This window comes from Argentina anserina, chromosome 2 (genome assembly GCF_933775445.1).
Source record: "Argentina anserina chromosome 2, drPotAnse1.1, whole genome shotgun sequence".
NCBI lineage: Eukaryota > Viridiplantae > Streptophyta > Magnoliopsida > Rosales > Rosaceae > Argentina > Argentina anserina.
This window is the reverse complement of record NC_065873.1, coordinates 23776355-23837447: the sequence shown is the minus strand read 5'-3', so window position 1 is coordinate 23837447 and position 61093 is coordinate 23776355. Positions and strand designations below refer to the sequence as shown.

At 38.7% G+C, this 61093-nt stretch overlaps 9 protein-coding genes and 1 long non-coding RNA gene across 17 annotated transcripts; 6 read left to right on the top strand and 4 right to left on the bottom strand.

Moving 5' to 3' along the window:
- Positions 1-2983: 2983 nt before the first annotated feature.
- On the bottom strand, positions 2984-4615 carry LOC126782938 (auxin-responsive protein IAA29). Its single transcript, XM_050508295.1, has 4 exons — positions 4245-4615; positions 3716-3990; positions 3505-3598; positions 2984-3311 (listed from the first exon to the last, which is right to left on the bottom strand). The coding sequence occupies exons 1-4, from the start codon at positions 4532-4534 to the stop codon at positions 3260-3262; spliced, it is 711 nt and encodes a 236-aa protein (XP_050364252.1). The 5' UTR covers positions 4535-4615; the 3' UTR covers positions 2984-3259.
- A 4813-nt stretch (positions 4616-9428) lies between these two features.
- LOC126784827 (UDP-N-acetylglucosamine transporter UGNT1) lies at positions 9429-13168 on the top strand. The gene is made up of 10 exons (XM_050510336.1): positions 9429-9715; positions 9921-9997; positions 10350-10514; positions 10626-10759; positions 11429-11559; positions 11655-11699; positions 11823-11920; positions 12383-12490; positions 12630-12686; positions 12794-13168. The coding sequence occupies exons 1-10, from the start codon at positions 9529-9531 to the stop codon at positions 12866-12868; spliced, it is 1077 nt and encodes a 358-aa protein (XP_050366293.1). The 5' UTR covers positions 9429-9528; the 3' UTR covers positions 12869-13168.
- Positions 13169-13612: 444 nt separating this feature from the next.
- On the top strand, positions 13613-16382 carry LOC126784828 (uncharacterized). Of its 2 annotated transcripts, none has more exons than XM_050510338.1 (5): positions 13613-14122; positions 14535-14634; positions 14897-14996; positions 15753-15838; positions 16005-16382. In XM_050510338.1, exons 1-5 carry the CDS (start codon positions 13921-13923, stop codon positions 16372-16374), a joined length of 858 nt encoding a protein of 285 aa, XP_050366295.1. In that variant the 5' UTR covers positions 13613-13920; the 3' UTR covers positions 16375-16382. The 2 variants fall into 2 exon arrangements, with proteins under 2 accessions (XP_050366295.1, XP_050366294.1); XM_050510337.1 differs by having other exon boundaries at positions 14897-15008.
- Positions 16383-16582: 200 nt separating this feature from the next.
- On the top strand, positions 16583-17464 carry LOC126784829 (ATP synthase subunit b', chloroplastic). The gene has a single exon (XM_050510340.1). It carries the CDS (start codon positions 16719-16721, stop codon positions 17349-17351), a length of 633 nt encoding a protein of 210 aa, XP_050366297.1. The 5' UTR covers positions 16583-16718; the 3' UTR covers positions 17352-17464.
- Positions 17465-20795: 3331 nt separating this feature from the next.
- LOC126784825 (E3 ubiquitin-protein ligase KEG) lies at positions 20796-24725 on the top strand. Its single transcript, XM_050510335.1, has 5 exons — positions 20796-20899; positions 21672-22059; positions 22152-22243; positions 22341-22814; positions 23578-24725. Exons 2-5 carry the CDS (start codon positions 21676-21678, stop codon positions 24539-24541), a joined length of 1914 nt encoding a protein of 637 aa, XP_050366292.1. The 5' UTR covers positions 20796-20899; positions 21672-21675; the 3' UTR covers positions 24542-24725.
- A 152-nt stretch (positions 24726-24877) lies between these two features.
- On the bottom strand, positions 24878-27868 carry LOC126784823 (uncharacterized). Its single transcript, XM_050510332.1, has 2 exons — positions 27666-27868; positions 24878-27388 (listed from the first exon to the last, which is right to left on the bottom strand). The coding sequence occupies exons 1-2, from the start codon at positions 27723-27725 to the stop codon at positions 25148-25150; spliced, it is 2301 nt and encodes a 766-aa protein (XP_050366289.1). The 5' UTR covers positions 27726-27868; the 3' UTR covers positions 24878-25147.
- Positions 27869-31926: 4058 nt separating this feature from the next.
- LOC126784830 (adenine phosphoribosyltransferase 5) lies at positions 31927-35386 on the top strand. Of its 2 annotated transcripts, none has more exons than XR_007670989.1 (7): positions 31927-32232; positions 32373-32483; positions 33352-33444; positions 33977-34126; positions 34237-34295; positions 34753-34860; positions 35150-35386. XR_007670989.1 is itself a non-coding variant. In XM_050510341.1 (7 exons), the coding sequence occupies exons 1-6, from the start codon at positions 32142-32144 to the stop codon at positions 34854-34856; spliced, it is 576 nt and encodes a 191-aa protein (XP_050366298.1). In that variant the 5' UTR covers positions 31928-32141; the 3' UTR covers positions 34857-34860; positions 35150-35386. The 2 variants fall into 2 exon arrangements, 1 of the variants encoding a protein (XP_050366298.1); XM_050510341.1 differs by having other exon boundaries at positions 31928-32232; positions 34785-34860.
- A 354-nt stretch (positions 35387-35740) lies between these two features.
- On the bottom strand, positions 35741-40794 carry LOC126784824 (PX domain-containing protein EREL1). 2 transcript variants are annotated; one of them, XM_050510333.1, is made up of 10 exons: positions 40430-40794; positions 39848-39958; positions 39267-39365; positions 39073-39159; positions 38754-38862; positions 37824-38608; positions 37097-37258; positions 36767-37009; positions 36199-36417; positions 35741-36120 (listed from the first exon to the last, which is right to left on the bottom strand). In XM_050510333.1, the coding sequence occupies exons 1-10, from the start codon at positions 40520-40522 to the stop codon at positions 35896-35898; spliced, it is 2133 nt and encodes a 710-aa protein (XP_050366290.1). In that variant the 5' UTR covers positions 40523-40794; the 3' UTR covers positions 35741-35895. The 2 variants fall into 2 exon arrangements, with proteins under 2 accessions (XP_050366290.1, XP_050366291.1); XM_050510334.1 differs by having other exon boundaries at positions 39267-39357; positions 40430-40450.
- Positions 40795-41904: 1110 nt separating this feature from the next.
- LOC126782728 (uncharacterized) lies at positions 41905-44838 on the top strand. Of its 5 annotated transcripts, none has more exons than XR_007670799.1 (6): positions 41905-42310; positions 42429-42583; positions 42803-42947; positions 43032-44125; positions 44350-44400; positions 44677-44838. It is a non-coding gene; the product is annotated as an uncharacterized LOC126782728 (long non-coding RNA). The 5 variants fall into 5 exon arrangements; XR_007670802.1 differs by lacking the exon at positions 41905-42310 and having other exon boundaries at positions 42318-42583; positions 43032-43146; positions 43630-44125; XR_007670800.1 differs by lacking the exon at positions 41905-42310 and having other exon boundaries at positions 42318-42583; positions 43032-43146; positions 43241-44125.
- Positions 44839-53769: 8931 nt separating this feature from the next.
- Positions 53770-54788, bottom strand: LOC126784214 (14 kDa proline-rich protein DC2.15-like). Its single transcript, XM_050509698.1, has 2 exons — positions 54725-54788; positions 53770-54522 (listed from the first exon to the last, which is right to left on the bottom strand). Exons 1-2 carry the CDS (start codon positions 54786-54788, stop codon positions 54065-54067), a joined length of 522 nt encoding a protein of 173 aa, XP_050365655.1. The 3' UTR covers positions 53770-54064.
- Positions 54789-61093: the final 6305 nt, after the last annotated feature.

Here is a 61093-nt window from a genome sequence, read left to right as displayed (position 1 = left end):
TGATTCTTCGTGGACTTGAGTTTGGATTTAGATTTGATGAAGAACGAGCGATTTGGTAGCTTGTTGATTCTTCGAGGACTTGGGAGACTTCGGGATTTCTCGAGAGTGATCTTGCTCAAGTGATTTTTCTCTCTTCTTCTTCAAAGAAAAATCCCCCCTCTCTTCATGTTGGAAGGGGTATTTATAGTGTCAAGGCTTATATTTTATAGAATATTTTAATGATACTAAAAAAATAATAATTTTCTTTAATTGTATAATTAAATCAATATGTATTTTCTGATTAATTTAAAATTAGTTATGAGAATAACTAAATTAAACATATTCAAATTATTGATTTAATTATAACCGTAAAGAAATTTATTAATTTAATCAAATGTCTGATTACCATTTCGATCGTCAATGACATTCAATTTCCAATTAAAGTCGGAATCACATAGCTTCGATTACGATCATCCGTTTATGTGCTGACGCAAATTTTATTCGGATCCGTACTGACCTTGTTGACTTTTGGGCCACGTATGCAATTTTGTCGAGTTCTTGGTCGATTTAATCATTTAATGAAGATGATTTACTTCATTAAATTTCTTGTGTCTACAAATGCCCCCACTTCAAGTCGTGTTGCAGACATGTCGTCGTCACGTGCCGAAAGCGCAGCTTGAAGTATGCACTTTGATTTGGAGAATTTGTGGAGCTAGCTTTCGGGGCTCTGCAAATTTTGTAGTAATCTTTCCGTATGACTTCCGAGATTTAGTTCGACACAAAGGGAAATTACTAACTTTCCCATCGATTTATTTGATTTGGTGTTGATTTGGTATGGCTTGAGCATTTATTGATGATCATTGACAAATTTTATCTCTAGCATTAATTGCTTAGGAGTGTTGGTATTTATTGATGATCATTGACAAATTTTTTCTTCCTACCTGCATTAATGCAACTGCATGCTTGCTTATTTAGTCTCCTGCAATCTTCTAGTTCAACACACAAGCATTTCATTCATTACTTATTGTTGTTCAGTTTTCATCTTCATATTCAACCTGAAGTTCTTTCGTTTTGCCACTCCAAACTGCAACAGAAGGCCATGGATGCAAGGTAGTTTTCTGTTTCCCCTTTTTTTTATTTGCACGTAGCTTCTCGGCAAAATTCATGCATTTCAACAATCAATATGTAGAAATTTTGAATTTTGATCCATTCAATCCAGAAAGCTAACAACAAGACTTCACCACAGATATCAAGAATAATAAAATCAAGCAGAAGCAGCATTTACGGTCGAAGCACGAAGAACAACACGGCTTCGAGAATTTCCAAAATCCAAAGTCCTCAAATCTTCATCCAATCCAAGAACTAATTACACAGACTTGTTTAGCACGAAGAGGAGAAGAAGAAAAGTATCGGAGTTGACCCAAACGGTGGCCGGAGAGGCGATCATAGACGCCGGAAAGAGCCGACTGTCTCCCCCTTAGTTCTCATGTTTCCGCGGCGGCGAGGCCATCCAAGGCCGGAGGGAGGACGACGACGGCGAGCTGGTGGCGATGCAGGTGGTGCGCCGGCCGGAGGTGTAGCGGCGTCGAAGATCGGGATTGCAAAGATGCGGGTATGATTCTGTGCCAATTTCCTGGGTTCTTCTCGGGGAGTTTTTATTATTTCTGGGCTGGTATGATCCTGTGCGGGCATGCCCGCGGGCTTAAGATGCGACCCCCTTTTTTTGACTTTGACTTTTGTTTTTGGTGCCATGTGCAATTTAAGCTTATGCAGGCGTGGAGCATTTTTGTTTTGTTTTGTTTTTTTTGGCTCATTCTCTTTTGACACTTGCTTCTTCCCACTCTGAGAGACATGCTTTATTGCTTCCAAGCTCTCTAAGGTGATGACTGGTTGACGAGGCTTACTAGCAAGTGCCATAAATGTCGTGGGTTGAGCTCTAGCCACGCTCCGGGTGACAAGGGCAATCTGTTCTCTCTTTGATTTGAAGGATGTTTGTTTGGACTTCTTGACCGGCTCGGCCTCTCCGCTTGACCTCGCGGTTGTGGACTTGGATTTCTTCGATGGAACGACTTGGTTATTCTTGGAAGCTATCGCACAAACGGATTTGAAGATTTCTTCGGAGAAGGAGATGAGAGGCTAAAAATGTCCCACTGGGCGTGCCAATTTGTAGAATGAGAATCTGAAAACAAATAAGAGTGCAGACACGGGTACAAATAAAATGTAATTTATTGATAATCAAGTGCGAGGTTACAATCTTTGTGAACTTCTCTGATTATATCTCTGTATGTAACTTGGCTCGAGGGTGACATGCACTTGATCTTGAGAACTTGAGTTTGGATTCAGATTTGATGAAGAACGATCAATTTGGTAGCTTGATGATTCTTCGTGTACTTGAGTTTGGATTTGGATTTGATGAAGAACAAGCGATTTGGTAGTTTAATGATTATTCGAGGATTTGGGAGACTTCGGGATTTCTCAAGAGTGATCTTGCTCAAGTGATTTTTCTTTCTTTTTCTCTAAAGAAAAATCCCCTCTCTCTTCATGTTGGAATGATTATTTATAGTGTCAAGGCTTATATTTTATATAATATTTTAATGACACTTAAAAAAAATTCTTTAATTGTATAATTAAATCAATATGTATTTTCTGATTAATTTAAAATTAGTTATGAGAATAACTAAATTAAACATATTCAAATAATTGATTTAATTATAACCGTAAAGAAATTTATTAATTTAATCAAATGTACGATTACCATTTCGATCGTCAATGACTTTTAATTTCCAATTAAAGTCGGAATCACGTAGCTTCGATTACGATAATCCGTTTATGTGCTGACGCGAATTTTATTCGGATTAGTACTAACTTTGTTGACTTTTGGGCCACGTATGCAATTTTGTCGGGTTCTTGGTCGATTTAATCATATAATGAAGATGATTTACTTCATTAAATTTCTTGTGTCTACACTTACATTTTTTTGTGTCTACACTTACATTTTTCTTTTTCTTGTTCATATTCATCGTCTTTCTTTATCGTTCCTGGCTTCGTGCTGTAGTACAAACTTGGATCATTTTGCCACATTGACTTATTCGGTTATTCCAGATAGAATGGAATCTCCAAAAGCTTTCATTTAATACATGCATTATATATAACATATATATTCACTCTTTTTTCTACTAGTATCTAGGCAAAGATAATGATGATGATCATCATCAATCAGATAAGTAGCTAGTTCATTGTATAGCTTATAGCAACCCGCTTATAAAATTAAGTTCAAGTCTCAACCACCGTTCCTTATGATCTCCAGGCGCTGCACAGACTCGACGAAAGTTCTGCAACATCATTCCCACAATATTGTTATACCATACATCACAGTATGTCTTCAATTCTCTATACATCAAGAAAAAGTATAATACAAATCACTAGTAAGGAATCTAAAAATCTAAACTAAATAGTACTAATTAAGAACTAATTAAAACCCATACAGATGGAATATGAGAAACCAAAAAGGGTGAAAGTACATACTGCCAGGGAACATCTCCAGCAAGCAACCAATGTCCATGTATGTCCTGATAAGTCACTGTAAAATCTGCAGTATCCTCATTCTCACATTCTTTGTCTATGCATCAAAATCAGAACCAAGAATATATATGTCAAATTAAAACCCTTTGTAAATTATATATCTATCTCCATCAAATTTAAGTAGGAAGCAGGTTTGGAGTGAATAAACACTTACATATAGCAAACATGGTTATCAAGGAATCTCTCAGTGTCTGATAAGAGTGATGCAGATTTATATCTATCTTTCTCAGAATTCCCACTCCATCCATCTTCACCTTTACGTACATGGGACTTCCTGACCCATCATTTTCCTTTTCCACAATATGCTGATGATTCTGGAAATCATGGTGGGCATGGCCATGACCTTGGTGTTGATGATCAGAAAAAAACATCTTTCTCCTCCATGATTTAATTGGTGGCCACCCCACAACTTGGTCTCCTTCTCCATCCCTATTTAATATTTGAGACAAGGTCACCATTAATGACATACCCTTGATTGTTTAATCTGTTTTAAAGTTGATTTATTAATATTCACTCAATCTGGTTAATTCTACCACCAAATGGTGGTTCTTTAAGCTGGCCGGAAAATCATGCTCACGATTAGTTAAGCAATGTATATCACACCAAGTTTAATCAGTGTTATGTTGTCAAACTGTCAATATATGTAGAGGTGATGTGTGATCAGAAAACCATGCAGAACTTACTTGGTATCGATGAGACTGCAAAAGTCTCTTTTCTTCTGCTTCTTGCCATCCTCGTCTTCCTCACCCGGCTGGCCATGCCACAAAAACAAGGGCAACGCCTTCGACTCATCATCATCTCCAATCTTCTCGAAAGCCATGTCGAAACTGCGCTTCTTTTTGCTCCCCAAGCAGCATCCATAGCTCCATATATCCAAACTACCGATCATCCCCCGACTGTTTACATCAAACCCTTTGACAGGAGCGTCGTGATGAGCCGGAAGCGACAGAGCCAAACCCAGTTGAAGCTCCATGACACAAAACCAACCAAGAACACAAAAATGAGGCCGGAGAGACAAGACAGAAACTAAAACAAAGCAAAGTGAGGTTACTTAACTTTGGGTACTGATGAAAGTGAATTAGAGAGACTCGTTTTATATATACTTTCTGAAATTAAGGTTGAGATGGAGATGGGGAGAAGCAATGTCTTGCTAAAGAAAGGAAGTTGGAGACAGCATGGAAGTTTGGGTCGGGCAAAAGAAGAGCAAAGATAGTGACAGCTGAGCAACACGACTACACTAACGTGCCATGACCGCCAAGTTCAGTACCAGTCAGAAGTAGTAGGACTAGTGCCCACACTCCACTGTTTACTGTTTAGTCTCAATTGCTGTCTTTGTTTCATTGCTTATTGGATTCTCCTTTCCCTTTCGTTTTTCACTTTTGCCAAATTTTCCCGCGTCTACTAAACAGTATAATAACTATAATTTCTACATCTTACTCCTTATAGTTAAGCATCGGGATGATTTAGCAACGAAGTTGTTTACAGTCTGAAGGCTAAGATAATTTGAAAACAATATGCTTATTAACTAGGTGTATTGGAAATTTGATTATGATGCTTGATTGTTATCCATTTTAAGCTAGGGCATTGAGATTTCTGTACTACTGAACTTTTTTCTCATACTACTTAATCACTGCTTATGGTACAGACCTAGTGCACCGCACCTGAATGATTTGTACAGCCATGAAGCTCAGATTGTGAGCTAGAGCTAGCTAAGATGATGAAAGAAGATACTTCATCATTAATTGATTTGAAATCTATGTGTGTAAAAGCATGATGAACTTACATTTAATCCTCCACAATAGGGTTGATATAGTGAAAACATGTTAGACTATAAGTGGAATGGACGCTACAAGGATTAGTTAGAGGTCCTTGGTTCGAACTCCATCTTGTGAAAGACATCTTTTGGGGAAGGGTTATACATTGAATTGCTCGAGGCCACTGTGGGGTTGTTGAGATCGCCAATAATGCATGGATTCATAACTCTTTTATCGGCAAGGAATATATTTCATATTCTTAAATTTTCGTACTCCAAAATCTTAAATCAGATTAACCATCAACTCATAAGAGATTAAGGTTAGTAAGACAATATAAGAGTGTGTGAGAGCTCTAAATTAAATTACACTTAAAAAAAATTGCATTGCTTCAAATAATATATAAGAAACATTAATAGAGGCAAGATTTGATTCTTCTAGAATATTAAGATTTCAACGGCTCATTTGACTCTCTTACTTATGAAAGGTATATATATATCCCCTTATAAGTTATCTTTGATCGGGGAAGGTAACCAAGATGATTCAAACACTTTGAACAAGAAATATCACCTAACTAGAAGTAATTAGGTGCATGTTGTCGTAAGATAGAGAGTTAAAGACATAGTCCGACGTTTCTTCATCCCATGCATAATTAACGAATGTGATCCTTCACAATACAGATGTCGGCAAATAGCCGTCAAAATCGTGATGATGCATGCATGATCTATATATATATATGAATCATTCAAAACTTCCATAATAATAGGTATTGATTCCTGAAACATTTTCCTTGACCTCGTTGTTCGCAATGATTACGATACCCTCCTCACCAGTTAAACACCTCTTCATCTTGCGCCAATTAAAAAAACTAAGGGATTCTCCCTGTCGGAGTATACATCTCTAAACTCCAAACCCAATAATCCTCTAGGTGATCCAAGATCGGAGAGAGAAACCAAGAATCACAGGAGATTCCCGATCGACCTCAACAATTTGGGCAAATCAGGATACGTTTGGTGCCTGTAACCTGTTGGACGAAATGCATGGCTCTACTGTTGGCTAGGGTTTGCCCTTCGCAGAGGGCAGCAGTACCAGTAGTACTGGTGTCTGCTGCTTAATTGTTCGGAGCGCAAGGAGAGGGTAGCCCCCTTGTGAAGTTCACGTGAAGATGAGCATGGGGCAAAACATGTTTGGGTCTCCAGGTACAGTTCGAACCCCGCATGGTTCAATGTGGCTGAACCCACAGCCCTCAATGACCGTCGGTAGCCCTGTCTGGACTGCGCGCGTGTGTACTGGTGGTGGAACCCTAGTGGGACTCCATAGTGTAGCACAATTCAAGTCCCTGTTCGTTCATAGTTCACTCGTGATCTGATCCAAACAAATTAACTCGGCGATCAGGTTTGTCGTGTTTGGGTAAGTTAGATAGATAGATGACCGTACCTGCAAGTTAAAAAGGCTAGGCCAAGATAGAAATTTGACAAGAACGTACCTGGTGGATTATTTGGGAAATTCTGCTATACGCTGCTGCTGCATATATATGGGATGTAAAGACTATATATAGCCTCATGGGTGTGCTACTGCTTCGCAATCTATATCTTTCCACCACAAATCTCACACCCACATTTACTGTGCATTTTATCAAACCCTTCATTCACCACACAAAAGTGTGTGTATAGCATACATGTATGTACAACAGACAAACTCGATTACTTGGGGTAACATTCGTAACAATTTTACTCAGAGTGGTATCGAAAAACATAATTACTCAAAGTGTGATCGATCTTTAAGTTCGTACATGTCAGAAAATAATATGTCGCAAAGTTACACTATTCAATCTTGAATATGTTAATAGTTTTTTCTTACTGAAGTTTTATCGTTAACTTGTTGACTCCGGTTTATATTGTTTGATAAAAAAACAGGTAACTACCCACGTGATGTAAGTATATAACCTTGACTGGATGAGGATCCAATGTACACATAGAATGACAAAATTTGTAAATAGTTCATAGGCTAAACTTTAAAATTTGACCTAGCTTTAATTTCCTAATCCGGCATTAAGCTTGAAGTTTCATTATATCGTTCTGAGAAATGCGTAGCCAGAAAAAGGCCACTCCATAAAATCAGGGGACCGAATTCAAGAAATTGATGGAGTTCGATAGTTGATATGCAAGTGCTCATGACTTTCACCAGTTCAACCGAATTAGCCAAACATTTTAATATCTTAGCTAGTGAGATTGGAGCCTTAATTTGGGTAAAAAAAATCCAAGCATGTACACCCCATTGAATATCACTTGTACTTAGCTAGCTAGCTAATAAGTTTGTCTGGTCCATCTTCATGTCACCCCCTTAGAAAAATGCATCAATGTATATTGCCCCACTAGCATGAATGCTTTGAACTTTGAAGATTTCAGTGGAAGTGGGAAGCAAAGTTTTGGCTCGAAGTAGCACTAATATTCAATATGTTCATGTTCGTATTCTTATTCTTATCTTTGAGAGAGGTCCCCTCGCACTCACTACATGAAGTTTCCATGGCTGGAGGTTTTGAAGATGCTTCAACTCGCCTCTTTGGATTCTGGGGTGATCGAGTTTGCCTCTAAGGGATAGTGACCAGTTATGGCCCAAACTCTCAAATCAAAGTACTTGTGTTTCTCATCATGTCTTGTTTACAATCTTAATGGCATTTCAAATCCAAGCTTAGCAGACTAGCAGAGAGACAGCAGTCTTTGTAATCTGGGGACATGAGAATCATCACACCACTTTGCTTGGTTTCCTTCAAGGTCAAGTAGAGGAACATGTCTGTCCCATTGGATCCGAATCTAGAATCAAACTTTTCCATACGATATTTCGATCACGATCAATTATCTATTTGATCTCTGCGTCTCTACTCGATCAAGAAATGACGTAGCTGCTAGGGCATATCAAAAGTTGACGAAATTCGATAATTAAGTCATCTTAGTGGAACGCAGGAATTAAAACTACCTGGTTGTCAGATATAAACAACTTAAAATCCATACAAAGTTTTCATAACGATGCAATAAGTGGGTATTTGAGAAACTTCAACTAGATAATCAGAGAAACTAATCCTTGATCATGTAAACTTGAACTAGATAATTATATTCCTTATGTTAATCACTAATCTATAGCATGAGGTTGAATAAGTTGCAAAGAGCCGCAAAAGGTCATTTCATTGAGGGTAGTTGGGAGTTGGGACACCATGAAAGAAATTTTAACTATCATGTCTTGTTTTTACACACCATTTTGTGGTGATTTACTTACTAAGATTCTTTGCCATCCCTGAACGTTTCAAATAGTTCTAAAACATGGACAATTATATAATCATGGTCAAGTTCATATTTTCTTTCAAGTTTTGTTTTCAACAATCATCATCATCAAACGCTTTGAATCCACTACAAAAGGATGCCAAATTTTCATCATTATTAGTCCTTGGTTAATGATCCCATTCTGTTTCAATGGGGGCTGAAGAGGGAAAAAGTAAATAATGTGTGAATTAGCATAAATTATTTTCAACATAAGTCTAAAATCAAACAATTTCAACAACCAAATAAAAAGACATCACGCTTGCTATAATTAGGAGTTATGAGCTTGCACGTAATTTGTATTAGATGTTGCGCTCTTGCTTAACCTATTAATATTTGATCGTATGACTCTTACTAGCAATCTAGCATACCCTAATGAGTTCCGCCTCCTTACACCAAAAAAAAAAGAGGCTAATCACATATTCCAAATCAACGTAATGGAAGAAAAATAAAAATAAGTAGAAGCTCAACTCAATTCGTATTTGATCATAATTCATAAGAATAGTCACTAACTCACTATACTATACAAGGTGACCAAAATAACAACGACTAGTATACGACGGCGTTTAACAGGAGATGAAATTTTCGTGGAAGCGCCACATTGCCCGGTCAACCTAATTCTGATTGACTCTTCAGATTCTTGTAACGATCGGGTCGACGCCCGACTCACAACCCGGGTCCGCTATTTCGAGTCGGGACTCCCGATCGTCCTCACCTAAAAGCTTGTCATAAATCGGACCTGCTCACTTCGACCCGACCCGCCCCAGAGATGACCTTCATAACCACCGCCACCACTACCACCACCGCATTTGATATCCTCACTGAATAAATCAACACTCTCATTTCCCCTTCACCGTTCAACAACGACGGAGCCGGAGACCGACGCCGCTGAGAGCTCCGCGATGCCTGCGAGGGCGTCGAGTTCCGGCAAGAATTTGATGCTTCCGGTATCGGATCCTCCGCGGGACCAAGAGCTCGACCGTCTCATCGGAGACGACGGCGATGACGTGGTGGAGGAGAAGCTCTTCAAAGGATCCGCCATGTCCCGACGTGGCGCCTTCGCTGCCGTCTCTTACATGGCCTGTGCTGGTATGAAACCGCAACGCTTCCTTGATCGGAACTTCAAGTTTGAAGAGTCATGAACATAATTTTGAAAGCTTTGATATGAATTGGTGTTGTGCTTGTGTATTTAGAGATTCTGTGATTTTTATTGTTGTGAATTTTAGGTTTTCTGCATTGCTAGTGTGATTGTCATACATTTTGATGCTTGATTGTTCATATTGTTGCTATGTAGTGCTGTTGGTGATGTTCAACAAGGCAGCTCTCTCTTCGTATCGATTCCCTTGTGCAAATGTCATTACACTCTTTCAGGTATGATCTTATCAAAGAATCGATGTGATCACTTGGTCAGTATTGACGTGACTGCCTGCTTTCTTTTGCTGTTTTGATGTGAAGTATGTTGAGCCAGCCTACTTGGAAATTAAGTGATTCTTTAGGGGACATTTGTGCTTTTACTTATGTGAAGTACAAGCAGAACTATTCCACCAGCCTCAGACAGGCACAAAAAGCTTGAAAGATTCTCATTACATGTGTTTTATGTATATGGTTATAAGTCATATACTCACTGAAAGAAAAAAAATTTGGGGGTTTTGTTACAATGTTTATGTATGCGATTCTGGTATGGCTTGTGTATCAATAGCTGATGCAGAGGTTACAATTGCAGATGCTATGTTCATGTTTCTTGCTATATATGCTGAGACGCTGGAAGATGATTACTTTCACAGTTCGGGAATCTCCGGCCTTTTCTGATAGCAACACCATAACACTTGTACCATTGGCGACTTTGAAGAAAACATTTCCTCTTGCCGGAGCCTATTTGCTATACATGGTATGGGTTGATAATCTAATGTTGTACATGTGCATTTTATTCTTAATAACTAGTTATCTTAGTTATCTTTTGTTACTAATGTCTGCCTATTTATTTATTTCTCCTTGAAAGCTAACCTCCATGGAGTCTGTCCGTGGAGTGAATGTTCCAATGTACACCACCCTCAGAAGGACTACAGTGGTTTTCACAATGGTGATGGAGTATTTTCTGGCTGGACAGAGATATACATCTCCTATTGTTGGAAGGTATTGGGCCTTTTTGTGATGAAGTTTGTGTCATATATGATATTTGTAAGGCTCTTAAATTAGGTCTTTGACGCAACTGCATATATAATTCTTCCCTAAGGCTCTCAAATAATGTTTCTGAATGCCGGTATAATAGAGTTTTAAGGTGAGAGTGGAAGAGATAATGATGCTTCAGCAGTGCATAGTTGGTCACATAAGAAATATGGTCTTATTTAAGATTCTTAGTAGATCAAAATACCTCAGCACTACTTATTTCTTCTTTTTCCTTGTAAATTTAATCGATCCATTAGGAAGATTTAGTACTTTCATACTTTGTCATACAATAAATGAGTGAAAAGAAAAGTGAAGGATTGACACTGCAGTATACTAATAGATAACATGACCCCTTAAGGCTCTAGTTGGGATTCCTAGATCAATGCACGAGTCGGAAGCTTGGAAATTGTACAGATATCTTCTGTGTCCAGCATTGTGTCCAACTGTCCGAGTTGATTTCAGATCTTTCCTTATTCATCTTCTTTTTGCAACTCTACATTCTGGCTGCGGTAGATTAGTTTTCATGATAGGCAGAAATTGAGTGGTAAATTTGTAATGTGTAGTTAGATAGATGTTACTTTATTGGCCATCTACCTGATTTCCTCATTTAACTGATTTTTTTTAAGTTCTTATCAGTGTTGGACTGATTGTTCTTGGTGCATTCATTGCTGGAGCTCGGGATTTGTCATTTGATGCCTATGGCTATGTTGTTGTCTTCTTATCCAACATCGCAACAGCAATATATCTTGCAACTATAGCCCGTATTGGTAATACATTTGGACCTTATGGAGATATTTTACTGCGTTTCCTCTATTTTAGCTCAACAGATTTTGAGATATTGACTGATATATCTATTTGCCAGGGAAATCCAGTGGCCTTAATAGTTTTGGCCTTATGTGGTGTAATGGTAAGATAAAAGGATCCAACCACTCACTAATTAGAAACTTAAATTCAGTCTTAGTGCATAATTAGAAACTTAGTTTATTAAACTCCATTTCTGACATAATGTATTACTTTTTGTCTTTGATAGGAATTTTATGTGGACCAGCTTTGCTTGTATTGACTTATTTTCATGGTGACCTGAAGATGACTGTTGATTTTCCTGATCTGCTGTCACCTGGTTTCATGGTACCTTGTTCACCAACCAAAGTCTTCTCTACTAATAATTATATACAAAAAAAAAATTAATTATATACTTGAATGGTATTGTTGATGCCATATTGTTTAATTGAACTTGGAGTTGAAGAAAATGTTTTATGTAGCAGTTCCTCTTTCTTCTTTCTCTTCTCCCTTCTAACTGTCTATGTAGCTGGATTCTATGGTTGGAATGTTGTAGAGGGAGGGGAATTAGACAGCAGCTTCACTTGTCATTCAACCGGCTGTATAAATTGTGATCATATGTAGAAGTATTGAAACAGTTTATGAGTATCATATGTATAGTGAGTGTGAGATTGTTGGTATCAGCCGCATCACATGGATTCAAATGATGTCTCAGAATAGAAAAAAAGATACCATGCCTATTGCATCTTGTACTGCTTAAGTACAACTCAAAGAGGGTTTTGATTGAGATTTATTGTTTTTATTTGGCAGGTTGTCTTGCTCTGTTCCTGTGTACTGGCATTCTTCCTGAATTATTGTATATTTCTTAATACGACTCTAAATTCAGCTCTAACGCAAACTATTTGTGGTAACTTGAAGGTTTGCATCCACTAAATTTCTGCAGCTCTCAGATGTTACTATACAATTTTGCAGCGTGTGTACCGTGTTTTGCTAATTAATTTTTAATCAATTAGTTCTGTATTTGGGCTCTTATATATTTCTTGTTTTACTGGAATAGGATTTCTTTACCATTGGACTTGGCTGGGTGGTATTTGGTGGCCTTCCATTTGATCTTGTAAGTGCAACCCTGTTCTCATCCTGACAGTGAAACAATATTCTTAAAAGAAAAGCATGTATTTCCTTTTTATGAATGGATCCTGATTTTTTCCTTTGCATATGCAGTTGAATGTTATTGGACAAGGTCTCGGATTTCTTGGTTCTGGATTGTATGCCTACAATAAGCTCATAGGGAAGTAACATAATCAATGGATGGCTAGTTTTCTCCGTTGAAAATGATTAGAAGCGATTTATTGATTCTTGAAGGGAGAGTGACTCTTAAAGATAGGAGATTTCTCCTCAGTGGATACACAACTATCGACTGGAAACCAAGCCTTGCTTCTAAAGGGGGTTATCAATTCTTCTACAGGATAAGCACTAGATTAGAAACAATGATGGCAAGTTAGTGTTGCCGGCTAGAGTAATTTGTTTAGGCTTGATATTGTATATGATTATTCTCTGAGAAAGATAAATTATATGCTAAAATTTTGAAGATAACCAAGTTCGGGTAAAAGCGTATCAACTACAGATTTATCGCTTCATATATTGCAAATTTGCAATAACTGTGTTTCCTGGGGAGGCATAGTACACCGGCATTCGCAGTCGCCGGGAAACTACCCTTACAGAAATGAAAGAGTAATTGACGATTTACAAAGCTAGTTAGCAACCAAATAATATTTCTCATCAACAATGTTTGATGAGATTTAAGTTCGAATCCTCTATTCCTGGTAAAATTAGAAGCCAGCTAGTATAATATTACGAACGGTAGACAGGTCCTTCATTTCTTGCACTCGGTTATAGTAAGTTTCTATTTATTGGAGTGTAATTTTTTGTTTGTTACACTGTCCTTTTACTATAATAGAGAGGACCGTGGCCCCGAGACTTGATATAGCTAAATTATGCATCAACTGTCGTCCCCAAATAACAAAAGAAGAGGGAAAAGAAGAAAAGAACGAGAGAGGAACTCTCCCTCCTCTTTTTTCTTCCATCTCTTCCTCCTTTCTTGCTTCCCCCAATTCTTTTCTCTCCGGGAATTACCTCCGCCGCAAGCTCCGAAGTACCAAAAGCCAAGCCCTAACCCAGACGCTCCTTCACTTCTTCTTTTTTTCTTTTTAAATTGTCAATTTCACAATTGCGAAGCGTGTTCTCCTCCAATGAGAATCTCTCTCTCTTTTTCCGGTGGTTTCTAATCTTTTGAACATCTGTTATAAGCTGGTGGCCCGTATGGGTTGAGAGTCTGAGTCTCAGCTACTATGTCTTATAGCGCGTTGAACATCCAGGATGACGATTTTACCCCTAGGTTATCCACGACGGAGCGGCCGCGGCGCTCCCGGTCCTTGCCGTTCTCGCCGCTGCTGATCATCGACGGCCTCTCGAGGAAGAGCTTCTCCTACTCGGCGCTCCCTCAGGAGCCGCTCAAGCTCTCCGTTCTCAAATTGGACGGCTCTAGCTTCGGTAATCTCTCCATCTCTCTCAAAATTTTGTTATGCATTGTTGAATTGTGATATTTGATTCTTTTTTGTCTGAGGTAAAATTTCGTTCAATTTTAGAAAAGTGATGCAGTTAATTTTATATAAAAAATTACTGTGATTATGAATTCATGTGGTCGCCAAGAAAATTGACTAGATTTTGACTCATTTTTGTTGTGAAAATTTTGGTTTCAATGTGAAAATTTTGGTTTTAGAAACTTTCACCCTGCCGCCATAAGAATTGTTTCCGATTTTGATTGTGTAGGCTTCTCTTTTGATTTGTACTTTTGTCTCGAAATTCATGTTCTCATTGCTGAGGGGAAAAAAATTGAAAACGAGAATGTAGGCTGTCAAATATATGAATCTTAATCTCATTTCCTTTGTCTCAATTTGTACAGATATTGAGGTTCCGAAGACAGCCACTGTTGCAGAACTAAAGCAGGCGGTGGAGTCGGTTTTCAGCCACATGCCACAGAAGGGACCTGGAAAGATATCATGGTATGTTCACATCATCATTTGTATGTTTGGAGTATAATAGAAAATAAAATAAAGTTTATATAACTGTGGAATATTTTAGCACTCAAATGTTGAGGTATATGTTCTATGAAATGTACTAATAATGTACATGAAGTGGTTTGCTTACCATGAAAAATTGCTTTGGTTATAATTTTTGAGGTGAGAAGTCACATTGCGGTACCAGACTCTTTTGCATGTGTTTCTAACACTTAACTATATCCTTGTTCAAATATGGTTCATGGAGGCCGCACGTGTGGGGGCATTTCTGCCTGGGATTTGCTGGTCAGAAGCTACTACTTGAAACTGACCATATCAGAGACTATGGCATCAGAGACGGCGATCAGGTTTTATGGCAGGTCCCTTGATGCTTTTAAAATTATATTTTGTGCAGTTTGTCACTCTTATGCTGATTTGGTTAAAATTTACGACCTGAGACTTTAGGCCAGGCCTGCAGGCATAACCCATGTCTATAGTTTAGAGGTGTAATAACATTGAATGTCTGTCTTAAATAGCTGTTAGCATCAATTGTCCTCCCTTCAGTTTCCATGAACTAGGTGTATCTAATGATACTTGTGGTTCATTAAGCTGAGATATACTTTATATTTGTAATGTACTCTAGGTTCGATGGTCTGTTCATAAATAGCTTTGTTGATCCATCTAGTAAAGACTTCCTTGCTAACAAGTGATTTTGTTGCGGAGTCTCAGTTTTAGGCTTTTAGCCTGTTTTGGTTCTGAAGGCAAAGGCAAATTCTTAGTTGATGATGTCATCATGCATCATTAGGAAGCTGGTATTCAATTCTAAGTCCTTCTCATACACGTATTTGATGTATGGTTACATTGTTCTTTTTCCCTATCCTTGTTTTTTTGTTTCTGGATTAATGGGAGGGACCTAAAGTCCAGCTCTGAGCTTTTGCCCTGCATTCAGCGGTTAAGAGTCCTTCACTGTAGCTATAAACCCCCACTTCTTAATTTTCTTGTCATTTAGCATTCACCTCCGTTATCATTTTACCTTTAAACTTCCTTTGTGGTATTTCACTGTTTCTTATCGGAAGTCTCTCCTTAAAGGTCGATTCTTTTTTCGGTTGTTTTGGTGCGTGCAGCTTGATTTTGTCCGGCATGTTTCAATTAGCTACATACATACAAAGAAGCAATCAAAAAGGCTCACTGGCTCAAAACAACACAGGAGGTAAGGTTCTGTTTTTATTTTTGAAAATACAATCAAGTATACTTGCAGCTGAAAATCATGAAATTGCTACAACATTTCGTTGGGTTCGTATATTCAAGCAATGCCACTGTAGTTGTCTTTCATCTTTGTGTTTCATGCCAACGCTAATTCAATTGGGTATATGCAGGTCATTTAGTTTCAACGAGGAAGAACAGAGTGAGCAAGAGGAGGAACAGAAGAACAAAGGGGTAGAACAGGATGACAGGATATACTACAACTGCGATGACATTGAGAATCAAAGGGTCCTGGAGTATGATGATGAACTTTGTATCGAAAGACACAGCGAGACCGGGTTCCCAAGCATACTGGGAGAGTGGTTTCCCTACTCAAGTCTATCACTGTCGCCTGTAGGAGGAGGAAAATCTAGAAGAGGTTATTATGCTTGTTCCCCAGGCATTGCCACTGGGTTGTTGCTTGGCTTCAGAAAGGTTTTCGGGCTTTGCTTTGAGAAACGCGAGAAGCGCTATACTCGAAGAGATATATGGAGAATAGATTAGTACTAATACCCAGGGACATTATGCATTTTCTTCCCATTCATCTCTCTTTGTTATTTTCTTTACTTGCTCTCTCTCTTCCCAAAACTTTAGTTTCTTGTAAAGGACTCTGGTGGCTAATTTTTCGTATGACGGCACGTATGGCACGTGCGGGGAGAGTGACAGTCCCAGTCACTCAATGATCTCAACTCTCCTAGCTCAGATGAGAGCCTCATACCAAAATGTGTGGCAAAGAATGAAATTGGATAAACCCTCCCCAATATTTCATTTCCACTCACACAAATTACACACCCTCCCAAAAACTCAGAGGCCAAATCTTTGAAGAAGCTCAAGCTCAGCTAATTGCCATGGCCAACATGATAATGGCCTCCTCCAAGGTCCCAATCTCGGCCCCTGCTTCCTCCATAGCAAAGCCCAAGCTCCTCCCTCTGCAAGTCCCCATCCCTAAATCACTCACCAAACCCCATGTCATTCAATCCCTCAAATCCCTCTCCCTCATCGCCGCCACCTCCCTCGCCGCCGCCCCGCCGTCGCTGGCAGCCGAGATCGAGAAGGCGGCGCTGTTCGACTTCGACCTGACCCTGCCGATCCAGGCCGTGCAGTTCTTGCTGCTCATGGTGGCCCTCGACAAGCTCTACTACTCGCCGCTGGGGAAGTTCATGGACGAGCGGGACGCGGATATTAGGGCGAAGCTGGGGAGCGTGAAGGACACGTCGTCGGAGGTGAAGCAGCTGGAGCAGCAGGGGGTGGCGATCATGAAGGCGGCGAGGGCGGAGATATCGGCGGCGCTGTCGAAGATGAAGAAGGAGACGCAGGCGGAGGTGGAGGTGAAGCTGGCGGAGGGGAGGAAGAAGGTGGAGGCCGAGTTGCAGGAGGCGTTGGTGAAGTTGGAGGCGCAGAAGGAGGAGACCATTAAGGCGTTGGACGCACAAATTGCGAATCTCAGTGACCAAATTGTGAAGAAGGTTCTTCCTCTGTAATTTTCAGAGTTTGGAGTTACGTAAAGTTATGTAAGAATTGAATATATATGTGAATTGTTTTTTTGGGATGGGATTTCATCCTGTCCAGGTTATGTGAAAAATTACTGCGCTTATTATTTGCTTCAGCTCTCACCCAGTCACCCATCTGCTGTAATCAATAATCGCTCTTGTTTTTGCTCTGCTTTTCAGTTTTGGGCGAGTGTAATTTTTGTAGTTGTAGAATAACAGCAAATGGAAAACGTGATGGCTGATGGGGTGGGAAACAAATTTGGATTATAAGTCGTCAACGGCACATCTATTGCTACGTACATTTGTAATCTAGCTTGTTTACCATTGATATCATCTGTTTGTTTTTGCCAGTGATTTTGCAACTAGTTACATCATATCAGTGTGTCGTACATTCATTGAACTCTTCCAAGGATATTAAAGGGATTCGTCTCAAGTTTGATCAGTATTACAGACTCAGGTCTCAGGGTCAGGAATTGCGACCTTATTTTGAGGAGCTTCTTTACTCTTTTGCTTTAAGCAAAGCAGTTATTGGTGTTTGGATTTTGCCGCAAATCCAAGGCATTTCGCTTTCGAATGTTTGAAGGCGGATCTAGCGGTGAGCGGAAAATATCCATCAAAAATAGTGATAAATCAGAATATATTTCTTACGTAATGTACAAAATAGAAAAGAAATGCAATTTTAAAGTCAATAAGAACATCTATGTTAAGACACAACTTCAAGAGATTGAAAAGTGCTACCAATTAATTTGGTCAGAGAACGCTAACGTTGTAGAAGTCCAAAACTCATTTTTATCATCCACAAATAATATTTTTCCTTTTAGTTATCAAACACCTTCTTCTTATATCTTAATGTAGTTTTCCTTGAGATTACTATGCCTAATGCGATAAGGCATTGGCTACCATTTTTCAAATTGAAACCACCCAAAGCACCCAACTCGTGCGAAAATGGTGATAAATTATAGTTGCATACACTTCTTACGTAGTTGCGTATAGTTGCATATATAATTCTAGTAAGTGCATATCCGGAATGCGAAAAGTTTTATCACCATTTAGCTCAATTATAGTTCTATATACTTCTAAAAGCATGCCTACCTCACGTGAAGTAACCATTCAAAATTGGTACTAAACACACGGCCCAATGAAAAGGTACATGGTACCATTACTACCATAAGATACTTAGATTGATTTGAGATTTTACCCGGCGGAAGAAAGAATATTAGCATAACCCAATGGAATGAGAGGAATGCCATATTGGTGGTAGGGCGTTGGAGTTTAGTATAAAGTTGTTATTCGTTCGGTAGTTTGGCCAAGATTAAGCGGGATGATCAGAGTTGATTACTATATGTAATTCGGATGTTAGCAATGATTGAACCTAATCAATCATGAGTTTAACCATGTATTATTAAAATCACATCTTAGTTGTATCCTATGCTGCATGGAATCGGGTGCGGGTACGTAGAAGCGAAGCGTTTGGAAACGCGGAAGCGTTTTTTTTCCAAAAATTAAGGAAGCGGGTGCGTTTTGGAAGCGTTAAAATAATATATATATATATATATTATAATTTTTTTATATTTTAGTTTTTAATTAGTTTATCTAATATTAAAATAACTGGATAACTATTAATGACTTATTTTCTAACCCATGATTATCTTTAATTATAGTATTATTAAAGCTTCATTTCAAAATTCAAACAAAACAACGTAGTGTGAAGGTGTTGGGCACGTGCAAGTCAAAGAGACATCACTAGATGAAATTGATAAAAAAAAGTTCGTCTTCTCTCTGTCTCTGTCTCTCATATGGATTTTTTTTCATATCTCTCCACAACTCTCTGTCTTCTCTCTATATCTCTCTCTCTCATCTAGATTTTCCTGATATCTCTCCCCTTATTTCTGACACATATTAGATTGATTGATGATGATCATCTTTAACCGCTTAACGAAATAAATAAGAAGATGAGACGACAAGAAGAGTCCCAAGACATTGATTGATAAAATAGAGGTAGAGAAAGAATCACGCTTCCGCCGCGCTTCCGAATTGGAAGCCAACGCTTCCGTCGCGCTTCCAATTTAGAAGTCAACGCTTCTGTCACGCTTCCAATTTGGAAGCCAACGCTTCCACCGCGCTTCCAAATCCACCTTTTTCGGAATCGCGCTTCCGAGCGCTTCCGCTCCCGCTTCCGCTTCCGAAGCGGGAATCGGTCGTCCAACCAAGCTTCCGTGCTATGTAGGTTGTATCACATCCTTAGGCTCATGTACTTCATACTTTAGAAATTGTTTTTTTTTTGGATCAAAAACACAATTTTAAAATTTCTCAATAATTTCCAAGGTTCTAAAAAGCGCTAGGCGGTATGCATGCGAACAGTCACCTCCTAGCGCCTAGACGGTTAGACGGCCTCTTAAGCGGTGCCTAGACGGTTTTGAATTATTAAATATTTATTTATTTTTATACATATATTTAAACTATTTTAATGATTAAAATATACAATGATGTTTAATATTAATTTTAAAAATACTTAAAATTGTCTAAATTCACATAACTTAAGTAGAAAGTCCATAAAAATATTTGAAGAAAAGATAAATAATGAAACAAATGCAATAATACTAAATCTCAATTTATTTCTCTTCAAATTATTTCCTAACTCATTCAGTATCGGACTCAAACTTAATATTCATATTTATTTCCTCTTCTTCTATTAATGAGATTTAGTTTTCGGAAAATAGACAAAAAGTGAGAGCTGCGGTCTCTTTTAATTTTTTTTAATGTCAAATGATGGTTGACCGCCTAGGACTAAATAGAGCCAATTAGACCGCCTATGACTGAATAAGGCAGCCTAGGACCGCCTAGGACTGAATATGGCCGCTTAGAACCGCCTAGGACCGCCTAGGCGGCCGCCTAATTCACAAAACGCCACAGATGGCCGCCGAGACAAAAAGCGTGGCGGTGGGTGACCTCCTAGCGTCTAGGCGGCCGCCTAGACCGTTTTTTAGAACATTGATAATTTCTAATTTGTGCAAATCGTAGATTTGAATCATTTTACTATATCGGTATCTCTCAAGAAGATCCTCCATTTATCTTAACCTTTACAAAATGTTGCAACAAGAAAACCATGCAACATTATTGTCAAATCCAAAACCTTCAAATTCTAGTAACCTATCCTCGCCAAATCTCTTATTAAAATTGGATTATTACAACAACTAATCAATCCTCAAAGAACAATCCACCACCCCTCTCAATAATTCAATTCAATCCCAATCCATTATTTATTTGCTTATCAAACTCCCCTACCTTCCCGCATCGGAGAATTGACGAAGAAGTTATCAAACTTCCTTGGCGTGCACACCTCTTTGAGGGACAGGATCGTAATTCCACTCGAGCAGCCCGAAAATAAAAGCTCCGGAATAAGAGGGGGCCCAGGCCCAAGCTCCACCGTTAGCGGCTAAACATAAAGGACCAGAGGAAAGAAAGCTGCAGATTTCCACTTACTTCTTCTTCTTCTTCTAATCTTCTCTCTGTTTCACATCTCTGTCTTCTTTGTTTCAGTGAGTACTGTTTCTCTACTTCTGACCCCTCAAGTATTTATTTGTTGCAGTTTTGTTTGTTTGTTTTCTTCTTCCAAGAGCACCTATAAATTTTGTAGTGTCTGCTGACTTTGTGCTCTGTCTGATTTGATTGTCTGATCAAATTGGTTGAACCCAGTTGGGTTGTTTAGTTATTTGGTTGCTGTGAATTTCTGGGGTAATTTTTCATATGCTGAATTGCTGATCAAATTGGATGGAGCCACTTTTAGCTGTTTGGAAATTTTTGATTAGCTTCTGATCTGGGTAGAACCGAACAGGAAGGGTTAAACTGTTTGGCTATCTGGGTGATTTGGTTAGAACTCTAATGAGAGGTCTGTGATCTTATGTTTTTAAATTTTTATGCAAGTGTAGATTTGATTTGTGAGGGAAAATGTTGGTGTGAAAGTCTTTAAGTCATCATTTGTAAGGTATATCACAGTTTTGACATTCAACTAAAGTGTTATGTAATATGATCTATACGTAGGCAAGTGAAGAATAAAGGGTATATAATCCAGGGCCTAGTCTGATTATGGCGTTGTGATTTGTTATTTGAAACTAGCTCAGACAAAGCCATAACGTGTGTGCTACTTTGCACTTGGTTCAGTGGCATTACTCTATTGTCAGTTCTTCTTCTATGATCTTATAATTACCGAGTTTTTCAGTAACTGTTTAAGTTTGATTTTTATTTTCTTAGTTGGCTTTTTATAAATTGTTATTTGAGACACATTTCAACTATCAATTCAATTTACTGCAGGTCAATGATGGATAAACATGTAGTTCCCGCTCAGCCATCGGCATCATTTGAGTATCCAAAATTTGATTATGAGCTAGTGGATACTAATCCTGATCGCCTGAAAACTGTTGTAGCCTATTCAGAGCAGAAAACTGCATGGATTGAACCTGCAAAGTTGAAACTGAGACACAGGATTGGGAGGGGACCCTTTGGTGATGTCTGGTTAGCAACCCATCATCAGTCAACTGAAGAATTTGATGAGTATCATGAGGTGGCTGTCAAGATGTTACATCCCATCAAAGAGGACAACATGAAGGCTGTGTTGGATAAACTTGAAGATGTTTTTTACAAGTGTCAAGGGGTAGAAGCTCTGTGTCGGCTACACGGAACTTCTATTATAAATGGAAAGGTAAGCCCGATGTTTTGTATTTGGGGACTAAATTGAATATTTACTTACATGTATGAATTCTGGCCTAAGAGCACTATGGGCTGTTATGTCAGATATGCATTGCAATGAAATTGTATGAAGGATCTATTGGTGACAAAATGGCTCACCTCAAAGGAGGAAAGCTCTCACTTCTTGATGTTTTGAGGTGATTTTTGCCCTGATGAGATACTAAATAATGCTCCGTTTAACCTAATATCAAAGCCATAGTTGGTCAATCCTTACTTGTGTCATTGGTTACGCAGGTATGGAATCACAGTGGCTATGGGGATTTCCGAGCTGCACTCTAGAGGGATCTTGGTTCTTAATCTCAAACCTTGTAATGTTCTTTTAGATGAAAATGACCGAGCAATTCTTGGAGATTTAGGTATTCCTTATCTATTGCTTGGCATTCTATCGGTAAGCTCGGACATTACTCGGAGGCTTGGAACTCCAAGCTACATGGCACCTGAACAATGGCAACCAGAAGTAAGAGGTCCGATATCCTTTGAGACCGACTCATGGGGTTTTGGATGCATCATTGTAGAGATGTTGACTGGCGTGCGGCCGTGGTGTGGGAAATCTGTTGATGAAATACATTCTTCAGTTGTCATAAAGCAAGAAAAACCAGACATACCTAGTGGCCTTCCTCCTGCAATTGAGAATATTCTTCTAGGCTGCTTTGAGTATGACTTTCGGAGTCGTCCGTCACTAACGGACATATTGCATGCTTTCACAAGGTATGAACCTGTCTCTGATCTGAGTTTCTAGGATTACGGATGCCTTCATATAATAGTTTGCCTTTCTAGGTAGTTGCAGGTGCTCATCTAGGCTGCACTTTTGTTATGTATTGACTCAAGTCCTGGGTTTTTTTAGGGGTATAGTGTGTCTCCTTGTATACTTTTAAGTAGAGAGAAGACTTCTGCTGATTGTATAACAGTTTTACTCTGCTGAAGGGCTAATAACTTATTGTAAGTAGTTAACTCAGGTCCATGTTAACACTATCTTCATCTAGGGAACTTGTACAGACAACTTTTCTAGTGATCATGTGCTGGTCAAATCAACATGCCTTATTGCTTAGTTAAGTCATTAGGGTAAGAATATATAGTTGTCGAAGCAATAATGCTGTATGAAGTTATGAACTACTTGTATACAAAGCAGAAATTTACAACAAGATGTCAAGGTGACATTAGGGGTAAGAATATATTGTTTTCGAAGCAATGATGCTGTATGAAATACTTGTATACAAAGCAGAAATTTAAAACAAGATGTCAAGATGTATGCCATGTGGAGGCCACTTCTCTTGTGTAATCACTGGACGGAAAGAAAAATACATGTAGAATGTGTGCATGCATTGATGTTTGAAACTCAGGGTTGGTAAGTATTATAAAAGTAGGCAGATGCATATCGGGGTCGCACTTAGTGTTAGTTATATAAAATTGTGTGGTGATTACCCCTATTGTTTGGATCGATTTGCTAGTTATCTAACTGTCATGTTTACAGCTTGCAGAATGCAGTCAATGATTTAGACTGGACATATGTTGGGACTAGAGCGATCACTGAGAAATCAAGTAGCACTGTTTACACTGAGTGGTTTCTTTCAAAGGATCATCTACTGGTGGGTGACATAGTTCGTTCCAGAAAGTCACCAAACTCATGTAAGCCTGAAATCATGGATGTTCCAGAAGGCACAGTGGTGGGTATAGAACATGATACGGAGCAACATGGGTTTGTCTTGGTGAGGGTTCATGGCATCCATGACCCATTGAGGGTTCCTGTTTCAACTCTGGAGCGGGTTACTTTTGGCTTGGCAGCTGGTAACTGGGTACGGTTGAAGAAAGAAGACAAGAAACACTCACCAGTGGGTATTCTCCATTCTATCAGTCGAGATGGTAATGTAACTGTTGGATTTATAGGGTTGGAAACTCTTTGGAAGGGAACTTCTTCAGAGTTTCAGATGGCAGAATCCTATCGTGTGGGTCAATTTGTAAGGCTAAAAGCCAATGTTCTGAGCCCCCGATTTGAATGGCCTCGTAAGACCGGAGGGAAATGGGCTACTGGTAAGATATGCTGGATCCTACCAAATGGGTGCCTTGTTGTGAAGTTCCCAGGAATACTGACTTTTGGGCATGAAAACTCAACTTTTGTGGCTGATCCCGCTGAGGTCGAATTGGTTACATTTGAGTCTTGCCCAGGAGTGGTGAAGAAGTACCACCATCTTGAGGATTTTCATTGGGCAGTGAGACCAATTCTGATTGCAATGGGCCTATTTACGGCCATGAAGATGGGCATCTTTGTTGGTACAAAAGTTGGCAAGTGTAAAGCGAAGAAACGATGGAGTGCAGCTATACAGGATGAGTGTCAACATTCAGATGTGCAGAATGCAGGAAATCCAGCATGGAAGAATCCGGTGACAAAGATCCTTTTCAGAGAAGGTGGCAGTTCTGCCACAAGTATTGCGCGTTAGCTTTATGTCCTGTTCATCTGCCCAGGAGCTAGCTAAACTTGTAGGTCCTCCAGATCTGGTGTAACCAAAGCTATCATAGGGCTATATACTCTTTAACTTCTGCTGAAGTTCAGTCCGTATCATGTCAACTTTAGGGCAGACATATTTCGCTCTGTCGTGTATATAAATGTATATATCTTGTCAACTGCTTTGTTGAAGTTAGCTGAAGAGCATGCTCATCAACTTTGGGGAATCCAAACCCAGTTTGGTGGTAAATCAATTCTCTCTGTTTGTTTCCCTGGTCTGCAGTAGATGCATATCATTGCTTCAGCGCTTGGTATATGCTTCAAAAGAAGGATTTCTACAAATGATGCTTGTTTTGGAGATGTGCAAACTTAGACTATATAAGAGAATCTTGTTGAAAGAAAATAAGAAATACAAAACGCCATTATAACCACTCCTAAACTGCTTATGTAACAAGGAGACGGCTTATACATCTGGATTACAAAAAATTTAAACGGTGAAATAATGCTACAACAGTGGCACAAAATCTACTCCTAGCAAATCTAAGATAACATATCAGTTGGAATTCTATACATGAAATAAGGACACTAGTCTTAGTTAGCTCTACTGGCATGCAGGCCCTGCAGTTACAACTATGCCAGCCTCTTTCACAAGCTTATCAGTCAAAGCTGAAATCCGAGCCACTTCTGTTGTAACCTCAGCTATACATTCATTGTTCTCCACGAAAGTTATACTGGTATCAGCCCCAATGCTGAGGCTAGCTTTACTCAGAAACTCCCCACTCATCTCTGCAAGTTTTTGAAGTGCACTGGTTGCAGCTGCAACTTCCAATTGTGCTGCCTCAAGTTGAAGCTTCTCTATAGCCAAGTCTCCTACACTTTTCTTCCCTATTCTCTCTTGGGCCAAAGCATATAGCTTTCTCAGATCATTAGCATCTTCCGACTCTTCTTTCATCTTCTTCACCTCCTCTTCTTTTGCTTCTAGTCTTCCAATAACCATCTTCAGCTCCTCGTCTTTCATCGTGAGATCCCTCTGAGAAGCTAGGACTTCCATTTCTTTGATTCTTAAGCTATCCCTAGCTGATTTCAGCTCAGTCTCAAGCTGTAAGATCTGCAACCTAAAATCATCCATTGGTTTCTCATTTAGTTGGTACAGAAACTTGGGGCTCATGTCATCAAATGATTTGGATGCACTGCAGTCTTCATCCTTGATAGATCTAACCAATTCATTAGTGAGCTCTGCTATCCTTTCTACCACAGTTTCAGCTTCTGAAAATTTCAGCTTGGTATCATCCAACTCATCTTGCATTGTGTGTACCTGATCATCTTTCTCCTTGAGCAAGGCAGTTGCTTGAACAAGCTGCTCCTCTTTACTAGTCAAAAGCATCTTCAGCTCTGCCACTTCCTTGTTCACTTCCTCGAGCTTATTCCTTGCATTTAGAAGTTCAAAATCCTTTTCCTCCAAAATGAGCTTCTGAGTAGCCAGCTCAGATTTAAGATGCTGAATTTCGAGTTTTGCCTCCACCGCTTCCGCCTCTTTAACCAGGAGAAGATCGCGCACATCCCCAAATTCAGCAGTTTTCTTTTCTAGCTTAATTTGGAGAGCAGATATCTCACTGATGGCCTGATGCAGAGAGTATCTCTCTTTTTTCAAAACCTCCTCTAACTCTTCCATAAGTTCCTTCTCCATGCATAACTCCCTCTCAAGCTCCTTGTTTTGAGCCTCTGCGACCCTAAGCTTTACTCTTTCACTCTCTACTTCTATGTGGGCATCTTTCAGAGTTGTTAAGTAAGACATAACACTTCTCTTCTGCTCTTCAAGTTCCTCCAATTGATTTTCCAGAAGACCCTCTCGTTCTTCCATTTTCTGTCTAGAGGAAGCAAGAGCTTTCTGGGAGGAAACCAACTCAGACTTCACGTCAATTAGAAGATTCTTCACCCTCCAAAAATCCTCTAAAGTCTCATTGGCTTCTCCAGCATGTCTATATACTTCCTCTGCTAGTTTCTTAAGCTCTTCCTGTGCCAATAACCACTCCATTGTCCGCTTCTCCAAGTTTTCCTGCGAAACTTTTAGCTTCTCCTCTTCAAGTTTCTTCTGCGTCCGAGAAATTTCCAGCTCTTCTTCTTTCTCCAGTATGGCTCTCCGGAGTCCTTGAATCTCCACGTCTTGTCTCTTGACAACTTCATTGGCTTCATTCAGCAACTGAGCCATAGATCCAAGTTCAGAGTCAGTCTTGGCAGCTTCTTCACTCATTTTCAACAATTTTTCTCTCATTTTATCCAATTCCTCTTCTTTCAGAGAAAGTGCCGACTGTGTAGCAGAAACCTCCTGGTCTCTTTCCCGAAGCTGAAGCTTTATGTCTTCTATATAGCTCGCTTGAGAAACTAACTCCTGATTAGCACGCTTCAGGCCCTCCTCTACTATCTCATACCTAGAACACGCTGCAGCAGCTTCTTTCTCCCGCCGCTCCAGCCCCTCCTTTGCGCGGTTCAGCTCAAGGTGCTCCAAGAAAACCAGTCTCTCGGCATCCTGCAAATCCTCTTCCTTCTGCTTCAACACGGCCAACACCGCTTGGAGATCACACTCCAGCGTCTCGAGATTAAACCCGAGCTGGACATCCTGCGGATGACGAGAACCTCTGCTCATCTGTTCCTCCAGCTTCTGCGTCTGCGCAAACAACCTCTCCAGCAGAATCCTCGCAGGCTCCGACCCTCCATTGCCGCTAATGCTCAACTTCCTCCCATTCAACACCGCCTTACAGATCCTCAACGACGCGCCTCCCCGTCTCACATTAGCTTTACAAGCTACTTTACTCTCCTTCCCACTGAACCTAACACAACACAACTGCAGCAACAATGCAATCAGCAATGACGTCATCAACAGAAGCATCCGTATGAGTTCAACCTAGCCGTCTTAATCACAGTAATTATCAAACAGCCTAAGATTTTAAAAATAAAATAACTCAAATTTGACAAAAATGCAGGTAAATGAAGGCAGCGAAACTATAAACCCTAGATCTTTACAGCAATTAGTACTATCTTCACCTAATCTCCCAGACTCTCATTTTGTGATTTCTCGCTCTTCATATAGAAACATTAGAGAGAGAGAGAGAGAAGGTCACCTTGCAGTAGGGTTGAGAGGGGGCGGCGAGATTGGAGCGGGTGGCGGCGGAGAAGGCCATGAGCGGTTTCAGCTGAGAAAGGAGTCCATTTTCGCCGTTGGATCAAATTAATGATCTGATCACTCGTCAATTGCTAATCTTCCGAAAAATTAGCCGGGGAATCTCCTAGGACCAAGCCCGAGGGAAGAAGAAGAAGAAGAAGAAGGAAGAGGGTCACGTTAGCATAGACCTGGCGAATCTCCTCTCTCTCTTTCTATTTTTGAAAGCTCAAAAACACCGAATTGGAAAATCCGACGTGGCGGGAGGAGTGATCCTGCGAACGCAGGCTCACGGAACTCATATTCTGTTGGGCGATAGTTAGCCGCCACCTGGCGCCATTCTGCTGATCCCCGCGCACAAGAAAGTGAGTTTTCAAAAGCTTCTACTGAGCTGCCCAGACAGCCAGACAATTTTTTGGCGATTCCGTCGACTCGATTGAAATTTTGGACTTATTTTCATTCTTAGTTATCCATATCTGGGCCTCTAACTAGGCCTATAAAGCGAAGAACTAGGAGGCCCATAACAGCAACTTGGGCTCGTTTATTTTCTAAGTACTAGTTACGGTAGACTTCCCGTGCCATTTAGGAATGAATGTACGACAAACAACAATGGAAATGTTTCACAATGCAACTGAATTGCTTATTGCTATGTAGTGCGAATTCTACACATCCATTATTTTGTGTAAGTGCAAACTCTAAGTAGCTTAAGCTATAGTTAATTATAACCGTATACGACTCTTGATGTCATTCGCTCGACAGCTAATTAATGACAGAATAATAATTGTTATAATGTAGTGCAAGCTTTACCTCAAGTGATCATACTAACTTGTCCTGTTGTAATCTAGTGCGAGCTCGAAACACTCATATTTAATCGAGCAATGGTAGATTGTCCGATATCAACTTGAATGTTGTGTCTCCAGCTTTTACCAAAACAATTACTTCTTAACTAATCTCCACATCAACATGAGCATTATATATTACCCAACTAGGAACTCCAAACCGCATACATGATTGTTGAAAGCTGATCAACTTGTCCAAAAACAACAACCCCTAACCCACAGATCTTCCACTTGATGTGCATATATAACCATGCTTGATTACCTGACAAAGCACACCACTAAATCCATAATCCAATAATGACTCCCAAAAGAAATCACTTTTTAATTTTGGAACGTCTCTAAAAGAGATAGCTACACAACCCTATAGCCACCCAATGAAGTAGTCGCCTTTTCCTTGTTAGTAACAAGATGATAAGAAATGACATGAATGAATCAATCCATTCAGATATAGTGGACAAAACCCATATATTTAGCTACCCCAGAAATATGGGCTGGCCAACCAAGTTAGATCCGTCTAATGTGATTTGATTAGATTAAAAAAGCTACATTGCAGTGCAGATAAATGGCCCCAAATAATCGCTTTCCTGAGTAGCTAGTTTTTAAACAAGGAGTGTGACATGAATCAAAACATATAAATTTGGTGTGATATGGTGGATAATCATCATAAAGTGAAAGGAACAGGTAACAACTGTATCTTGTAGCTGGTTTGTTATTATATGTGCTTGAAGATTTGGTTCAGGTTAGGTATTTTAAGGGGATGTGACATTATAAAGATAAGCATCATCATAACCTCATGGTACGAGGTCCACGAGTAATTTGATTAATTAGTAATAAACATAGATCATGCGCCTAAATATTAGCGGGTCCCCGTCTAAAAGGAATTTAATTTCATCTCAAGTTCTAAACCACAAAATTTCGGGAAAAAATACAAAGACAATATCTTGAATCAAGTCGTAGGATCATGATAGTTATTTGGTACCTTCGCGGGCAAATTTCTATTGAGATGTATACTGAGTATAAGCCGTGACAATAAATTTAAGAAAATAAGAGCTTTTTCACTTTTCAATCACACTTTTACATCTAAATTATTTAAATTTGAAGTCTATATAAATTACTTATATTAATTTTCAGACAATTTAGTAGTTGTATGTTTTATGTCAATCCGTCAACATAAAGACCTAATTGAAAAGTTAAGAAAAATGTGAATAGTAAATCAGTGCCTTTAAGAGACAGACACATACATTAAGTTCATCTAATATGTGGGTCTCCTAATAATGTACAATTCGAGTCGTACCTCTCAACTTAAATCAAACGTCACAACTTACATGGTTATTTTGTCGCAGGTGTTCTCCTTCTAATCTTCTTATCTCCAAAAGAGGGGGTAATCGCGAAAAATATTGTAGAGAGGGGACCTTCTCGGCACCCTAGCAATTTGACTTTGCGAGGTGTATAGTAAATAGGCAAAGAAGAAAATGATGAAAATTTGTAAACGTAGTGAAAGAAGTAGAGGAGCAAATGATAGTGGTGACTTTTTTTTTTCGGGAGATGCAGATCGTGGTCCGTCCAAAAAATATCCCAAGATCTTAATGATCATCTTATCATCTTCTTCCATTTGTACACCCGCGTGCGTATGAACAGCGTTTCTGTACGCTGATTTTAATTTCGTAGGACCCGGCTCTCACCACTCCCACGTCCCCGCGCGTCCCTCCAACTCGCTCTTCCCCCCGTCACGGGCCTCTCCCCCACGCGCTCTGCCGAGTTGTGTCACGTTTTGACCGGTCCTGTTATGTCGACGTCACGCGTATCTACCACCGGGGCCCGGTCGTAATAAAAGTAACAATATATGTCCAGAGAAGGAAAGAGACAAAAAATCATGGGGTCGCTACGTGGCCAGCTCTCGCAGCGAGTTAGTGGGATGAACATCTCATCTCGACACGTGTATGGCGTATGGGGGCTGGGTTGGATTGGATAAAAAGCCACGTAAGCAGGGAAAGGGATGGGAGGGAAGGACCACCGTGCGGGGCGGGGACCACCGCAAAAATCTCCGAAATCTCCTGCGGCTGGATTCTCTGCCACTAGTTAGCCGTCAAATTTTCCAAAATGACGGGAATGCCCCTGTACCTCGTTCTTCACAAAAGCAAATATTGTAGGGAGAAAGTCACGGTGGGTGGGAACCGTAATTAATTTGTTTTTACTTTTACTGGGAAGGGGTGAAAAAACGAAGGTGGTGGTTGATGGGCGCGTTTGATAGTGAAGGGGGGAGCATGAAATCTTTCTTTCTCGGATTTGGAAAACGTAGGTGGAGGTGGCTAGATACAGTCGACACGACAGTGGAAAACATCGAGGAGTCAGAAGGATTTGTGCTTTTCGTACTTCCAATTAAGGCGCGTGACTCTTTTAATGTTGGTAAAATCTAACCAATCTTCCAGTAATAATTTTTTATTAGATTCTCTCAAAATATAATTTTCTAAATAACACTTTATAATCCATACAGTAATTCTAAATAATATATTTTCAACTCTTTTTTTTTTCGGTATTACAAGCAATTATAATTGTGATTAATATGAGTTATCCTATGAGAGTTTCTCTAGTAGGATTGCTAATTTGAAATTTTCTAACAATTTATCCAATTTTAAGTAAATTGAAGCTCCAACAAAATTCCTAAGGATTGCCAGAGCCAAATTTGTCAATTAACTTATCCAGCTAAATATTTGTTCCATACGTGTTAAACTACGATTTGAAAAAACATAACATTTAGCGATTATTATTAGCGTTACTTGAGTAACATTGTTAAAAAAATGGCTAGAACTCAAAATTTTAGTTAAACATAACAATTTCATAGATGTTACTGTTGGAGCTCTAACATATCCTAATTTAGAAGTGTCAACACAACATTATACTTATTGTGCATAAAGTGTAAATGATCCACAAACGGAGCCTAAGTATCACACACAAAATAAGTGACGAGATAATATAATATTTGCACTTAAAACAGTAAAAAAATGCGACAAGACATGAACCCTCATGTCATAATAGTACACTTGCTACTAACGTAAGAAGACGTCATTTATTTATTTTTCTTCCAAAATGTATGGTGTTGCATAAAATGCAGACTTTAGATTTCAAAATTTGAATATGATGTTGGAACTTGGAAGCAAGCAAATGTTGTTGGCTTGTGTGGGTAAAAGACCTGGAAAAACTCACTCTCAAAAGAAGTAGATGCAGTGGGGGTAGGTGTCCTTCATTCCTAGGGGTCCAAGCCTTCAAATCCATGGGCGTGTCGAACACGTGCTAATAAATAGCGCGTCGCGATCAGTATCTCCTACGTATCTTCCAAAGTGCTGTAGTTTGGCGAACACAATAAATGAGGTCACAAAGTATACACTAGCCGGCCATTACTCTCTCATCTTTGCTCTCTCCCAGAAACAGAGCAAAGCAACCAGAGAAGAGTGACGAGGAAGAAGAAGAAGAAGAAGCAAAGGTTCAACCTTTAGTTTTGCGAGGGAAGTACGAACCCACCAAACAGCCGAAGTCCCAAAACCCCAAGTCCAGTCACTGCAAACAAAGCTAGAAAAACCAGTGAAGAGAGTGAGAGGAAAATGTTTGCTTCAGAAAATGGACTCAAAGGAGACCCAAGGCTTCAGGCCATATCTGAAGCCATCAGGGTTGTGCCTCACTTCCCAAAACAAGGTTCTTCCTTTCAGGGCTTTGATTTTTCTTTTTTGTTGTTGTTGTTGTATTGTTTCAAAATTAGCTGTCAGTGCTGGTTCTTTGGGGACTCTGTTGAAACAAGCTTGGCTATGTGGGATTTGTTTTTTGTGTTTTTGCAGGAATAATGTTTCAGGACATCACAACATTGTTGCTTGATCACAAGGCCTTCAAGCATACTGTCGACATTTTTGTTGATCGCTACAGAGACATGGACATCTCTGTTGTTGCTGGTACGGCACTTTCTATGTATATATATGTAAAAAATATTTTAAGCTTTACTCTTCTTTTTCCTTCCTTCTTTTGCAAGATTATATATGTGGAATGTGGGATTGCGTTATGGGATTCTTATAGTTTTGTGTACAGAATATGGTGGTTAAATCTTTGCCTCTTTGGTTTTGGGATTTGCTGCTCCTTTTACCTTATAAACTGGCTTTTGGTATTTAGAGCTTCAGTGCTTTCCACTCCAGTGAACATTAAGAAACTTTGATTCACATTCTCTCACCGAAAAAAAAGAAAGATAAAGGGGTAAATATTCATCAAGTGTAGGTGGTTTTCCAGGACTTATTTATATTGCGCACATACTAGTCTTTTTTTGAAGCGCTTCATAATTAGAAGCTAAAGAATTTCAATCCTGAAATGCATTGTAATGACACATCAGAACAGAGAAGATTATACCCTCTAGTTTTCCCCTTGTAGTTTTTTGATCACAAAGTCACTACAGGCCAGAGTTGTATTTCTGGGTCAGAAGATTTCTTTCAAGACTTCGATGACATCAATTTTTCTTATCCTTGAGAGTTTCTACTGTTGACTCCTCTTTTTACCATGTCGAAAAAGCTAGCTATGATGTTGATTGTTACTCCAACTTATCGCTGACCTCAAAATCCATGAACATGCACATTTGTTCATTGTTAGTAAAGGTTTTCGAAATACATATAATTTTGACGATTGCCTCAATTATTGGCTTTAATCATTCAATGTTTATAATTTATACAGTTAACTTAATAGTTCTATGAAGATGACCTGGATTAGAGATCTATTATATTGATTCTTTTGTGGTTTTGCTTGAATACTTTTTCATGTGTTGAGTACTATATGCAGGAGTGGAAGCCAGAGGGTTCATGTTTGGTCCTGCAATTGCCTTAGCTATTGGTGCCAAGTTTGTTCCTTTGCGTAAACCCAGAAAGTTGCCGGGTATGCTACTTTAATTTTTGGTATCTTTTTGGAGTTGAGCTAATTGATTTTGGTCCATTGAGCTGGGCTTAATCAATTACTGGAAAATAGATGTAAAGGTTGGTGTCCTTTATAAGGCTTATTCGGCCAATATAAATTATTAAGCTGTATGATAAGGTCACTTTATCTATTGCTCACTTACATTTAAGTCTCTAAAAGGGTCATGCCTGAGCAAGCTTATCTATGATAGATCAACTAAAGGCAATCTTGATATGAAAATAAGTAATTCCCTTATTTCTATGAAAATTAAGAGTTTTAGTGTAACATTTGTTCTTTGGCTTATTGTTGTTACCCTCTTAAGAAAAGATTCTCCTTTCTAAGTAAATTCCTGTCAAAAGCTACATGTAGCCATAGGAGGTTAAAATCAAATCAACCTAAATCAAAACAAAACTCCCTTGCTAGACATTGGTATGTTTGAAAGTGGTCCTGTTTGACCAGAGTACATATAATTTAGTTTGCGATCAACATGAATCTTCCGATGCTCCATATGCAGGAGAAGTAATTTCAGAAGCATATGAACTCGAGTATGGAACTGATTGCTTGGAGATGCATGTTGGTGCTGTTCAGCCTGGAGAACGTGCATTGGTCATCGATGATCTAATCGCTACGGGTGGGACATTGTCAGCAGCAATAAGCCTGTTAGGTAAGTGGTTGCTCTTGATACATCCCATTCAGTTCTTTTGTTTCTACTGGTTTAACTTCAAAATTAATCATGTCATCCGACAAATTTTTTTTTTAAATCTGTTTTCCTAGAGCGCGTGGGGGCAGAAGTGGTCGAATGTGGATGTGTTATCGGGTTGCCTGAGGTTAAGGTAATGTTTCAACCTTTAATCCTTCATGCACTAATTGGCTGGTGAACTATAAAATTGGTACTCAAGGCTCTCTTCAAAATACAAGCTCTTGATGTAGCTTGATGTAGCTCAGTTAGAAACTAACTTGCTCTCAGTCAACATATTGACCCCTGGGACCTTTCATAACCAACATTGATTTTCTATTTAATTTTGTATATTACCTTTCAATGAACATGAGCCATGCTAATCGATTATTTTTATCAAAACACCCAGATTTAAGAATGACTGTAGAAATCATACGACCATAAGAGTCAAACCTGGAACTATTCCGTTCCCTAAAAAATAAAGTAATTATTATGTAAAAACATGTATTGAGTGGTATGAGTTTAAATTCATTCTGTCTGATATTGTAAGCATTCGGTATCTAGTGAAAACCACTATGCTCATGTACTCTTTTTCATATGAGGCTTTGTTGCAGTTTATCTTCTCTCAACGATTGTGACCTTTCAGGGACAGTGCAGGCTAAATGGAAAGCCACTTTATATTCTTGTGGAGCCAAGAGAGCTAGATAACTGTTGCTGAGGAGGTACTTTCCACTGTCCTCAGATCACAATCAAGGCTATAGTTCTCAAAATATCATTGAACTCTGAGTACTAAACATACTTCCATTAGTAAGAAGATTTCAGTAGCTAATTATGACATGTCATGCATCTCGTCCTTGAATATGATCTCAAAACCTGAATTTACACATATCATGGAGCCTTTTCATAATAATTTCATTGGTTCAATATTCAAATAGATTAACGGAATACCTCATATCCTCCATGTCATGTTACAATTGTAATGTCTTTCCTTATATTTATTGTTTCATGCAGATTTCAATTGTGCTTGGGCTGACTACAGCAACTTTATGCTGACCTGTGCCGGACAGTCCTTGAGGTCTTTGGTGACAGAACTCTGCTGCACAAGGCTCATTGTGGATTAACTTATCTTTCTGTGAGATCTGCATCGCCCCGTAGGTTTTCATGTAACCTAGTCGTTTCGAACAAAGCTTGAACAGAGGTTCCAAGATATTGGTTTATTCTTGAATGGGAAACCTTTATTGTTGCATCGATGCAGTTTCTTTTTAAATTCTATCTCTGCCTTATTATCTTTTGGCTCATCAATACACTAAGTTCAAACACTCTAACAAATGAAGTACTCAGTGCTCAGTGAGACCAAGTATGACTGGACATGTAGCTACAAACAGCATTACATCTTTTCTTTTGCCAAGTTGAGTTGTAACATTTGAGTGATGGTAAAATTATGCCTATACGCTACCAGTTGAAGGATGTTATTACCGGTTGTAAATACAGATGTGGGCATTAACTTTCATGTGCAAAAATGCCTTACAAAATAGTCCGGACCGACATTGTATGGCATATTAAAGAAGAGGAATATAAGGATACACAGCGGTGAAACAGGGATTCAATAATTTTCTCAAGACTTGTATATATGTAATAAGCTTACATGGTCGTGTTTAATTAGAACTATATGAAACAGCATATGATCCACTGCACCGAATTATTCTTTAGAAGAAAACTGAAAATTTACAAAATTCATTTCTACATCTCTACTTACACTAGTTATGTTTGTTGTTGGGGGCATCATCTTTCTTACACTGGATGTCCAATTTTATAGCGTGACGTATAACGGAGTTCACCTGTTTCCGCAAGCTCGCATTCTCAGTAAAAATGTCTAAGAGCATCTTCCTCAACTCACTATCTGTGGTCCTGATATCATCGGCGACATAATAAGCTTCACCAACTTCAGAAACAATTCTGTTGTCTTGTTCCAAGAGTTGTGCCTGAACAATGTTGAATGATGAGCGTAGATGACAACATATAAACGGTGACAGCACAAGAGTAAAGATATAAATACGTACCTCTGAAAGTAGGTTGTTAATTTGGTTATCTGATGTTGTCAACAAATCTGAAGCCTCTTGTATTGAGGATGAACACAAATTGAAGTCATCTTCACCTTCAGAAGGAAAATTGGTATTGCACTCCTGAAGCTGTTTGTGAAGCATCTTGCATTCATTCAACAATTTCTCCCTAGCAGCTTCTGCCTGCTTGATCCTCTGCTGTTCCCGTTGGAGAAGTTTCTAGAAAAGAAAAGAATCAACTTTAGGCATCATGGTTATTAGATTAGTAACTCTGAAAATCATCAGCAGCATACAGACCATTATTCAATCAGACTATAAAATAAGCAAAGCATTGCCCATAAAGAAGACTACGGGCAAAAGCATAAATTGGCCATCTTTCTGGTTCTGGATTACAATAATCCATCTTAGCATAAATTTTCTCTATCTAGGGGGGGTAACTAAGAACAGAAACAAAAGATTAGAATCAAAGGAAACCCATAGTACAAAAAGTCAAGAAAACAAATGACCTAACATAGAGAACAATGCCAGTTTGAAAGAGCAGGAATTGCACACAAATTTGACACATTACCTCAGCTTCAGATTTATCCTTCAGAGACTTACTAAGCTCATGCTTGAGTTGTGCTTGAGAACTACACAAGCATTTGACCTCTTTAACAAGAACTTTAATATCTGCTTTTGATTTTGCTTCTAGCTCTTCATATCGCTTTGACAAATTCTCAAGCTGCTCTTTAGAAGAATGTAATTCTGGTTGAGATATATCCTTCTCCCGAATAGTTGAATCTATTGTTGCCTCTGGACATGACATCTTATCCTGGAACCATGTCATGCAATTTCAATCATTATGAATTGCAGATGCAATGAGATTAACACAAGACAAGAAAAATTAAGGAATTATAACCTGTTCACACAACTTTAATTCCATTTCCAATGACTTCCGACGAAGTTCTTCCATATCCCACTGCATTTTGGTAACCCTTTCCCTTTCAACCAAAATAGCTTGCTGAAGGTTTTCCTTACTCTTTTGTCTAGTAGTTTCAAGTTCCACTTCCAAATCCTTGACCTGCAAAGACCCAAATAATTATGGCTTAGCAATCCTTTTGTGAAATTAACATGTCAGCATTTATTAATTCATACCACAACCTGCTAATACTGCAATTTTGAACTGAAAAATCATTGCATTTAAGTTATTAACAGATATTAACAGTTTATTGTATGGAGACCCACATAGAAATCTACATAAACTCCACATGGACCTCCCATCAACAATGGGATCTCTGGTTTCCATCAATCGCTAAATGAGATGATGTTCTTCCTATGGGTATGAAACCTTGAGAGTCCACAATTAAAGACTGAACATATACAGTTTCCAAGTCAAGAGAGGTCAGATGAATTCCTAAAGCTAACGCACCTGGCACAATTATAGAACATACATTTATTGCAAATTATTCACATACCAGCATCCATTATATTGAAATTGTATTTTTCCTTTCACATGACATGTTATGAATGTTTGACATAAAGCAGAATAAACTCAATTAAGGATTGATCTATGAAAATAAAAAACAAACTAAAATGACCCTGATCACTAAAAAAGAGAATAACACAGCTAATAAAATTTGACACACCTTTGTTGCGAGGTAATCTTTGACTGCTATTTCCTGATTTAATCTAGCTATAAGATCTTCCATGTCTGTTTTAGCTGTGACTAATCTTTGTTGCATGGTCAACATAAATCTGTTCAGTTTAGGACGCTGATCCAATGGAAGAACTACTTGACTGCTGCCTGAAGTTTGCAACTCTCTACGTCCAAGCATTTCCAGGATCCTTGAAACATCAGCACTGCCAAGAAGGTCGAGGGTGCCATCACTAATTGAATTTGGAACCCCAGAGTTAGACATTTCACTACCTCTTAGAGAACTTACATCACTTCCTACACTTTCATCTGAAAATTTGCGAGCATGACTAAGACTTTTACTATGCTCTGGCTGGGAAAAGAGATCCATTCCATTACGAGGTAGTATTGAAGATTTAGAAGCATTTCCGTTAAACAGGTCTTTGCCTGTAACATTATTCACATGCCTTCCATGCATTTTATGTTTAGGAAGGCCTTCCAATTGCTCTAGTATAGTCTGCCCCATGAACAGTCCCTCATCAATATTGGTCATGCCAAACTTCACAAGCTTTTCTATTGGGCTTGTTAGATCCTCATCCAATGCCAGATCTTCGATACCCAATTCTGAACTATCATCCCTTCCTAATCTTGGACTCCCCAGGTCAGATGTCTCATAAGCAGTGTCACTTCCATAGTCAGAGGTAATGGACGAGCTACCAAAAATAGCAGGTACTGTCGGATGGGAAGGAGATTGAAGTGAATTGGCTTCTGAAGCGTTCTGACTTGTGTCTTGGAATGCTGAAATGCATATTGATGAAAGATTACTACAGTAAACACTACCACAAAGATATCCAGATACGCTACGGATCCCATTGTACAAAATTGAGCATGTCCAACACAAAATAAGAGGCACACCAGCAGATAGTACAAGAGAATGACTTACAGGACCTCGCAGCAGATTCTAATTCAAGAAATGATGCCACTAAAACGCTCCTTGATATATCTATATCAGATAGCAGCTTTGTCGTCCAGGCCTCCAAAGAGCACCTTCTCTGCAACAAAACTGAACCTTCTTAGGACTATTAGCTGCTGACAGAAAAGTGCATGGATCATGGATGTGCATGTGCTTGGAGTCATGGAAACCATTCTGTCTTATAAATTTTACTTATAAGTTAGCAGGAATCCTTTATATGAACATATGCAAAACTCATTGGAGTTTATTCTATCCATATGCAGACACTATTAAAAATCACATTATCTACCTCTTCCAAGAGCTCCTGACTCTTCATCCGCAGAATGCCCTTGGGTGGAGTTGGTGGGACATTTTTCTTGGGATATGCCTTTTTAAGCTGCAAATGACAGAAATGAATAGGGATTTCCTTTTGTAACTTCAAAATTAAATAATATTCAACTTTTGGCATTCATTAAAACAGTCTAAAATATTACGTAAACTTACATCATTAAATAACTTCAGAAAATCATTAAACCTTCTTAATACTCCACTTGTAGTTGTAATACCTTCCGGTGATTGCAATCCCACCTGAATCCTGTAGAACTGTCCCTTAAAAATGTTATAATAGAACTTGAAAGAGGCTAGTATGCTATAGATGAATGTAAAAATGTACGAAATGGATTCAATTGAATTAGTGTGTGCAGGAAGCTGTTTACTTGAGTGAAGTTATATCTATTTTACGTTTATACAAATTGAACTACAGCAGTTGTTCTTATCAATGCTACTTGGTTATATCTATTTTATGAATTTGAATAATATTGGTAAGCTGATTATCAGCATATATCTAAATTGGTCCATGAAGAATTACAATGCATATTGTCCTCGTCGAACAAATTTAATATCTATGATGACAAACGTATAGAAAGCCATTAAACATCTAACTGACGACTGATGCAACATCAAACATACGTAAACTTCAAGCTCAAAAAGTACATCCTTGGATGTCAGTTTCCTAAAAATCTCCTGAAAGATGATAAACAACATCTAAGCCTGAGCATGCATAAATACAGGTGCCATTCAATTACCACTACAGGGTCCGAATTTCTTGATTTGGGAAGAACAACCCAGGAAGGAATGGTAACACAATAACTCCATCCTGTGTGAGGATCATGCGGCCAAACTGTCTCCCGCCCGTTCTGCAAATAGAATGTCAAACTTTTTGGATCAGAGAGATGATAGCCCTGAAGTAATCGTTTCTCCGACATACAACAAATAGTTAAATATTGACATGGTGGAAAACCAAGAGGGGTATATGCACATCGAAAAAGCAACCGCTTCTCCTGTTTTCCAATACATTATCGACATTGTAGCTCCATATTACTTGATGATGATGATGATGATGATGATGATGATGAAACAGTGGCAAGAACTAAGTATCTTAGGCACATCGACAAATGTAATTACTTGCTGATTTGCAATTAATCTGTAGTTAAATTCTCAAAGCAACTAAGCTCCAACAAAAACTCTGAGCCAAATTGAACAATTATAGTGAAAGCCAAATCATACATAAATGCTGAAGAGACTGAAATTAAACTTGATCAGTTACTGTAAATGAAAATTAAGATAGATAATAAAGCAATGAGCTTCAGAAGAAAGCAAGAACAGACCCATTTCCGCGGCGGAGGACTCCAATCCATACCGAGCGGCAGCGGCGAAGTCCCATCGTGTCTGTGCTTCGGAGGACTCCGTCTCTGCTGCATTCTTCTCCGATCTCTCTCTCTCTCTCTATCTAACAATCGAAATCGATCATCCTCCAGAGCTAGGGTTTTGGTGATCGGATCAGGCGACCCGGCCAAGGCGAATCGGTCATATAGAGGCAAGACCCCGAGCAGGTGGCCTCCTCCGTATGGCGCACGTTAGCTGGAGGAGAATGGGCGACGTGGCTGATCGGAGCCGGGAGCGGTTGCGTGTCACCTGCGCCGATTAATCGTCTTCGTCTTCTTTCTCTTTCGCTTTTTGTTTTCTCAGGAAAACAAAGTCTGTCAGTATTTTCGGTGCGAAATTCCCTTTTCATTTTTTATTTATTTTTATTATATATTTTTCTTTTATTTTAGGGTCAAAATCAGAATTATGACTCTCTCTCTCTCTCTCTCTCTCTCCACTGTCTTCAAGCGCAGGCCTGCATTGAGCTCCACGGCAGTGATAGCGATGCGATGAGAAAAGTTTTTCTTCAGCGTCAAGGTTTGTCCATCCATCCCACTATCTAGTAAATTCACACTTCATTAGAAAGTTTTTTTTTTCTGGTTAATGATTGCTCAATAACACTTTAAAAATAATACAATGTAGGTTTGATGTTGTAACTTCTTCAATGTAATCAGTCACATTTGTTATTGGCGAAGCTTACTCAGTGATTTTTTGCCGAACAACTTTGTTCAAGCAAATTGGTAGCTAGAGGATGATGCTTGATCATAGCCACCATGACAAAAGGTTATATTGTTATTTAAGTTCGTCCACTATTTCAGTATACATCATAATTGATGGAGTACAAAGTTAGCATTAGATAATATCGTTGTTGATGCTATTGCTAATGTTGAACATTTCTCCTAAACTTGTTGGGTAGAAAAAATATCAAGAGAGACCTCAAGAGCTTTGCTATTCGACATTGTAAACTCTACACGCGTCAGAGTCTCTTCCATCTAATAAGCTATATCATTATCATTGGGCTCTTAAATTTGAATATGATTATCCAATATATTTTTATGACTGAGGAAAATTCATTATTGTATTGTGACCCATGTATTTTTACTTTATGATACAAACTATATTCACAATTTGCGAATTACTTATTATCAAATATATCGAAGAAAATATGTGAATTGTGTCATAGCTAGCAATTCAACATTTTTTTTATTATAAAAAAGAACATCTATTTTTTGTAAAGGGTTAAATAGATATTTCTCATTTCTCTATTCTCCATTCATCCCTCTTCCTTCTCTTGGATAGAGCAAAAACTACAACTATTTGTCAAGAACGAAAAAAGTAGGAGAAGACGGTGAACATCATGTGTGAGGAATAAGATGATCAAATTCAAAATAAAAACAAGTCATTAGATGTCGTTGGCATACAACATTTGCTTTCTATAATTTTCAACAAGAGAAGGACAAGAAGGTGAAGGGTGCTGAGTAAGAGCCACCACCACAAATGTGAGCAACATCTACATTTTTCTGATCGATTAACCTAAGTCCTTGGATTACAAGTTGGTGTGTTGTACAATTTGGAGGTTGAGTATCAAACTATCAATTGTGAATTAGAAGAGAGGAGCAGATTGAGCTATAAACCGAGCTCTTTTCCCGACCCAAAACACAGCCGTACGTGTCGTTTCGGCCGGCCAGTTCATATCGCCGTCGTGCTCCTCCCAACAGTAGCGGCTTGCTCTACTATCACCGGAAGTGAGAGATCCGAAGTTCCAAAGTCTTGCCTGGTCCAAGTTCTCCGGCGACTTCGCAGCTTCTTTCTCACGTTTTTAGCCACCGATTCGACTATATTTGGTATGAGAATCATTCCTCTTGTCGTCTTCATCATCCTGGTGATTTAGTTTGATTGACTTACTGACTAATTCAATTTTTGATTTTTTTGGGGTTTTTCTGTTCTTCATCGTTCTTCAAGGATTGGAGGCTGCTCTGCCAATTTTGGGCTTCAATAGGCTTTGTGTGCAGCTGGTGAAGTACTGGAAATTTTATGGGTTCATTTGATCACCCCGACTCAAATTCTACTGCATTGAGTTCGTTGAAGGAAGCTTCTACCATTTGGGAAATTTAAAGGTACATTACAGCTTTGGTCTCATTGGAGTGCTGCTATGATTTTGAATTTGTAGATGGATTACGTTGTTTTATGAGTTAGTTTCAATTCCTTGTAATTGTACAATGAGTTGGAAACTCTTTGGTTATGGACTTATGGCTGTTACATTGAAATTGATATCCATGGTTATAAAGTTTTGAGGGAATGTTTTGGTTAATTCCTTGTAAATGGAAAATTGGTAGGAAGAAGTAGTTGAATTAAAAGACAAATTCCAAGAAGAAGTAGTTGAAGGAATTGAGAAGCTGACAGGACCAGAAGCCAGCAAGTAGAGAATGTTTCAGAACTGCAAGAGCAGATTGAGTTACTAAGCCAAATCCTTAATGTTGGGTCCGTCTTTATCATTCTATATTACATGTTTGTGGCGTTATTCACTATTTGTTATGTGCTTTTATCTGATATATAAAAAGGCAGTATGCAGGAATCGTTTTTCAAGAAGCAAGAGAAAGTTGCAGCCGCAGTGATTAATTCAAGTCCTCCTCTTACTAGTCAGAAACTGCCCTACCATAGTTCATCAACTTTCTCTAGGGTAAATACTTCAAAAATTTGTACTATACATTAATAATTATAGCCTCTACCTTGTCATTTAACTTATAACTGCTGCAACTTTTTTCTGGGCTCAGGAGAACTGTTTAGTATTGTTTGGGATGATGCATAAACTTCAGGAAAAGACACTTCAGGTGCAGGGAACTTTGTTGGATCTCTTGACCACAAGAGAGTCAAGTTATAAAACTAGTAAATCTCTTATACAGTCAGAGGAAACAATGCCTGGTTTTGGTAGGCAACTAAGTTGAAAGGGTAAAAAGGCGACTGAATATGATTGCTTTAAGTCAAAGTGTGTGTGTGTGTGTGTGTGTCAGCATCATATGCTTCCTTTCTGTTTTCCATATTAATTTCTAAAATTCTATGGACTAGTAAAAGTAATGGAGGCAAATTAACTGCATACCTCAGGTTTTATAGTAGCTTTAGGCATTTTTCGTCGAAATTGGTTTTTCATTCATCTTAGTTGCAGGTGGTTGAGGATGGCTATGAATTTTTTGCGAAACGAAGAGTAGTCACTATATTCTCAGCTCCAAACTATGGAGGGGAGTTCGATAGTGCTGGTGCTCTAATGAGTGTTGTTGAAGCTCTACTGTGTTCCTTTGAGATACTTAAATCTAGTGCTGATGAAGCCTCAAATACTCGTTTAAATCTTAAGAATGTATTTTTACCTTACATTATATTCATTTTAATTATGATATGTATGGCTATATCTGATCCCACTGGCCTATTTTTTTTTTAATTCTTTGGCAGCCGCTTAAAGCTGAAAAGAACTAATCATTTTTTAGGTTTCTCACTGCTCCATAATTAGAAACTCGATTAATGGTTCGAACTCTTCTAGTGCATGACCTTGCGCGATGCGGGAGAAGCTTGGATCATATTGATTAACACAGGAGAAGCTGGACCCTACCGGAAGATATCGGATAAGTCAGTTTCATGGTAGGGTATCAAAGGAACCTATCTGTCAGGTATCACCAATTACACTCGTTTCAGGAGTAGCTTTGTAAATTTAATGGAGTTCTTAATTCTGATTTCCTCTCTGAGAATATACAATGCTTAAACATATACACATATTATATTATTTGGTATACTGAAATAATTTGTTATTTTTCTGTACTTCTATTTGGCTTTCATTGATAAGTTTGTAGTGCTTTAACATGACTGTAATTGAATTCACATGTCATACACACAGGTTGGGAATTCAAATCCGAGTTGGCCAACTACTTGCTTCCTTTCCAAATTGGTATGTCCTATGATATCTTTAACTAAGGTCCTCAATATCTCATTGTTTTACTGCTCATGGATGCTTTGCCTTCGTAATGCATTCACATGTTGTGTGTGTGTGTGTTTTTTAATCCCTTTTTTGTTGTTTTTTTGTTTGTATTTTGTGATAGTGATGGAACTATGCATGTGTAAATATTTTTTTGTCTATATGAGGATTATACCAAATTATGAGACTCCACCCAGCAATATAAGACTTTGCACTCCATCTGAAAATTACTTCTTATGTCTGTTGTAGGTGGAATGGATAAGACATGGGTAAAGCTACATAGGAATAGTACGGAATATTTAGTCGGACTTCAAAATTTCATCGGAAACACCCTCAATCTGTAGACGAGCAGATGATAAATGACTTCAAAATTTCATCTGACATGAAGATTTGCACCACCATGTTGCCACACACCAAATGACCAAATACATGGCTATATATCATGGGATTTTTCTAAAAATCACATTATGTATCAACTAATATTCACACACCGATCGAATTCACTCTGTGTGTGGTTTCATCTGGGTGCGCTGGGTAAAAGATAACCTGCAGTCCCAGATCATCACTGCCACCAGAGAACAAACATATAAAATACAAACAAATAAAACTTGAGGGAACTTTTAAAAATAGAGGGAATTTAAAGGGTATTCTAAAGAGCAGGCACAACACCGCTGCTAGCGGGACGTAAAAAAGTAGAATCCATAACGTTATCCAGCATTTAAGTTCATAATCCAGAACCGCATCGTGCAGTTCTTCTCGAGTTAAGGGCTCAGGTCGATCCCTGATGGTGGTAACAAAGCCGTCGTTATATGCCATTGAAAGTCCGTTTAGGACGCAAGAAACATATTCAGAATCATCAACTGGCGACCCTGCCGCTTCGAGGCCATCGACGATTTCTTTAGCCTTTTCTAGGTATTTATCACTGAACACGTAACGTGGTTTATTCATGTCTAGGTTTCTTAGACGATCCTTGAGCTCGAGTACGTGAGCTCTTGCATTCGCAGCGAGTTGATTTTCCAAGTGTAGCCACAGAATCCGTCCGCTTGTGAATTCTGCAGTGTGGACCAGTATCTCTAAAGATAAACTTGAATTAATCCAAGTTAGCAGCGTTTGGTCTTTGGTCCCTCCTGATCCAGTTGGTGTAAGCTGGGTTTTCGCCTTGTGGTGGACGCTGCTCTCGTCCTTCCGCAAGGTCCAACATGTCAGAGGCCCTAGAACTGAGGTGAACAAGGATCTCCACAGTAAGTAATTGTAATTGGTCAATTTGATAGGTATATGCGTATTGGGTTGAAGAAAGGTTGATGATGCGTCGGACGACGACATCTTTGGTTGATGATGAGGATCCGAAGAAGGCTAACGCAGATGTTGAGGATTCCATCTTTATGCATCTATATATATATATATATATATATATATACACTGATGCACCCCTCGGTGTAAACTAAAAGATCGATGGGAGTAAGAATTACATTAGAAATATTCGGATCAGTTGATCACTGTAGAAGTACGTCATCAAGCACACAGAAAATTTATTATTATATATTCCGAGTCTTACCCGTATAGAACTCCTTAATTTAAGCATATATGTTCAGTTTGTTACTGAAGTTTCTCGAGAACAATTTGGGTCGATCTCCTTTCAGAGATAATTGGCCGTTACAAGTCGAAGTAAATTCAAATAATACAGAATACTGTTTAAGTGTTCCACAAGGAACTCACATAAAATGCATCGATTGCTGAAGTTGATCAGAAAATGGCACTTTAGCTCAGTGCAGTTTAATAACAAGCAGAATAATTTAGCACACATATGGCACTTTAATCTTAAATCTCAAAACTAATTAGTAAAATGCACCTATTAAAGCATTGTCCTCAGTAAACAAGGGAAAAAAAATTATCTTTACTGATTTCAACCTAGAAAATTTACCTCCAAACTCTAGAAGTAACATCATTTAAGAAGGGCAACACTTACTGGAATGAAATTCAGAAGGGGCAACACCACTGGAAAGTGGAAACACATAAACTTAATTAATTTGATAGCATATTGAATGATAAACTAATTATCTCTGCATACATAGCGTCACAAATTGATGTAAGTAGATGATAATTAATGTACATGCATGCATAGGTAGCTGCAGAGCTGACAAGCCTAAAAACAATATATGCCTAATCCATGGAGGTTAGCTAGTCAGAAAAGCTTTACATTTTTTAGGCCTATGAGAAATATTACCAATCCCTCAACTTCAATCTCTGCCTATTGTTCAGTTCCAAGCTAGTACTAGCTGCAATGACATGTAAGCAGCACCTAACTAGGGTAATTTGTGTCCTTGTAGAATATTCAGGAGATATTTACTTTTTTTTGTAAATATAAGTGAAATAGTTTGTGTAATCTTAGGAGATATTTTCCTATTAGAATTAGCATTGTATCACTATATATATTTCCTTGCGGAGAAGAATAATATACAAGTATTCAATCATATTTTTCTTCTTGGTATCAGAGCTGCAAAGCAAAATCTAAAACCAAAAGCAAACCACTTCCGCTGCATATCACTAAATCACCACCACCATTAAAATATTATCCCTCTCAAAACCTAAAAAGTATAACCCGTACCACAAAGTAAAAATGTAACAGCCAAGCTAGGCCAACTTGTTTAGCCACTGAATTTACCAATGACAATCGAAGACAGTCATGACCAAAAACATTCTGAATCCACCTCTCTTGCCAACGTGGCTCCCTAGATTATCAACCACTATCACATCACCACTCAAGACAATTCTGCTTTTCCAATTGGGGATCGATCGAATGAAAATGATTACTCATTGTGGGCACCGGTTATAGAGATGAGAATTGGAGCGCGCGACAAAGAGGGTTATCTCACCGGAGCAAAAGCTGCACTAACTGTTGGCACTCCTGAATTTGATACATGGGCTGCTGATAATAAAAAAGTAAAGAGTTGGCTTATTGACTCAATGGAGCCACCTCTTGTAAATCGGTATGTTCGGCTCCCAATAGTAAAAGACATTTGTGAAGCACTTCAGCAAACCTTCTATGATGATTCTAATGAAACCCGCATTTTTGAGCTAAACAAGAAGTGTTTTACTACAAAGCAGAATGGTCATACTCTTCCCATCTATTTCAATGAGTTGGTGTGAATGTTTCAAGAGATTGATCAGCGCACAACATCCCAAAATAACACTGTTGGTGATGTTGTCCAAGAAGCTTCTACCATGGCACATATGCGAGTTCACATGTTCTTAAGTGGGCTTGACTCAGAGTATGATCAAGTTTGTGGAGAGATTCTTCGCAAAGATCCAAAATTTAACCTGGAGCAAAGTTATGTTTATGTTCGAAGAGTGCATTCTGAGAGGCAAATAATGGGATATGGTTTTGATTCATCTGCTCTAGCTGCTCAACGCAAGCAGGGTCCTCCACCAGGCTTTACCAACCCCCAGCTCGCTGCTTTCTAGCCAAGCTGAACTCTTTTAGCAACACAAGGTGTCCCGTTTGTGGCGAATTGGGTCACATCAAGAATAGATGTTATGAAGTCATTGGATACCGTGATTGGTGGGATTTCACCAAGAAACCGCGTAAGAACCTAGCAAAGGCAAACATAGCTACCACAAAGGAAGAGCATACTTCTCATGTCTCTGCAAATGTAGTACAATCAAGTATGAATGGTAAGGTATCTTTGAATAGTACTTGGATTATTGATACAGGAGCTTCTGACCATATGACCAATGACCCTAGCCTAGTCAACCAGTTAAAACCTTCACCACAAAAAGTTATCTCCATTGTTGATGGTACTCCTACTCCTGTTATTGGGGAAGGTTATGTTATCTTGTCTGATACACTAACCCTTGAATCTGTTCTAGTTGTCCTCTCACTGGCTTATAATCTGCTATCTGTTGGTCATATTATTCTAGCTCTAGCATGTATTGTGACTTTTTATCCTCAATTTTGTGTGTTTCAGGACATTCTAACTCGGCGGATTCTTAATTATAGTGTTAGACGGGTGAAAGTGGAGAGCAGTGTTTTTTGGGTCAAGTCAATCAAGTCAATGGAGTCGAAAGTGCTAAGGAAGCATTTTGGTTATGGCACCGTTGTCTTGGTCATCTATCTTTTAGTTATCTTAGAAAGCTACAACCGCACCTTTTTTAGCGAGTCTGATTTTCATTGTGATGTTTGTGAACTGGCTAAGAGCCATCGTATTCACCTATTTTGAATAAAAGTCTAATTCCGTTTATGAAAATTGATTCTGATGTCTAGGGTTCTGCCAAGATTCCTTCTATTTTTGGAGCTCGATATTATGTATTCATTGATGATTGCACCCGTATGATTTGGGTATCTTTGTTGCGAACAAGAGTGATGTTTGTTTTAAGTTCATGGAGTTTCATAAGATGGTGTCTACACAGTACCAACAGACAATTCGTGTTCTTCAGTCTGATAATGGAGGTGAGTACATTAATGGTTTTACGCAAGGGAATGGAATTTGCCATCAAACTTCAAATGTCTATACCCCCCCCTAACAAAATGGATTGGCAAAAAGAAAGAACCGACAATTGCTTGAAGTTGTCCGCGCATCATTGTTCGGCATGAATATGCCTCGTGAATATTGGGGAGAAGCTGTGAAATCTGTAGCTTATCTCATCAATCGAACCCTTTCTCGAGTCATTGAATTCCAAAATCCTCATCAGCAACTTCAACTTTTCTCAATCTCGTCGTTATCAAACTTGGAGCCTCGGGTATTTGGTTGTGTTGTATATGTCATATTCTCAAGCAACAGCGTAGCAAACTTGATCCTCGTGCACGATGATGTGTTTTTGTTGGATATGCGGACTTCTAGAAAGGTTATCGGTGTTACGATCCTCAAACAAGTTCCACTCATGTCTCCCTTAATGTTGCTTTCCGTGAAGCCTTATTTTTCACAAGTCATGTTAGCCTCTTCCATTCAGGGGGAGATTTGGGCCGAAGGGAGGTCTGAGCAACTTTTTGAATATGAGGAATTTCAAGATATAGAAGCACTGGAAGAGACTTTTGGAATCGATACAAATACAGATTATGCTGGACCTTTTGCGTTGGTCCCAAAAGAGAAAATTCAAAGTAAAAAAAAACTGATCTAATAGTGACCACACAAGACAGGACAGAACCAAAAGAAATTGTGGAAAAGTTGGTCAACTGGGACCCCATAGTGTGATTAATCGGCAACTTGAAGCAAGATGTACTCTACCACTTAATTCTGAGTCGAGCCATATTTTGGTTACTCCAAGCCATCATGATGTTGAGCCAAGTCTAGATATTGATGTGTCAACTTTGTCACATGCACCATCTAGTTTAGAAGAACATGAGGGACATGTGGTCCCAGTTGAGAGACCAACTGACGATTATGAAGACAATTTGCGAGAGGAAACAGAAGCTGCCAGATTTAATCACAGTTCATCACACACTACTCCTACGAATATTTCCCCCATATCTACATCATTAACCGAAGAATTCGACGTGAATGTTCATGGTTAGGTACCTTTAAATTCAAATGAGTTGTCTAGGGTAAGGTTATTGAACCTAGGAAATCACAAAGGGTTACCAAGTGTATTCCTAAGAAAACAATATGAACCAAATATCAAAGGTAAAACAAAATATCTTGTAGCCAATTATATGTCTAATCATAGATTGTCTAGGTCACATGCTCTTGTCGTTGATCAATTATCCATTGTATCTATTCCTAGTATCATACATGATGCTTTGACAGATCCTAAGTGGAAGCAGGCGATGAATGAAGAACTTGAGGCACTGCAAAAGAACTCACTTGGGATATTGTGACTAAGCCAACTGGAAAGAAGACTGTAGGATGTCGTTGGGTGTTTACGGTGAAACTTAAACTTGATGGGAGCATTGATAGATATAAAGCAAGACTGGTTATGGAGTTGACTATGAAGAGACATTTGCCCCGGTAGCAAATATAAGCACGGTTAGGATCTTGATCTCACTTGCAGCAGCTCGAGATTGGCCTCTTCACCAGTTTGATGTCAAAAATGCATTCTTGAACGTGAACTTAGAAGAATAGGTGTATATGGACATGTCGTCAAGAGTCAAACATCAGCCATGTGATGTTGGCAAAGTCTGTAAATTGAAGAAATCTTTATACGACCTGAAGCAATTTATATCATACGTTATTTATTAAACGTAATCAGTGTAAGATTACCGCATTGATAGTGTATGTGGACGATATGGTTGTTATAGGAGATGATTCGAAAGAGATGGTGGCTCTACAGAAGTATCTCTCGAAGGAATTTGAGATTAAGGACATTGGACAATTAAAGTACTTTCTCAAAATTGAAGTAGCAAGATCGAGGCAGGGAATTTCTTTATCTCAACGAAAATATGTACTTGATTTGTTAACTGAGACTGTGATGCTTGATTGTAGACATACTGAGACACCAATTGAGATGAATACAACCTTGTCATTTATTCGGATCAAATTCCAATAGATGAAGAAATGTATCAACGTCTAGTAGGGAGACTTATTTATCTTTCTCATAATAGACCTGATATTACTTATGCTGTGAGTGTGGTTAGTCAATTCATGCACTGTCCCAGTGAAGATCATATGGATGCAATGTATCATATTCTTAGGTATCTCAATAAGGCACCTGGGAAATATTTGTTGTTTGAAAAAAAAAAGATGAATTAGAAGTTGTTGAGTACACAGATGTTGATTATGCAAGTGATAAGATTGACAAACGATCTATATCTCGATACTTCACGTTTGTTGGAGGAAATATAGTTACTTGGCGTAATAAGAAACAAAATGTTGTTGATAGATCAAGTGCAAAAGCACAGTTTCTGAGGTATGGCCCATGAAGTTTGTGAATTGTTATAGATACGAAATATGTTGAAGGACTTAGGTATCAAACTCAAGAAACCTATGGATCTACATTGTGATAACATATCAGCAATTGAAATTGCTCATAATCCAGCTCAGCATGACATGACTAAACATGTAGAGGTAGATCGGTTTTTCATCAAAGAAAACTTGGACATGAACGTCATTCGATTTCCTTTCGTGTATACAGAGGATCAGTTGGCAAATGTTCTTACAAAATTAGTTTTAAGGAAAGCATTTGATGATGCAATTGACAAGTTGGGTTTGATCGACATCTATGTGCCAACTCGAGGAAGAGTATAAAATATTCTAAGAGATATTCATTTCCTTGTAAATATAGGTGAAATAGTTTGTGTAATCTTAGGAGATATTTTCCTATTAGAATTAGCATTGTATCACTATATATATCTCTGGAGAAGAATAATATACAAGTATTCAACCATATTTTTCTTCTTTTCTGACTAGTGATGGGGCATTAGTACTCCAAATTGGGTGTTCACAGCCTACGGGGAAGAACAAGACAATTAGGATGATGAGGCTGGTCTGCCATTAAAATTATCAATCAAGCAAAGGGAAAGTGACCCAGCTAAACCATTAACAATTCATCTCCCACCAAGAATTGTGGTCTAATTTACTTCAGCAACAAGAACTTCAAGCTTGGAGTCAGTGAATGAATTATCAGAGTTGCAAAGTTTCACATAACAGAAAAACAGGAAGAAACAAAGAAGAAAATCATTACCAGGCCAGCATCAAAAAGCCAAAAAGCTTTAAAAACTCAATACAAAACCTTGGTTGCATAGAGGTACCATGAGCATTTTCTTAAAGAATTGCAGGGGAGAGAAGTATTGAAGGATGAAAGCTTCATGACCAGAATTCACATGCTGCCTGTCATTTTTCACAGCTTTCTCGAACTGTTCTTGCTCTGTTGGAACTGCATGGAGGTTAATCTTTTAGTTAACAAGGCACTTTACAGTTCAAGAAAGCTGTGGAAAATTACAAGGAGGATCTTATAGAATAGCCAAAACTTTTCCTCTTATCTACAAGAACATGTATCTGATATTTTCTGCTCCGTTTGAGATAGAAAGGGGAGGAAAATATTTGGCTCATCAAGTTGGTTCTTTTTATGAATTGAGATGTTTTTTTTATTTATAGAATAGAGGCCAGAGAGTCCTCATGATCCACCATTACATTTTGGCACATCAGCAAAAGAAGAACAATTTGGACCCACCACCATCTATTATGTAATCTAATTAGCTGTAATCATTAATTTTAAGAGGAATAAATTACTTTTGGGATTGCTTTTCTGTAGCTAAGAGAATTTGATTTATGTTTTCTCTGTAATTTCTACAGCCATCATTATAGAGTACTGATAAAGATGCATGAAAGAGAAGCCGTATCTCAAACTTTATCAGCACACAGAATGCAATCTCTATTCTTTTCCTCATTTCATCAAATTTTCCTGCAAAAAAGGTGCATTTACTTAATCATCAAGTCCAAAATATGACACTGTAGTTCCTCACCAGTTAGCATATAAGGGCAAGGAAAAGCATTATCGTGAATACTTTACACGCTAGTGTTATGTAGATTGTTCATTTTGTTGGTGCCATTTATAGTTTGTCGTGAATACTTTACACGCTAGTTTTTTTTTAAGTGGATTCTGTGTGTATACAATAATTTGTTACGTATATGATGTTAATTTACAAAAATTGAAGAAAAAGCAAGATGGTAATACTGTCTGTTTGTAATAGGGAATATTACATATGTTAAACCAGTTGTGATGATAGTGATGCTACTTTCTTAAGCTTCAAGATCAAGTAGTGTTGCTCATCATTGACATCGTTGAATTTTCTTCTTCATTATTTCAAATAGTTGCAAGAAAAAAACATTGAAAAGACCAAAAGAGAATTCTTAATTTCCAGAAAAGAGAGTTCAAAAGAAAAGCTTCTGGGTGTGCCTTTTCTGTATTTTCAGGAATAAGTGGATGATGGCTATTTCCTGAGCTTGACAGGCATAAAAGTTGGTGCCATTTATAGCTCAAATTGGATTATCTTTTATTGTTTCTACTGCTTTTGTAGCAAGAGTCTTAATGTCCATTTATGCCTTGGGATCAGAGCAGGATATCAGAATCAGAATTCCCTTTAATTTATTTCTCCCTGCTCTTCTTAAATACGTTCATTTTGTTTTTTCCTACAGAATAGTAAGAAATATATATATATGACTTCTGAACTGGAGACATGCGGATCCGGCGATTCCGGCGACTGGTGACACACGACGCCGCCGAAAGTGCCGGTAACACTCCCACTATTGACGCTCCTGTCTATACTGGCCGGAATTGAAGCGCCGGCCTACAACGGTCAACTCTCGAAATTTCAAGTTTACCGTGCACCATCCACACATGAGAATTTCCGTACGTATGTATGTATGTATGTATGTATGTATGCATGCATATCTGTGTGTGTGTCAGTTATAGAGATTTAGAACAGGTGAAGCTTTACTCAGATCAGTAAAGTAGAACAAGCATTACACGACATTAATAAGGCAAACAGGCTTGCCTTGTTATTCTAACAAATTGGGCATTACTGCCTTACAGAACTTCATTAACAAATAGGAACAAACAAAGCAAGACAGAGAAAGTGAGAAACCAACCCCAATTACCACCATTTAAGCAAATAAGCACACCAATAATGATCTAAATTTGCACAACAAATACCAATCAATTAGTACTGCTACCCCAATGGAGAGCTAGCTTGTAGTCCAAGTACTTATGAGCATTGGAAACCAGGAGGTACAGTTTTCTGGCATGCACTAAGAAGCAGGCTCAATGAGATTGGCACATCCAAATTAATGCCAAGCACATTGGCCTTAAGAGCAGTGCAAAGACAAAGAGCAGCCTCCAAATCAGCAAGGCCATCAAGCAATGCACAGCAAGGACTTGTTGGAGGGCTTCCAATTTGGAGGTTCACAAGCCCTAGAAGGTCAGCACAAACTCCTAGCTTCAACGTGTCTTTCGGGCACTTTGCGACAGCTGGAGTTGGTGGCATAGACGGCTTGGGGTGAGGATTGCATGTACCGCAAGCACTGGAGAATGTGGAAGAGTAGAGAAGGACTGAGAAGATGAGAAGGGATGCAGAGAGCTTGGCCATTGCTGAGTCGACTGAAGTGGAATAGCTAGCTAGTGGATATTGAGGGGATGAGGGTGGTTCACTGGAGGGAGGGGTGCCTTAGTTTTAAAGGCACATTGTGAGGTTGATGTTTGAGAATCTCATTGAGTGGAAGAGAGTAAAATTCAGAGATAATTGATAATGTAATAGCAGGAAGTTCTTTGTAATTTAGTGTCAAGTAGGTGAAGTTGATTTTAAAATTTGTGTTCCTCCTAAATCCTCTGGAATAAATGTTTAGACGTCTAGTCTAAGTCTCATCACCGGATAATATCAGTTTCCTGCTATCCAGCCTTTTCAATGAAATTACTCCACTACACATGACCATTACTACATGTTTTATGTTTTATATGTTATGTTACTCTTAGACGTATGATTAAACTGATGTTTATTCGACTATGTGATAGGCATTCCTATCTTTACACTATTAATTATTAAACATGATAGTATAAACCTAATTATATATTTAACGTGGCCAGAGACTATCATTCAACACTACTCTAGAATTAATGGATTAGGCTTTTGTTCATTTCAACCCCGTTCCGCAGTTGAGCACCAGGTGACGCTCAACTGTTGTTCGATTTAACTGTTTGACCAAATCAGAAAGCAGTTGGCGCTCAATTGCTGACCAGGTAATCAACACTCTTGTTCGTATACACAGTTTAAGTTGACAAAGATATCATGTCAGCATCTCCAGTGATGTTTCCGGTGACACACCATGTGAGGCTCTTCAATTATGAAGTGCAACACCCGAAAGGAAACTCAGAAGCAGTATTGGATGGGAAACCAAGCAGAACAATCACCGGCTATAGCAAATTAGCAACACCAACTTTGGTGGTTGTGGGTGGAAAACGACGCACTAAGTTTTGTGAGTGAAAGCAGCAGGTTGCAACGAGATATTATAACTAATGGCTTACAGCTTGTGACCGGTTTGAGACAGAGATGATGGATAAGCACTTTTGGCTTCTGGTGATCTCATTTTCTTGTATTTTGTTCTGTAATGGGATATTCTATCAATAATTGAAAGCAGTGTGATCTAGATGCTGTTAAGGTTCACATGGAGATGATGGAAGTGTCGGGGGGCTGGGGACTACTCTTCCATGTTCGATCATCAAAGAGGCAAATGGATCTTCACCTTTTTTTTTATGTACAACGAGTAATCCAGATCGATTTTCAGTTTCAGTCAATGTAAAAATTACAGTTTCCCAAATGTCATTTTTCACTAGAGATCGATACATATGTTAGCATATATATATATATATTAACTCTGATCAAGGCGAGATGAATCTAGCTCGAACCAAATGGTACGTAGACGATCTCTAAAGCACATTGATCGACGATATGATTCTTTCCATATCGATCGATCATTTAATAAATCAAGAATTCAAGAATCGTACGTATTCCTCTTTCCCATTTTTTTCATCATATGATGGTTTATGATTTTGAGTCTCATGTGTTTTTATGATCTCTACGTACTGAATACCGCTCAATAATCCTCCAAAATTATAGGTTACTCTAACAAGTTCAAGGGTTTGTAAATGTTTATTAAACTATGAAGCACAAACATATGCTATGGGCACCATATTACCTGTCCGACACGGAGACAGACACGCTCGGACACGCAAACTGACTTTGGACACAGCCCGGACACGCGGACACGCACCAACTCATAATAAAAGTGAAAGTGTTTATGGTGAGAATCGAAGCTTGGTCATCCAAGGCACTCAACAACTCCTCAACCATTCCAACAGATTCAATTTTTGTTATATTTATGCACACTTTAATATATATATATATATATATATATATATATATATATATAAGGAGAGAAACTCGTGATAAAATTAAGAATGCTTGTGGTGGGATTCGAAACCTTGGTTATTCAAGGTACTTATCAAGTCCTTAGCCATTCTAACAAGTTATGTTTTCATCAATTTAATGCACACTTTGACATATATATACATCTAAAATTCTAAATACTTTCAAATTTATAAATTAATTTTTTAATAAATATATATATTAAAAATAATATTTAATTAATGTGTCCAAAAAAATTTCTATATGTCGTGTTTACGTATCGAATCGTGTCCAATACACACACTTGTGTCTGTGTCTGTGCTACTTAGATATTAAATATAGGTTTGCAATGGCTATGAGAGGGGAAAACCTTTGAAGATCATACTCAACATTAACTCTTGATAATTCATATACGTACCATACTTCATTCATCATATCACTTCATTTTTCGAGAAATAAGAGTCTACGTACATAGCTAGCTTTACAATATGGTGAGGGTTTTCTTCAAAACATATATGTATATATATATATTGACCCTATATATGTTGACCTTCTCTTGTTGGGTCTCAGGTTAAAGTCTTCCGATTCAGGGGCTGATCTACCTTAGCCCATGGGTTACTCGAGCATCCCCAATCTAAGACAAAAAAGAAGAAAAAAAATTAGGTATTTAAAACTTTGTTTCTTTAATTTGCGTTTACTAAAACATCCCAAAATCCCCTAGATTTTAATTTGACTTCCTCAACTTCACATTTCTTTCACAACCTCAATAGCGCGTTCCTCATAGTTACTTACTCACTCCTCAGCCAATTAGGCTACGATGCGCTATGCCACTACTACCACTGTATGTTTTTAAAGATAATTATATCTATTATGTAAAATCTTGAGCCAAAACAAAGGGTTCAAATCAAATTACTTCATAATTTTATGAGAACTGTAAACTTTCGAAGTTAGAATATTCAAATTTATTTTTTCAGATCGTCTCTAAATTTGTATGACCAATTGCAACCTTCAGTTCAGTTTATACTGGTCAATTAATTTATATTAAGAAAGAGAATGTTGAATCTTAGATAATGAGGAGGTGATTAGAGAGATCGAATATTCATCAACTAATATGCGAGAAATTATTAGTACGTGTGAGAGATTTATATTAATTTTGTATATAAATTTTAATTTCGATTAATAAAATTATCTCACACTATCGAAATTCGGCTAGAATTGTTACCATTTTCGATCTACCTCTATCATTATTTTCTGTTACGTACTGGGGATTACTCAAGTAAACCCAATAGTACGTAAGTCACAGTTGGCCAGCTGGATCACTTGAGCTACACAAGTATGCACAACGTACTCAACGGGGTTAAACAGTTAAACATCTAATAGCTGAGATGCAAAAAGTATGACGAGTTAGCTACGGATTCTAATATTTGGGCAATTAGCAACATTATGCATGGCAGGTAATTAATCGAGTTAATTGCGTATGACAGTGTAGTTCTTAGTTTGTATTTGTGTCGGCGTGAATCCGGCGTCAAATCTGGCGCAAAATACGGGCCGTGATTCACTCTGTGAATCACATAATAAATCAAGTTAGATTAGACTATATAATTGTTGAATCTGTGTATGAATATATTAAGCAAATAATCAGTTTAATTCAAATTGGTATCAGAGCTCTTGTTGAGCCTCTGTTTTCTGGGTTTTTTTCCTTTTTAGGCCGCCGAGTGTTGCTTCTCCGCCGTGCCACTTCCGCTCCGTCATCTGCTACGACCGGCTCCGGTGCCCGCCCTCCCGGCTGTCCACTCTGCTCCGCCCTCCCGGCTGCCCTCGCTGCTCCGGTGTCTGCCCCGCAATGACGACGACACACGCACACTCGCGCTCCACCGCCGAACCGCTCCTGTAATAACCCGAATTTTTAGAAACTAAATATCGAGTATTTTCAAAGTGTTAAACTTGTGAAATTAATTCAAGACGACAATTGGAGGTTTGCGACATTTCGAAACGAAAACGGAAACGTTCTCAGATCGTTTAATTAGAAAACGTAACGTTACCGCAACGTATAGATCGACTTTTATTCCGTCGCTCGGTTGCGAAAGCTTCCTTCACGAAAGTCGTAGAGCTCATCGATACGAGTTCGTGGACACGTCACACGTTCGAATCGGGCGTCGGACGCGAAAGTTATTAACGTCGGAAGTTCGTTTCCGATTTTGGAAATAGTATAAAAGGAAGGAAAGGAGATTAAAAATCAGATTTTTCTAAAAATCAGCTCGGGTTACTGTTCACCCGAGCTCGGTACTGTTCACCCGACCAAAAAAAAAAACTTCTCCGGCCGATTTCTCCACCATCCGACGTCGCCTCGTGTCGTGCCACCTATCAAACTGACGGGCTCGACGAGCTCCATCTTTTGGGCTATGCCTTGCACTCCGGCGACAACCACACACGGTGTAGCAACCACCGGAAGTTACTGCTGTGGCGGCGCCACCTCCTCCGGCCACCATGGCTCGAGATTCTTGGGGGGTTTTGCTTGTCTCAGTCCCAGCAACATTCCCACAAAAGGAATCGAGCCAAATCGAAGTGTAAGTACCCGAATCAAAATTTCAATTTCTAGGGTTTGTGAATAGTGCCGAATATATGTTCTTCGGTGTTTGGACTGTTTAGGCTCGGATTTAGAACTTTGTGTCAACTAGGAAGTTGTTGGAAATGTTGTTTAGGTTGTGGTGCTGAAATTTGGTGATGATTGGTGGCGGTCGGTGAACAGTAACGCCGCATGAATAGTGACTGTGAATAGTACCGGTGAATAGTACCGTCGCATGAATAGTGGTCTGTAACATTAACTGTGAATAGTAAACTGTAACAGTAATTTGAACAGTGACATGGTAACCAGTAACTGTGAACAGTGTTTTGGTAAAACAGTAACTGTGAACAGTGTTTTGTAGAAAACAGTGATTAGTAACATGAACAGTGTTCCCGTGAACAATGTTTTATGAACAACACTTAGCTATGCTGAACTCGTTACCTGATATTTTAAGTATCATTTTCTAAGCATTTATCGTGCTATTAGGTGACTGACGAAACGAGTGAGGAAATTACTTTCAGGGTCGTGGAAGTTGCACGCAGGAAAGAAGGTGAGTAAAATCTCACTTATTTACGAATCTACCCTTGCGGTGATTCCAAGATTTTTGCAAGAGTTTTTAATATTGAATTACGACACGTATACAATATAGTGGATTACGTATATATTGTATAAATGGTAATAAGTACATATATATATAGTTTGCTATATTATATACTGTTATGAATTCATTGGAATTGGTCATTTCGAATGACGAGAATTAAATGTTGAGCATGTGATGTGATTTAAATGGTACAATATGATGTGAGAATATTGTACGTAATTCTTCAGGTGTTTATGAAATATGACATGTATAGGATATAGTGGACTATGTATATATTGTATAAATGGTAAATAAATACGAATATATATAGTTTGCTATATAATATACTGTTATGATTTTTATTATGGTGATATCGTGAAAGTTTTAAAACGTACAATATGATGAGTGATTATTGTACGTGATTTTAACATTGTGATTGTTAAAATGTTGATTTGTCTTCGGACGTGATTGGTACAATATGATGTGAGATTATTGTACGTGTTTGGCAAGTCGGAACCTAGCCTTTGGCCGGGCGAAAGTTACGATACAGTTAGAGCTCTAGTCTGTCTGCCTTAGTACTGCATGTGAGGTAACGGGTGGTTATCTGCTCATGGGTACTCAGATTGTTTTGGATGTTGGGTAGCGGGTGGCTATCCAATATCGGCGGTGTATTACGAGAGGGGTAACAGATGTGTACCAGCGTTCTTGGTACCCGTATTATAAATGCATTTGGGTAACCAGAAGGGTTACTTAATTCCTCATGAGCGCTTCTTTTTCTTTGGGACAACCAGATGGGCCGTCCACTGACTCATGAGTGCATTTATATTTGTTTGATTTGTGGATTTTCGTATATATTGATATGCGAGTTATATATTTTCATTTTACTCATACGAGCTGTAAAAGCTTACTGGGTTTGTGTTTACAATCCCGGTGCACCAATTCGATGGTGTAGTGGATAACTCCGCATGTGTGGATTAGCGGGAATTGACGGACCGCTCAGAGGACTTGAAGTTATTTATCTCCAGCTTGTGTGAGGATTTTGTGTGACTATCTTGTGAGGTTGTTGTGAGGATTATACATTTCCATTTGTTATAATGTTGAATTATAATTTGGTTTGTAATAATCGGTTTGACTGAGTTGTATTTTGAACTCAGAGATGATCCGCTGTGGCATTTTAAATGATTTCGATTTCATCGAGATTGTTTGGTGTTTAACGACTTTGAAATTTTGAGTTTTTAGGCTCAAAATTTTGGGGTCGTTACAGTTGGTATCAGAGCCTAAGTGCGTATTTGGCGATTATCTATACCATCCGGGAGCGATGATCCGACTGCAGGCGGGCATCCATCACATGCTCCTCGGTATTGATATGTTGTCGGGTACGCGAGAGTGTTAGGAGCCATACCTTATGGTTTGGTCCTGTAGAGAGTATTGTGACGATACTCCGATGATTCACCTTCTTCTGAAATTTCATGATTGATATTAGTTGGATCTATTTTGTCGAATTCGAGACTTCACATGTATGACTAAGTGTTAATTGTTGAATGGTGATGAATTTGGAAAAATGGCTGTGAACAGGGCCGAGGAAGGACGAGAGGTCGCGGCCGAGGTAGGGTTGCAGGCCGAGTCCGCAATGTCGATAACCTTTACGAGGAGGCTGCTCCACGGGCAGAACAGGTTGACCCTGCTACTG

Coding starts and splice junctions, on each gene's coding strand:
- LOC126784825 (XM_050510335.1), top strand. CDS start 21,676: ATGATGGATAAACATGTAGTTCCCGCTCAGCCATCGGCATCATTTGAG. Junction 22,244..22,340: donor TCACTTCTTGATGTTTTGAG/GTGATTTTTGCC, acceptor TTGGTTACGCAG/GTATGGAATCACAGTGGCTA. Junction 22,815..23,577: donor ATATTGCATGCTTTCACAAG/GTATGAACCTGT, acceptor TCATGTTTACAG/CTTGCAGAATGCAGTCAATG.
- LOC126784828 (XM_050510337.1), top strand. CDS start 13,921: ATGTCTTATAGCGCGTTGAACATCCAGGATGACGATTTTACCCCTAGG. Junction 14,123..14,534: donor ATTGGACGGCTCTAGCTTCG/GTAATCTCTCCA, acceptor CAATTTGTACAG/ATATTGAGGTTCCGAAGACA. Junction 14,635..14,896: donor GGACCTGGAAAGATATCATG/GTATGTTCACAT, acceptor TGGTTCATGGAG/GCCGCACGTGTGGGGGCATT.
- LOC126784214 (XM_050509698.1), bottom strand. CDS start 54,788: ATGGTCATGTGTAGTGGAGTAATTTCATTGAAAAGGCTGGATAGCAGG. Junction 54,523..54,724: donor CAGGAAACTGATATTATCCG/GTGATGAGACTT, acceptor TTTAAAACTAAG/GCACCCCTCCCTCCAGTGAA.
- LOC126784830 (XM_050510341.1), top strand. CDS start 32,142: ATGTTTGCTTCAGAAAATGGACTCAAAGGAGACCCAAGGCTTCAGGCC. Junction 32,484..33,351: donor GGACATCTCTGTTGTTGCTG/GTACGGCACTTT, acceptor TACTATATGCAG/GAGTGGAAGCCAGAGGGTTC. Junction 34,127..34,236: donor AGCAGCAATAAGCCTGTTAG/GTAAGTGGTTGC, acceptor CTGTTTTCCTAG/AGCGCGTGGGGGCAGAAGTG.
- LOC126784829 (XM_050510340.1), top strand. CDS start 16,719: ATGGCCAACATGATAATGGCCTCCTCCAAGGTCCCAATCTCGGCCCCT.
- LOC126784823 (XM_050510332.1), bottom strand. CDS start 27,725: ATGGCCTTCTCCGCCGCCACCCGCTCCAATCTCGCCGCCCCCTCTCAA. Junction 27,389..27,665: donor CCTCTCAACCCTACTGCAAG/GTGACCTTCTCT, acceptor TTGTTGCTGCAG/TTGTGTTGTGTTAGGTTCAG.
- LOC126784827 (XM_050510336.1), top strand. CDS start 9,529: ATGCCTGCGAGGGCGTCGAGTTCCGGCAAGAATTTGATGCTTCCGGTA. Junction 10,515..10,625: donor GAGCCTATTTGCTATACATG/GTATGGGTTGAT, acceptor TCTCCTTGAAAG/CTAACCTCCATGGAGTCTGT. Junction 10,760..11,428: donor ACATCTCCTATTGTTGGAAG/GTATTGGGCCTT, acceptor AGTTCTTATCAG/TGTTGGACTGATTGTTCTTG.
- LOC126784824 (XM_050510333.1), bottom strand. CDS start 40,522: ATGCAGCAGAGACGGAGTCCTCCGAAGCACAGACACGATGGGACTTCG. Junction 39,160..39,266: donor TTCTGAAGTTATTTAATGAT/GTAAGTTTACGT, acceptor TGTCATTTGCAG/CTTAAAAAGGCATATCCCAA. Junction 36,418..36,766: donor AGGATAAATCTGAAGCTGAG/GTAATGTGTCAA, acceptor TTTCTTTTCTAG/AAACTTCTCCAACGGGAACA.
- LOC126782938 (XM_050508295.1), bottom strand. CDS start 4,534: ATGGAGCTTCAACTGGGTTTGGCTCTGTCGCTTCCGGCTCATCACGAC. Junction 3,991..4,244: donor TGCAGTCTCATCGATACCAA/GTAAGTTCTGCA, acceptor AATATTAAATAG/GGATGGAGAAGGAGACCAAG. Junction 3,312..3,504: donor GCTGGAGATGTTCCCTGGCA/GTATGTACTTTC, acceptor ATGATGTTGCAG/AACTTTCGTCGAGTCTGTGC.